General features: G+C 43.7%; 2 pseudogenes; one reads left to right on the top strand and one right to left on the bottom strand.

Annotated features, from left to right (window-relative positions):
• Window positions 1–50,676: 50,676 nt before the first annotated feature.
• LOC121475762 lies at window positions 50,677–52,820 on the bottom strand (annotated as a pseudogene).
• Window positions 52,821–68,798: 15,978 nt separating this feature from the next.
• On the top strand, window positions 68,799–70,083 carry LOC121475251 (annotated as a pseudogene).
• The last annotated feature ends 2,006 nt before the right edge of the window (window positions 70,084–72,089 follow it).

Below are 72,089 nucleotides of genomic sequence, written 5' to 3'. Positions count from 1 at the left end.
AAATTTTTAAAAATTAAAAAAAAAATAAATAAAAATAAAAAACACAAGACAATAACAAGTGTTAGAGAGGATGGGAATATGTCGGAACCCTCGTACATTATTGGTGGAAATGTAAAATATAGTAGCCACTTTGAAAAATAGTTGCCCAGGGATGCCTGGGTGGCTCAGTCAGTTAAGCATCTGCCTTCGGCTCCAGTCATGATCCCAGGGTCCTGGAAACAAGTCCCATGTCGGGCTCCTGCTCAGCAGGGAGTCTGCTTCTCCCTTTGCCCCCTGCCCCCTGACCAAGCTCTCTCTCTTTTTTTAATTGGAGTTCAATTTGCCAACATATAGCATTACACCCTGTGCTCATCCCATCAAGTGCCCCTCTCAGTGCCCGTCACCCAGTCACCCCCACCCTCCGCCCGCCTCCCTTTCCACCACCCCTTGTTCATTTCCCAGAGTAGCAAGCTCTCTCTCTCATTCTCTAACTCACACTCTCTCAGATAAATAGATAAATTTTTAAAAAGAAAAATAGTTGCCCAGTTCCTCAAAAGGCCAAACACAGACTTATCAAATGACTCAGCACTTCCATTTTTAGTTACTTAGCCAAAAGGCATTTAAAAAATACCCTCACACAAACATTTGGGCACAACTGTTCACAGCAGCACTATTTGTAATAACCTCAAGTGGAAATGACTCAAATGCCCACCAGCTGATTAACTCCTAACTCTGGGAAATGAACAAAGGGTAGTGGAAGGGAAGGTGGGTGGGGGGATAGGGTGACTGGGTGATGGGCACTGAGGGGGGCATTGACGGGATGAGCACCGGGTGTTATACTATATGTTGGCAAATCAAACTCCAATTTAAAAAATATATACCAAAAAACCCGAGATAAATAAATGTGGTCTCTTCATACAATGGTATATTATTCAGCAATAAGAAGAATCGTACATGCTGTGGGGATGAACCTTGAAAACATGATCTTAAGTGGAAGAAGCCAGTCACAAAAGATCACATATTATACAATCCCATTTATATAAAATATCTAGAAGGGGCGAATCGAGGGGGTTGAGGGAAAATCAGGAGTCACTGCTAATATTACAGGGTTTCCTTTGGGGACAGCGGAAATGTTCTAAAGTTGACTGTGGCAATAGCTGTACCACCCTGTGAATGTACTAAAAACCATTGAATTGTCAATTATAAATGGCTGAATTGATGCAATGAAACGCCGGGACACCTGCACCCCAATGTTTCTAGCAGCAATGTCCACAATAGCCAAACTGTGGAAGGAGCCTCGGTGTCCATCGAAAGATGAATGGATAAAGAAGATGTGGTTTATGTATACAATGGAATATTACTCAGCCATTAGAAACGACAAATACCCACCATTTGCTTCAACGTGGATGGAACTGGAGGGTATTATGCTGAATGAAGTAAGTCAATCGGAGAAGGACAAACAGTGTATGTTCTCATTCATTTGGGGAATATAAATAATAGTGAAAGGGAATATAAGGGAAGGGAGAAGAAATGTGTGGGAAATATCAGAAAGGGAGACAGAACATAAAGACTCCTAACTCTGGGAAACGAACTAGGGGTGGTGGAAGGGGAGGAGGGGGGGGGTGGGGGTGAATGGTGACGGGCACTGAGAGGGGCACTTGATGGGATGAGCACTGGGTGTTATTCTGTATATTGGTAAATTGAACACAAATAAAAAATTAATTTATTAAAATAAATAAATAAATAAAAGCATAAAAAATAAATGGCTGAATTGGATGATGTATGAATTATGTCTTAATAAAGCTTTTTTTAAGATTTTACTTGTTTATTTAGAGAGAAAGAGAAATATGCATGCACAAGAGGGGCAGAGGGAGAGAGAGAAAATTTCAAGCAGACTCTGCACTGAACACAGAGCCTCATGGAGGCTCGATCCCCCACCTGAGTCCATGACCCAAGCTGAAATCAAGAGTCAACTGCTCAACTGACTAAGCCCCCCGGGTGCCCCTAAAGTGGTTTTTAAATAAACAATCCATTGAGAGTGTAGGAAGAAAATGTTAGAATATTTCTATTTATCTTATACCTTTAATATTTCATTTTTATATATGTTTCATATATATATGTTTCATAATATTCATATTATGGGTTAAATTTTGCCCTCCCCCAAAATTCCTATGTTGAAGTCCTAGTCCTTAAAATCTCAGAACATGACCTTATTTGGCAATAGGACCATTGCAGACATAAATAGTTGATGTGAAGTCATACTGGAGTAGGGCTGGCCCCTCATCCAATTTAACTGATGTCTTTACAAAAAGGGGGAAATTTGAAAACAAACACCCACAGAGAGAAGATGGTATGAAGAGACATAGGGGGAAGACTGACATCTACGAGCCAAAGAGAGAGGCCCAGAACAGATTTTCCTTAGAAGGAACCACCTTTCTGCTACCTTGGTCCCAGATTCCTAGCCTCTAGAAATCTACAACACTAAATTTCTGTTGTTTCAGCCACCCATTTGTGACGCTCTGTGGTGGCATCCCTGGAAAACGAACACAGTCCATATTCCATTAGTAGAGTGTACATCCATACACTTTACACATACTTAAATACATTGACATGTGTAGAGGTACATTCCTTTTCTCTAGCCTCCTGCAGTGAGTGCATTGGCTGGGGAAGAACAGGTCTTGGTGTCCAGCTGACCTAGATCCTACTCCCCATCTGCCCCTGATGGGCACCAAATCCAAGTAAACTTGCTATCAGCCTCCTCAATTGCAAAGCCTGGATAATCATCCCTTCCATGAGAAGTTACAGTAAAAATTAGCAATAATATATTTATGATGCCTTTGAGATGCCTAGAATATGGGGGGCATTCAACAAATTACAGTTCTGATTATACATTGTTTAGGATTAGCAGTGTAATATGTAAAGGAAGCTATGGGAACTAGGCATTTATTCTGCAAATATTTACTGAGCACTTACTGTGTGTCAGGGGCTGTGCTCAGACCAGTGAATACAGCAGCTAACAAAATAAATACAATTTCCTGCCCTGGGAGCTTAAAGTCAAGTAGGAGTGAAGCAGACAATACAATATATGCATGATAAATAAGTAAAATTATACAGCAAGATAGTGTATCGAAGGTAAAAAGTGCTTTGGAGACAAGAAGGAAACAGGGTGAGGGGGAACAGACATGTTTCATATATATATGTTTCATATATATATGTTTCATATATATATGTTTCATATATATATGTTTCATATATATATGTTTCATATATATATGTTTCATATATATATGTTTCATATATATATGTTTCATATATATATGTTTCATATATATATGTTTCATATATATATGTTTCATATATATATGTTTCATATATATATGTTTCATATATATATGTTTCATATATATATGTTTCATATATATATGTTTCATATATATATGTTTCATATATATATGTTTCATATATATATGTTTCATATATATATGTTTCATATATATATGTTTCATATATATATGTTTCATATATATATGTTTCATATATATATGTTTCATATATATATGTTTCATATATATATGTTTCATATATATATGTTTCATATATATATGTTTCATATATATATGTTTCATATATATATGTTTCATATATATATGTTTCATATATATATGTTTCATATATATATGTTTCATATATATATGTTTCATATATATATGTTTCATATATATATGTTTCATATATATATGTTTCATATATATATGTTTCATATATATATGTTTCATATATATATGTTTCATATATATATGTTTCATATATATATGTTTCATATATATATGTTTCATATATATATGTTTCATATATATATGTTTCATATATATATGTTTCATATATATATGTTTCATATATATATGTTTCATATATATATGTTTCATATATATATGTTTCATATATATATGTTTCATATATATATGTTTCATATATATATGTTTCATATATATATGTTTCATATATATATGTTTCATATATATATGTTTCATATATATATGTTTCATATATATATGTTTCATATATATATGTTTCATATATATATGTTTCATATATATATGTTTCATATATATATGTTTCATATATATATGTTTCATATATATATGTTTCATATATATATGTTTCATATATATATGTTTCATATATATATGTTTCATATATATATGTTTCATATATATATGTTTCATATATATATGTTTCATATATATATGTTTCATATATATATGTTTCATATATATATGTTTCATATATATATGTTTCATATATATATGTTTCATATATATATGTTTCATATATATATGTTTCATATATATATGTTTCATATATATATGTTTCATATATATATGTTTCATATATATATGTTTCATATATATATGTTTCATATATATATGTTTCATATATATATGTTTCATATATATATGTTTCATATATATATGTTTCATATATATATGTTTCATATATATATGTTTCATATATATATGTTTCATATATATATGTTTCATATATATATGTTTCATATATATATGTTTCATATATATATGTTTCATATATATATGTTTCATATATATATGTTTCATATATATATGTTTCATATATATATGTTTCATATATATATGTTTCATATATATATGTTTCATATATATATGTTTCATATATATATGTTTCATATATATATGTTTCATATATATATGTTTCATATATATATGTTTCATATATATATGTTTCATATATATATGTTTCATATATATATGTTTCATATATATATGTTTCATATATATATGTTTCATATATATATGTTTCATATATATATGTTTCATATATATATGTTTCATATATATATGTTTCATATATATATGTTTCATATATATATGTTTCATATATATATGTTTCATATATATATGTTTCATATATATATGTTTCATATATATATGTTTCATATATATATGTTTCATATATATATGTTTCATATATATATGTTTCATATATATATGTTTCATATATATATGTTTCATATATATATGTTTCATATATATATGTTTCATATATATATGTTTCATATATATATGTTTCATATATATATGTTTCATATATATATGTTTCATATATATATGTTTCATATATATATGTTTCATATATATATGTTTCATATATATATGTTTCATATATATATGTTTCATATATATATGTTTCATATATATATGTTTCATATATATATGTTTCATATATATATGTTTCATATATATATGTTTCATATATATATGTTTCATATATATATGTTTCATATATATATGTTTCATATATATATGTTTCATATATATATGTTTCATATATATATGTTTCATATATATATGTTTCATATATATATGTTTCATATATATATGTTTCATATATATATGTTTCATATATATATGTTTCATATATATATGTTTCATATATATATGTTTCATATATATATGTTTCATATATATATGTTTCATATATATATGTTTCATATATATATGTTTCATATATATATGTTTCATATATATATGTTTCATATATATATGTTTCATATATATATGTTTCATATATATATGTTTCATATATATATGTTTCATATATATATGTTTCATATATATATGTTTCATATATATATGTTTCATATATATATGTTTCATATATATATGTTTCATATATATATGTTTCATATATATATGTTTCATATATATATGTTTCATATATATATGTTTCATATATATATGTTTCATATATATATGTTTCATATATATATGTTTCATATATATATGTTTCATATATATATGTTTCATATATATATGTTTCATATATATATGTTTCATATATATATGTTTCATATATATATGTTTCATATATATATGTTTCATATATATATGTTTCATATATATATGTTTCATATATATATGTTTCATATATATATGTTTCATATATATATGTTTCATATATATATGTTTCATATATATATGTTTCATATATATATGTTTCATATATATATGTTTCATATATATATGTTTCATATATATATGTTTCATATATATATGTTTCATATATATATGTTTCATATATATATGTTTCATATATATATGTTTCATATATATATGTTTCATATATATATGTTTCATATATATCCATTCTCTGGGCATTATCTGGTTCTTGATCCTTCATTGATTCGAGCATCTTTGACAATACGTTAAAGAAACCAAAAACTTTCCCAGTGCTTTTGAATTGAACATAAAAGGGAACCAAAGGCATTTTGTTGGCCGAAAAGGAATCTGGTTCTTTCATGGATCACTTAATGAATGGCAGCCCAAGAAAGGCAGAGAAGAGAGCATTCCCCAAGCTGCTGACTCAGGGACCCGTCCATCTCAGTAAGGGTTTCCTGATTTACAACACAGCGCACCAAGGAGATCATAAAAAAATATATATCAACCAGGGAATGCACCAAGGAATGCAGACTCCTTTCTACCTTCAGGGAAGGATTTAGACAGGAACTCGCTAAAAATAACTCTCAGGTGTGACAGGCTGCATTGCACCAACCACCTCTCAATTACCATGGATGGAGGCATCCTAGAACACTGGCAAAGCAAAAAAAGAGGAAAACCCAGCATTTCTGTCTATTTAGCCTCAGGGTTCAGTGCAAAGGCTTGGGAATACCTGACACACTTAGGTCCAAATCTTGTTTGCATTGCTTCCTGTTGCGTGACCTTGGGCAAGTCATTTCACCTCTCAGAGCTTTGGATTCCATATCTTGAGAGTGGCGCTAGTTACCTACCTTCCCTGTGGTATGTATGGTGATGATTCAATGAACTGAAGAATATGTAGCACTAGTAGAGTGCTGACAACACGGTAACCCCCGTCCCTGTCCCTGTGAGTGCACTTATTGCTTTCCAAATGAGGAAGGAGAGTATATTTATATTTCTTAATGAGTGTTATTCAGATTAATATTAAAGTGAGTCAGAATCCCCGTATTAAATTTGAGAGATGAGGTAGGGAAAGCTGCAACTAAGAGACCTAGTCCTCACTCTGTATTCACTTGCTATTTAGCCTTGGGGGTTTTACCACACTCCTCTGAGCCCGAGTAACCCCTTGGTCACATAGAAGATGCTAGCACAGGGTTTAAGGCATGAACCAAGGGGTTCAAGTCCCACCTCAGCATTTTCTGTCTGACTGAGCCTCAGTTTCCTGATCTGTAAAATAGGGGTGATGATAACAGCACCAGCTTCCTAGTGAAGATGAACCTCCCAAAAAACCAATAAAACATAACAGCAATATAAATTCTTAGCTTCTTTAATTATATTAGTATAATTATATATTATTGTTATATATCATTAAATGATTAGATCTCAGTTTCCACCTTGCTTCAAGAGGCCAGAAGCAGCAGCAGGATGGAAGCAAACCAAATTGCAGTAAACAATTTGCCACACATAGGGAGCTGAGAATGACTCACTGACCACCAACACCCCAAGACTCTCCCTCCCTCACAGGCTCCATCCTCCTCCTCCTCCCTCCAAAAGCAGCCAAGACTATTCAGAAAGTTGTAACAACGGAAACGTCTCCTTCCAGTGCTCTGTAGTTCAAATTCTAAGAGAAAGCCAGGCTCCTATATCAGCATTAATTAAACTGCCAGCTAGTAAGAGTCCCATTTGTCAACCAATAAATCTAATTCCTATCTGTTCTGCAGGAATCCTTAAGCCACATAAACCCAGGCCAGAGTTTTATGTAACCTTAAAGAACTCTTGATAGCTTCTGGAGTCTTTCCTCTCCCCACCCATCTTGCAGTATGGAGAAGGTCTACTCTGCACGTTAATGGGAGAAATAGCTTCCCTCGGCACTTTCCCCATCTGTCTTAATTTTTTAAATTATACTTTTATTAAACCCTTAAGGAAAATGGACTTGCAGAGTTCTCATTAAACAGGGAGCTATGCAGTGCATAAAACAGAGAGATGAATTTTTTTCTGAAAGCTACCCTCACAATTTGCCTTAATGAATTCTCCCTCCGCTGCTATATTACAGAGAGTGTGCAAATAAATAGAGCACTTTGTGAGTGGTGGATGGGCAAATGGATATTTAAGCAGTCGATAATAGTTCTTGCAGCCTCCAATTGGGATCTTTCTTCCTAGGAACTCAAAGCATTTGGTGCATTACGACGCAGCCCTCTCTCCCTGGAGACTGACTGTAGGCCAGGGTGGGAAGTTAACTCATCCCTGGAACCCATCATGGATGGAGAATAGCTCCCATGCAACAGCCTCAGAGGATGCTGTGGGAGTGATCTTTCTAGAGGAATACACAATGTTTATTGAGCACCTACTCTAAATAGGCACATGGCTAGGTGCTTTTCCTAGTATTCATGGTTCTCATCTCTGGGAAACTGGATTATGGTTTCCACCTCCACATGCCTCCTTGACAGAATTATACAACCATGATCTTTACCCATGTGACTTGTAGGTGCAGTCTCCTTGCATGCCCCATGGTCATTTGGCCATGTGACCTGCCTTGGCCAGTGAAATGCAGGAGGTAGTGATAGTGTTACCATTAGAGGTAGTGATGGTGTTATGGTTCTAAGCTGGGCTTCAAGAAGCATCATAATGTCCTGCACTCCTGACATCACTATTAGAATGAGGGTACGCTCCCAGAAAGCTGCTGATCCCAAAATGAGACTCACAGAGCAGATGCACAGCCTAGAGTGACACCAAGTGAAAGTGACCAAATATTAGCCCATCCACAGACATAGAATTGAGAAAAATACATGTTTGTTATTGTAACTCGTTGAGATGTGAAATTATTTGTTTCACAGCATTATTGCAGCAGTAGCTGACCAATAATACATCAAACGTGACCCAGAAGCACAATTTTGATGCCTAGGCCCCATCCTAGAGATCCTGACCCAGATGGTCTGAGGTGACCCAGGACCAACTGAGGCAATTAAGCGTTAGATTTCTGATTGTTAGAGAGTTAGCATCCGAGGTGGAATCCCACAGTGACTGGGGACCAGAGTGGATTGGCTGAGAGCTTTAGGAGATGTAAATTTCAGAACCCCTCACCTGAACAGATCTGCTAAATAAATATGTACACTCATACTTCAGTTTTATTAATAACTTTTTTGAGGGTATTATGCTGAGTGAAGTAAGTCAATCGGAGAACAATCATTATATGCTTTCACTCATACGGGGAATACAAAAAATAGTGAAAGGGATTATAGGGGAAAGGAGAGAAAATGAGTGGGAAAAATCAGAGAGGGTGACAGAACATGAGAGACTCCTAACTCTGGGAAACGAACAAGAAGTAGTGGAAGGGGAGGTGGGCGGTGGGTTAGGGTGACTGGGTGACGGACATTGAGGGGGGCACTTGACAGGATGAGCACTGGGTGTTATACTATATGTTGGCAAATCGAACTCCAATAAAAAATATACAAAAAACTAAATTAAAAAATAAGTTAAAAAAATAAAAATAAAAAGTTATCCAAACTGTAAAAGCTTCAGTACCCAAGTCCTGATCTGATCCTATAGGGACTTAGGCCAAAGTTCACCAAGACCTTAGGTCCAGCGGATGAACTTGCACATGTCCTGCAAACTCTGCAGGCAGTAATGTTTTACCCACCATCTACCTACCTTCTTATGGAGGAAGTGGTTTTTTTTTTTTAAGATTTTATTTATTTAATCGAGAGAGAGAGAGAGAGCGAGAGAGAGGGGCAGAAGCACAGGCAGAGGGAGAAGCAGGCTCCATGCAGTGAGCCTGATGAGGAACTCTATCCGGGGTCTCCAGGATCACGCCCTGGGCTGAAGGTGGCGCTAAACCGCTGAGCCCCCCAGGCTGCCCTTATGGAGGAAGTATTATGTGTGTAGCCAGAAACCTGAAGTGGAGCCTCAGCAATGTTCTCTACATGCCCATCTTGGATGCAGCTGTATTTCTGAAAGCCTTGATTTCTCCATCTGTACAATGGACAGCATGCATGCTTACAAGTATAGGGAGACTCTGAGCCAATGGCTCTGTGTAGAGCTGGACGTTTAACAGAGGCAGTATGTAGTATCTTAGCACGTGGTTTCTGGAGACAGAACATCCATGTTCAAATCCTGCCTCAGCCACTTACCAGCTGTATGACTTTGCAGGGTTCCCCACATTTCCAAGCCTCAGTATTCTCAACTGTGAAATGGGGCTAATATAACTCCATCCTGAGGTCATTCTGAAGATTAATAAAATGATGCATGAAAAGGGTTAGCTGACTCCCTCGTGCAAACTGAGTCTTCATAAATAGCAATTGTTACTGCTTTGCAAACACAGGTAGGTAGGTGATGGCTCTGTTCTGAAGTATGCAGAGAAGATATCAAAAGGCCACAGTCAGGATTAGGCTGAAGGATCCCATGACCCTCGAGCTGAGTTATACCGACAGGCCACCCAGGGCTCAAACCCATAACCTCACAGTGTGGTGCAGACATAGCCTACCCCCCACAAAGGCAGCCTGCCATAGGCCACCAAGCCTGTTTCCCTCAGCAGAGACCTGGCAGCCACGTGCACTAGTTCTCAATTCATTCCCGTATCATTTCCCCTAATATCTCCCTGGGGGCTGATTGATGGCGACAGGCCACAATCTATAGCTGTGTGACAGAATGTTTACTACCAGCCCTCTAGGAAATGATTACTTCGAGGTAATTTTGAACCTCCAGACTATGATGCAGTGTCTCATATATTAAACTGCAGCAAGCAGTGTATAAAAGTATTACAAGGAGACCTTGTATTTCACAGCTTACTGGGGAAGGAGCACATGGGGGCAAATTGGTTTCAGGGGAAGGCAAGCACAGAGGATTCAAATTCTTTGCATCCAGCTTTATGGAAGGAACAGAGAATTAAGCTTCAAGTCTACATGGCCAAGGGCAATGCCCATCTTATACCCCTGGATTGCTCCAGGGGAGATCCTACAGCTAATGGCACTGAAGCCAAAGCCAAAATTACACACAGTAATTCATACTACCACGGCTCTAGGACCTTGCTGCAGCTGCTTCCAGAAACTGGTTGGATTTCTTCCTGCCTCTCCCTTGACCACTACCAATAATGGATTCTTTGGGGTATCTCTTTCTTCACAGATCTCTCTTCCATATGAAAGTGTCTTAAATGTTAGATATATAAACCTATGAAGCAAAATAGAGTCCAGAAATGGACTCACACATATATAATCATCGGATTAATAACAAAGGCTCACTGGAAGCAGAGGGGAAAGGATGTTTTCAAATACTGGTAATGGTTCAATTGGATGTGGATAGCCATATGGAAAAGAAAATTTCATCTTGAACCCTACCTCACACCATACATGAAAATAATTCCAGGTGGGGATGGCTGGGTGGCTCAGCGGTTGAGCATCTGCCTTTGGCTTAGGGCATGATCCTGTAGTCCTGGGATGGAGTCCCACATTGGGCTCCCTGCATGGAGCCTGCTTCTCCCTCTCTCTATGTCTCTGCTTCTCTCTGTGTCTCTCAGGAATAAATAAATAAAATCTTCAAAAAAATTAATTCCAGGTGGATCATACAGCTAAGTGTGAAAGGTAAAACAATGACACATTTAGGGAAAAATAGGAGACTGTCTTCATAACCTTGGGATAGGCAAAGATTTCTTTCTTAAACAGTTCACATAAGAGCTAACCGAGGGAAATTCCAATAAATTGGACTACATCTTTTGATAGTAATTAAAACATGCCATAAAGTGAATGAAAAGACAACCAGTAGAATGGGCATGGATATTTGTGAATTCAAAATAAACTTTTATCCAAAGTGTGAAAAAAAAAACAGTTGCCCCTTAAACAACACAGATTTGAACTGCAAGGATCCACTTGTACACAGATTTTTTTTCAATAAATATAGTACAGTACTGTAAATGTATTTCCTCTTTCTTATGATTTTTAAAATAATATTTTATTTTTTCTTTTCTCTAGCTTACTTTATTGTAAGAATACAGTATATAATGCATATAACATACACAGTATGTGTTAGGTGACTGTTTATGTCATCAGTAAGGCTACCACTCAATCATAGGTTGTTAGTACTTAATTTTTGAGGAAGCCAAAAGTTATAGACAGATTTCAATTCTGCAGGGAGTCAGTGTCCATAACCTCTGCATTATTAGAAGGTCAACTGTAACTCCTATGACTTAGTAAGAGAAAAAACCGATGACCTCAAAGAAAAATGGGCAAAAGACATGAACAGGAAGTTCACAAAAGACGATACCCAACTGTCCAAAAGATACATGAAAAAGTTCTTAAACATCAGGGAAATACAAATAAAAACTACAATGTGGTATCTCTCACTCTTACCATATTGGGTTAAAATTAAAAAGATAGACAACACCAAGCATCCAAGCAATTGAAAACTCTCATAAATTATTGGTGGCAGTATAAATTGGTATAAACACTTCATAAAATGATTTTACAGTATCTGGTAAAGCCAAGCTTGCATAAAACCTATGACTCAGCATTTCTACCCAGAAGAAACACACACATCTATTCACCAACCAACATGTGCAAGCATATTCATAGAAGCCCTACTTGCATTAGCTGAAAACTGGAAACAACCCAAATGTCAAAAAACAATTGAATGAATAAATAAACCATGGTATAATCACACCATGGAATACTACACTAAAATAAGAGTGAATGGCCTACAACTAAATCAACAATGCAGGTGAAACTCACAAACAAAATGTGGAATGAAAGAAGATAGACACAAAAGAATACATAGCTTATGTATTCTTTATATAATTTTGCTAAATTATATTTATATTGCATTCCATTTATATTTCCATTAATAGAAATCCATTTATTTTTCTGTGTATATAACTTTGCATAATCCCATTTATCTGAGGTTCAAAAATTAGCAAAACTACCCCATGCTTTAGAGGTCTAGACAGTAGATATTTTTGGTAAATAGTGATGGGATGTGGGCTCAGGAGGGTCTTCAGGCGGGGGTGGGAGGCTGATAACATTCTATTTTGTGTTTTAGGCATGGATATAGGGATATATTCAGTTCATAAATATTTAATAAGTGGAAGCTTTGTGTGATTTTCTATACGTACGTTATTTTTTAATAAAAAATTTGCAAGAAACAGAGGCGCCTGGGTACCTCAGTTGACTAAGCATCTGCCTTTGGCTCAGATCATGATCCTGGGATCCTGAGATCAAGTCCCGCATCAGGCTCCATGCTCAGCGGGAAGTCTGCTTCTCCCTCTCCCTCTGTCCTTTGCCCTGCTAGTGTGCTCTCTCTCTCTCTCTATCTCTATCTCTCTAATAAACAAAACCTTTAAATTTTTATTTGAGAGAGAGAGAACGAGAACATACATACCCATACTATGTAGAAGCAGCTGTTCTTCCACAGCCCCGTGTTTCAGTAAACTCCCAACAGAAATGTAGGGACCACAGCTGGTCAGAAAAGGCTGGGCTTTTCACCAGGCACACACGCACTGCCCTCCTGCTCAGCATCATCTGTGCCTTTAATTGGCATGACCTGCTCCACAAGAGGAAAATGTTTACAGTGTTAACAAGGCAAACTGTTAATTAAGACAGCAGTACCTTCAGGGGATTTTAATTTAGGGTAGGCACCAACCGGGATAAAAAAGACATTCAAACCATCCGATTTGTGCGGTTTCTACACCCAACTGGTTACCACGTGGAATTTAATAAAGATGACGGTTGCTTTCTAATTATGACTTCCAATGCCTGCAAACAAGGCCTTTACCATCTCAGAAGGGTTCAGAGGCTGCTGGTAGGTGCTAATAACTTAAGAAAGGGAGGATCTGGGCAGCCCGGGTGGCTCAGCGGTTTAGCGCCGCCTTCAGCCCGGGGCCTGATTCTGGAGTCCCAGGATCGAGTCCCACATCAGGCTTCCTGCATGGAGCCTGCTTCTGTCTCTGCCTCTCTCTCTCATGAATGAATAAAATATTTTAAAAAGAAAGGGAGGATCTATGAGACAATAAAGAGGAAGGGGAAGAGGTGAGCTGCCCCCGCTTAAATCCCAGCTCCACCATGTACTAGCTATCATGTTATTCACCCTCTCTGAGCTTCGGGTCCCTCATCTATAAAATAAAGACAATGTGCCTAGCTAACAGTGTTTTAGAGATTATTAAATTAGAATATATCTGTGTGTACACACACCCACATTTTATATATGTACATATACATATACACACACACATCTTATTTAGCACATATAGCAAATGCTAAGCATTTAGCAAATGCTCAGTTATTCCACTCACAGCTCACGGTCCTGGGTTTGGCTTTGGGAAACTGACCTCAATGTTTTAAAGACCTTGACTTCAGACAAATTATGTAAACTGCCCAGGGGCACAGAGCTCATAAGGGTTGGCAGTTGGCCAAGGTGAGGTTAGGTCCCAACTGTACGTGACTTCCGAGAGTCCCTCCTTCTTTACTGCACTCTATTCCAGATGTGAGCTGAATTTAGACCCTCTGGTGCCAGCCCAGAAGCCTTGAATCAGAGTAATTTGCATGCAGGGCCCAGCTGGGCACAGAATGGGAACCTCTGTTGTTTCAAGGCAGATTGCCTTTACACTGTTGGTTCTCATGGGACTTTCCACTCTGGCCGCAGCTCTCCACCAAGGATGAGATGAGCTTTGGATTTCACAACATCCAGAGGACCCATTAAGGGTTGAGGCACAAAAAAGGTAAAAAAAAAAAAAAAAAGGCAGAATTATTAGAGCCTCTAAGAACAACTGCAAGAGCTCCCCTCAATGCAATCATTCCCTTCCCATGTTCCCAGTGAGTGATGGGGTGACCAGAAGAGACTGAGCCAAAGCAGTCAAATGCTAGATTCCAACATAAACAAGCCTGGTCCCCTCTAATGCCCAGATTCCCTCTGCTTGAGGTGCATCGCTGCCCATCCTAGCCCTGGCCTCTCTGGAGGACTTGATTCCACCCATTGTGGCTCAGGACTCAGATGTAAGTTCAAGTTCATCTGTAACCCCTAGGTAGTCAAAAAGATGAGCTTTTATCCTAACCATTGATCAATTTGTTGTTAAATTGCATACATAGTCTTGTACTAATATGTATAGTATGGTGAGGTGTCTATTATAAAACATGGATAAAACACATAAAATGTAAAAGGAAGAGATGGAAAGCCTAATACCTTCTTACTACACCCTTGAACATATAGTCAACACTAAAAGGGATGCCTTTTCCCCTCTCTTTCCCATGCAACATGCCCATTCACAGAAGAGCTCCAAAGAATTGCCCACTTCTCCAAAGAATTATCCTTGGCCAAAGGGAGTAGCCTCACTTGGAAGTGGACATTCCTCATCACTGTAGGGTCAAGTGGCTGCCCAGGGGTACAGAGCTTATAAAGTTTGATAGTTGGCCAGGGTGAGTCCAACTCACCCTGGATAGTTTGGTCCTCACAGGTCAACACCTTGTGGTGCAATTCACCTTCCAAGCTCCCACTTGGACCAAGATGAAGCTATACTCCAGCTGAAACCACACATTTGCTTAGCTTTTTCATTCTACTCCATCCTGCTTCCCTTACTCTCTCATAGGTGCCTCCTAAGTGCAGTGCCTAAATAAGTCACATGCATCCAAATCCTTGCCTCAGGCTCTGCTTCCAGGGAAATTGAAATAAGGTAGTACATTATAAAACATGACCAGAAACATAACTCCCAATACAGATACAATGGAAAATAAACAGAAATAGAAGGTTTTATACCTTCTTCCCACACTCAGGAGAATCATCCTACATTGCCTCCACTTTGTAGATGCCTCACTTCCGAGACCAGAATATGGTAAACTGAGCCTTGACAGTTTGAGGCAGAGGAGAGACTGGGTCAGATCTGTGGTTTAATAAGTGATTCTGGTTGTCCAGTAGAGAGTGGAATGGGATGGGGCTAGACTGAGCAGTGAAGAGATCATTACAGGCATCCAAGCAAAGCTGATCACAGCTTAGACTAAGGTGGTGGAGGAATAGGGAAAGATGGCTGATGGGAAAAGAATAAAGAAGTGGGACCTCCAGCACATGGGAGCTGAATGACTGTCAGGGGACAGGAAAGGAGGAAGGAGGGGGAGGGATGCCCAGTGTCTCATGTGAACTGTGGATTCTGCTATGCCCAATGAGACTGGAACCTAGAGAAGGAGCAGGCACATGGAGGCAAAATACAAGTTTCATTTTAGACACCACCACCTCCACGACTTCAACCAGGGTCGCTTTCCTTGCAAAGAACCTGGAGTTCAGAGAAGAAGTGCATACATCCTTCATCACAGGTGTACGTACAGGGGCACAAGCCACAACGCATACTCAAGAAGGCTTCAAATCATGACTGAGTCTATTCTGTTGGCCATTGGTTGAGCACTTGCTTTAAACAAAGCTCTTTGCTGGCTCCGAGGTAGACACAAGGGGGGCAGGTTCTCTGGAAGCTCGCAGTCCCCAGAGAGAGACAACACACACTCAGAAAAGGCTCCAATTGACTTCATCTCAATGGGCTTTGGAGCCAGACCTACTGGGGTCCATCCTGACTCTTTAATGTTGGCTTCATTCTTCTGAGCCTCAGCTTCTTTGCCTTATAAAATGGGGATGAAAACAGTGGGTACCTACCTCTCAAGCTGTTGCTATAATAGCAAGAGCAATAATTAGCACTTCTTGAGCCTCAAAATATCCAGCACTATATGTATCTGGCACGCAGTAGGTGCTTCATGAATATTTGTTGAATGAATTCACTGAGCATTTACCATATATGCCAGATGCTGGGGAAAAATTGGTGCCCAATAAATGATATTATTTTTTATGATTCTTAAAGTTTTTTTATTTTTAAATTTTCTTAACAACTCTATGAGACGAGTATGACTGCTTTCCCCATTTTCAGGAGAGGAAACTGCGACTTTAAGTTCATCATCCAAGATCACACTGTTTGTAAATGATAGAACAGGATCCCAATTCAGGCCATTGGGTCCAGAACCTGTGTCCTTAGCCCAAAGACTACTACTCATCTGATATATGTAAATCACAGAGCCACAGTGTTCCCTGATTCCAGAAGCTTCTCTGAGTCAGGCTTGGGCATCTGGTCTCTTTCCTGTATGTAATAGGGAGCCTCCCAGAAGGATGGGATCAGAGGCCTGACATAGGCACATGTGTGATTTAGGTAATAATTCTGCCTCCATAAAGGGTCAGGACTAGGGTGAGGCTCACGAGACACAAGCCAAAATAAAAACAAAAACAAAACAAAAAACAAAAAACAAAACCACCACCACCAACAACAACAAAAAACAACCCTCAGTTAAGAAGATAAAGATGGGGGTACCTGGGTGGCTCAGTGGTTGAGTGTCTGCCTTTGGCTCTGGTCGTGATCCCGGGATCATGGGATCGAGGTCTGCATCGGGCTCCCCATAGGGAGCCTGCTTCTCCTTCTGGCTACATCTTTGCCTCTCTCTCTGTGTCTCTCATGAATAAATAAATAAAATCTTTTTAAAAATAAAAAATAATTTTAGAAAAACCCTCAATCCTTGATCATACTATTCCCCATCCTGTTCTCTCCTCTGCCACCTCCTGACCCTACTGCCTACCCAGTAAAGACAGTCAGACAGAATGGCTTATTCCTAAAAAGTGTAAGGGCCAAAAAAAAATCCTCCAAGAATTTGTTGAAAAAAAATGTGTTCTTGTTTTTGGCAAAATCCATTCTGAGCTAGGCAGTTGAAAACAAACACAGCTCCTTCCCGTAGTGTCGGAAAACCATACATTGTGTTTGGAGGCCTCCCGGAGTGGGCTGAAATATTCTTTTTCTCAAGGGAAATGAAACTCGGCTTTGTACGCTACAGTTGGGACCATTTCCAACCCTGCATTCAGGACATTTGCTATTCTGATTGTATAAGCCCAAGTCAGGTACACACGCTGGGGCTTCTGAATATATTTACAAGGAAATCAGCATAATGCACAGTTAATATTCAGAATGTGATTAATCCAAAAGCCCCACTCCATATTCCAATTACATCCACTGCTCCCCTACGTGGGCCGGGTTTTGCTTAAATGCATATGGAGTCAATTGGAGCGCCAGATTTATGGAGGCTGCCGAAAGTCTGGCGCTCTAACAGTAATAAGTTATATTCCTATTATGTGGTGGGCAATAAAAAATCTGATATTTATTCTGCTGGATTTTGAGAAACTCTTGGAAAGATTCTAGACTGCTGGAACATAGTGACATATTTCACAAACAAATGTCTCCACTGAGGTTTGACTGTTTAGAGGAGATGGAGCCGCCATGGAGCCCAGTACCCAAATACTGGAAGAGGCCAACCAGCGTCCCCAACATGGCTTATAGGTCCTTATGTACCCTAAGATAGGAATTTGGTTCTGTCCTCCCAGAAAGGCCTAGACTGTGACCTTGCCAAGATCCTCAAACCTCTCTGAGCCTCTTTTGCTCCATTTGTAAAATGGGAATAGCAGTAGCAACCTCAAAGGTCTGTTACAAGGATTAAATGAAATAATGAGCATGCACATGCTCAGGCCAGTACCTGATGTATAGGAATCAACTAACAGATTATTCTTTTAAACAGAGGATTTAAAAAGAGGAAATAGAATTTACAAATGAATAAATGGACCAAAGTTAATTTTTTTTATTTTTTTATTTATTTATGATAGTCACACAGAGAGAGAGAGAGAGAGGCAGAGACACAGGCAGAGGGAGAAGCAGGCTCCATGCACCGGGAGCCCGACGTGGGATTCGATCCCGGGTCTCCAGGATCGGGCCCTGGGCCAAAGGCAGGCGCCAAACCGCTGCACCACCCAGGGATCCCAAAGTTAATTTTTTTTCAATGCATAAAGGCACTTATTAGAATGGTGCATCCTTAAAGTGTGGTTACCATTCCACTGGGGGAGGAGGGCACAGGGAATGATGTTTCATGGTACATGGATAGTGATTTTTGCGTTTAAAGTTGTGCACTTATTTTAAGGTGTCTTGAGGGGAAATGACAAACACATCAACCCCGTGATTTCATGATTATTATTGGTAGGCCAAGAATATAAATGTTGGCTACTGGAATAAATATTTTTTAAAAATAATAAGGTATAACTAAAGATGGGGCAAAAATCTTGAAAGTGATATTAAAATAACTGGAGTATATGAAGAATTATTCTAGAAGGAGTAAAAATGGTGACAAGAAATCTTGAGTTTAGCCAAGGCCTTTCTAAACAAAAATAGAACCATGCAGGATGAGACTAAGTCACGTGGGTATCCTAGGGTCGTTCAGAATTCCCCAGATGGTACCCACGGCCCATTGCTACCCATCCATCACCCAAAGGAAAACACATCGGAAAACAAGGCATTGAAAACAGTATTGTTCTAGAGGGAAATTTGAACATTCTCGAATTTAAATTTTTAGCAGATAATTTGCCAACTTTGATATTTCATCACTAGTTCAGGTTATGTCCCAACATCCCAAGTAAACTGATGGCCATCTAGCAGCAAGTGAGGCAGTGCAGTGGTTGAGAACCGTTGGTGTCTGGAACCATGACATGTGGTTGAATTAAAACTACCCTGCGTACTGAGAACCCAAACTCAGACCAAAAAAGGAAAGAATTGGCTCCAGCTTCTTCTGCATGCACGCCAACTGCTAGAGAGTGGCTAAGGCCACTGTCATTCGTTATCCTAATTACAGAGTTTCCTGCTCCCTGGAAGAGAAAGGCATTTCAGGCTGGAGACTATGCAGAAAGATAAGCTTCTGGAACAGCAAGGGGTGGGTTTGGCTGGTTGGAAGTGTACCTATTTTTACATAAATTTTTGAAGTTTTCGTGTGCACTTGGAAAGAGCAGAAGCTCTTTTCCTTTGGCAAATGCCAAGGTGCTGAAGGCTTTTCAGATTACCAATGGCAGAGGTTCTCACTCAGAAACTGTGGGTAAGATTCAGGAGGTCTGCAGACTCCATGAAATGATAGGCAAACCAATGAAGGTGTGTGTGTGTGTGTGTGTGTGTGTGTGTGTGTGTGTGTATGCGTGCAAGCACGTATGTGGGTATCTGCATTCACATGCATGCACTGGAGCATTTCTCTGAGAGAAAGTCCACAGCTTTCACAGACTGTCAAAGGGGCCAGTTTGGGTTTTGTTAGCTGTTTGGAGCTTCAGTGATATGAAATCTTAATGCAGAAGGGGGAAAAGTGTATCCGTCAAGAGTACAGAAGGTGGTTTGGGGTCACACTGCAATAGAAAATGAGGTTTAAGAAATACTTCCGTGGACTATGAGCCCACAGTGTTGGAGAATTACAATAAGTGAATATGACTCATTTTTGCAATTATTACTGTGATTGTTAAACTGTTCTTTTGATCTCAACACTTCTTAAATTGGTTCATATGGATCCCGAGTTATCAGTATTACACTGACCCTTCCCTCAGGTCTCTGGGCTCTCCTACCAGATGCTAATCTCCTAGAAGGCAGGAACTCTGGCTAATTTCACAGCACATCCTCCTCCATCTCTGAAGCTGCCACATAGTAAATACTTGATGAAGGAAATATTGTGCCTATTTTCAGGAATCAGTGGTCAAAAGATCATTAGCATTGCATCCAAATGGATGTAGACTCAAATTGTTATCTTCATTACATAGTCATAAAGTGTTCTTGGGCTAGTTTCTTATCCACTTTCATCCTCATTTTCCCATCTGAAAAGTGGGGGTGAACGTTCCCAGTGTCTATGGTTATGGAGATAATTGAGAGAAGTCTGCGTGCTTAACGCCACCCCTGGCACGTAGGAGACATGCAGCCAATCATGATTATTGTTCTACAAACACATGTTTGAAAGACTAACCCTACTTAATTGCTTAAAAATCATTTAGGGTCAGCAGCATAAAGCTCAAATCGCCACTAACTTTAACAAAATATTATTCCATCAACTAAATCTTTGCTGAGAGCTTCCAATATGCATTCTATGTAGGGTGGCAATGATGCAGTTCCTGCTTTCATAGGCTCTCAGAGGGGAGAGTGGGGTGGGTGGCTTTTGCAAGCTCCATGTAAGCTCTAAGAGAAAGAACTAGATGCCATGGGCATTCACCTGGACATGGGATCAGAGAAGGCATCCCAGGTGAACAGATGTGTGAGAAGACAGTATAAAGAAAGAACGGGAGGGGTGCCTGGGCGGCTCAGTTGGTTGAGCATCCAATTCTTGATTTTAGCTCAAGTCATGATCTCAGGGTCATGGCATCGAGCCCTGAGTGGGGCTCCACACTCGATGCAGTCTGCTTGAGATTCTCTTTCCCTCCCTGTCTCTCCCCAACTCATGCTAAATAAATAAATAAATAAATAAATAAATAAATAAATAAATCTTTTAAAAAGAGAAAGAGAGAGAGCTGGAGAGGTAGCTAGAGAAAGGGGCTGAGGAAGATTATCCTCTTCATCTTTGAGCAAGTGAGGCAGCAACGTGTGGGAGACCTTGAGGCAAGAAAGAGCTTGTCAGTTAAAGGCCAGGATCCCCATGTACCTGGACTGGGATAAAGCAGGGAACCCCTCAGGGTGGCCAGGCGAGGACCCCTGCGAGTTCTCCCACCTGTTCTCCCTGCTATCATTCTCGGAATGGTCTTTTCCAATCTCCCCCATCGCCATCAGGGAGATCACTGAAAAATATAACTTGGATCCTGCTGCTCCTCTTCATGACTCTCTGTGCCAGCAAGATGAAGTCCCAGTTCCTTTTATCCTCAAATGTCCTACTGACACCTGCTGACCTTACCTCAGACCTTATGCGCCATCCCCCTGCTGCCAACCGCCTCTGTGTTTCAACATGTGTACCATGTGCCAGCAACCTAATTGCATCCATTCTCTTCCTTGTGTGGCCCTTGTTCATTCCTACCCCAGGGCCTTTGCACATGCTCTTCCATATGCCTGAAGTGCTCTTCCTCCAAGTACTAGCCTGGCTGTCTCCCTCTTCCCATTCTTGTCTCAGCTCCTCCAACAGGTCTTCTCTGGTTTCCTTAAGAAGATCCTCCTGTGCTTCCTTCACATCTCAGTATTTTCTTAAAACTACTTTATTTCTGGGTTTTCTTGCTTATCTCTTTTATCTTTATATTAGAATACAAGTTCCACAAGAGCAGGGACTTAGTCTAATCCACCCCTCAGTGTTTGTCAGTGTGGGTTCTCAATAAATCTCAAATAATGAATGGATCGAATTGGAAACATGAAAACAAAGGAGTCTGGACCAAATATGAAATGTGCTAAAGCCGAGGTTCTTCAGCCTCACAGTGTCTGTCACCTGCGACTGACAGTGAGTCTGTCTCCCATGTCTTTTCCCTGCACTGCTTCAGCCAACAAACAGCTCACTTCTCCTTTTGTACTGGCTATGCTGAGGGCTCACCCTGGATGTAGTCACCTGTCAACAACACATGCACACCTATGATGTGCTGGATCATACTGTGGAGCATCCAACATAATTAATAAAAGCACAGGTGCTGGGAGCAGTCTCAACTGCATTTAGATCCAAGCTCCACCATTTAATGAGCTGAGCTTGGGTAAATCTGAGCTTGGCAAATCTGTTTGCCTTGCTAAGCCTCAGTTTCTTCATTGAGAAAATGGGTCCAACAATAGTACCTGCATCACAAAGTGATAGGAAGGAAAAGATTAGATGATCCAGTCAAAGTGCTCTGCAGAGACTAGCAAGGTCAAGGGGCAAGCCAGTCAGAGCAGGAGGTGCCAAAGTAGCCTTGGACCAGATTGGGAGTGCAGGGCCAGTTACCTCAGGTTTGCACATGCTCGAACATAACTGGCAGAGAGAACACACTTGCGAAAATTTGAAAAACTCTTGCCACCTGCACCAGCTCTGGTCTATTGAGGATTTTTGCACTGCACTTGTGCATGGCACAGAGCTCATTTCCAGAAGTGAGGCTTATTTCTTGATCCAAATGCTGATTCCTTTAATGTGTCTCTCAAGAACCTGGAAACTAAAAGTGAAGTGAGAAAATGGAATAGAGAATAGGATGGAATATTTTGCCCAGTGCTTTCAGGCCATTGATCTGTATTGGCCCAGGGGAGTGAATAAGTAAACGTGACTCTTCATTCCTGCAGTATTTGACTGACATGTCTGGTCCACATTCTGGGTTTGCAAAAGCATGTCCTTAGGAGAAATGTAGCTTCCCTGACTTCTAATAAATAGATGGTGAATAGATACCAAAGATTAATGATAGAAGGGATGCCAATTGTGAATCTGCCTGGGGAACCTGCGGTCTCAGAGAGACTCTGGGTCAGGCTAAGGAGGGTCTGGATGATTGCAAGCTGCTCTTATCACGTTGGTAGTGGGTATGGCTATCTGGGGTTGGTGGACACCCCCTCCCACTGGAGTCAAGCTATAAATATATATATAAATATAACTTATATTTATATGCTAATTTATATATATAATATAAATTTATATATAATATTAATATAATATATAAATATATATATATACATATTTCAAGTGAAGGAGGGTAGAACAAAAGGGCAGAGCAAGAGGGAGAAAAAAATCTCAAGTAGATTCCCTGCTGAGCACAGAGCCCAACATGGGACTCGATCCCACAACCCTGAAATCATGACCGGAGACAACCAAAATCAAGAGTCAGATTGCTTAACTGATTGAGGCATCCAGACACCCCCATGTTTTGTCTTTAAAAGGAATAAGTCATAGGTCCCAAAACGTCATTTTATCAGCCCTTCAGGTCCAGTGGGGAGGAACGGAAGCACAGCATTAGATGGCTGCTGCTCAATAAGCATCCCCACTGCATTTTCAAGATGGAAACATGTGGCTGGTCCGAATCAGAACTTTGTGTGACATGTGACGTAGAACGTTCTTTTCCTAGCTCCAGGCTCGTGGCCCTTTTCCAGGGCATCTGTAGTGTTGGTCCCAATGGCCATAGAAAACTTGATTTCTAATCCAGAAAACCCCTGACTAATCGTAAAGGCCAGGAATTAGAGATTCTGATTAATGGAATTTACCAGTCAACTGAGTCCTAATCAGAAAATCTTTTGTGTCTTAACCCCTCTAGCTGTTACCTTTCACTAAGTGTGGTGGTTCCCTCTTGTTCTGAATCCTGGCTCTTATCACTGAGGAACTATGTAGCCTTGGGCAAGTCTTAGTGTTAATGGTGCCATGTAACAAATGGCTTCAAATGTCATCAGCAGCTTAAAATAACACACAATTAAAATCTTGTGGTTTCTAGGAATCACTAGTCCAGGCTCGGCTTCATGGGGTCTTCTCTTCAGGGTCCCACATGCTGCATTCAAGGTGTCAATGAGCTCCTTGCTGGAGTATGGTGACTTACTTAAATTACTGTGTTTCGTGTCCACTGCGATCCTCTAAAACACAGGCAATCCTTATTCCCACCTGGCAGAGGAGGAAACTGAGGTTTGACATGGTGCTGATAGGTACGGGAACCTTCATCTAGCATGTGCAAGAGCCCACATCAAAGCCAGGCTGCTCTGGCTTCAAAGCTCATGCGCATACCCACTACAAGAACTTGCCTCCTGCTGGCTGAGTCTTATTAAAAATTGGCTGAGTTTTATTGTGTCTTTTTTTATTTGAGAATCTATTTCTTGCCCACTGGATCTAGAGGTTCTTGGGGAAAGGAGCTATGTCTTGGTCATATGTTTCCCAAGTCCCCGTCACAAGCCCTGGCATATAATGAGTAACTACTCCATGTTTGCTAAAATGGAAGGAAAGGGTGGCATCGCCCTGCCATTCAGTGCTATCCCATGTTGGCTGTCTGATGCCCCATCCACACATTTGCAAATAGTGCATATATGTATAATTTTATTGACTATTTTATTATTTGAATTTCAGTGTCATTAATCTTTAAAATTAAACTCTCCTCAAATTACCCAGTTTGAGGATGCCGTCTCTTTCCTGAAGAAGACATCAATCCATCGTGCAACTGAGCCAATGTACACTGAGAGACTCCTCTGTGCCTGGCTTGCGATGGATAAGAATCAGACTGGCAAAAATAATGCGTTCCTCTTGCTAAGCTCACGCTGTGCTCTGTGCACGGTGCTAATTCATCTCATGTGCATTATTTGATGTAATGATCACAGCCACCCTAGGTAGGGGTTTCTATTATTATCCTCAAATAAGAATACTTGGCTCAATGTGGTGGAGTAACTTACCTGAGGTGACTGTGCATACAGCCGAGAGGAGCAGGATTCAACCCAAGTCCTCCTGACTCCACAGCCTCTTGACCACCAGCCTCACCATGCAATAAAACATGTGCTTTGCAAACATTGACTCAATCTCATCTTCATCTCTGCAATAGGTTCAGTTAGTTGCCCATTTTACAGATGAGAAGGCTGTGTCGGGAATGGAGCCCAATGCCCCCAGAGTACCACAGGTAGAAAATTGCACAGTTGACTTACAAATCCAGCTCTACCCAACTTCAAAACTTGACCTCTTTCTGTCACACCTCACTGCCAATCAGATCTACTCTCTCAGCCAGATTGGGTCCCATGCAGACTGCAGTGGGAACTCTGGACAGCTCTGACCACAGCCCGCCAGACAGAGGTAGGTCTTTCACACCCTCTGCTTTGTCTCTTAAGAAGCCTGGCCTCTCTCCAAGCCACAGGAAGTTCTCTGCTCCCATGTCAACTGCTTTTCGGGGCCTCCTGTCACCCGTGTTTTACAGCCCACTCGGTGAAGAGCAAATCCGTATTGATTTCAGAACAACTCAGGCTGTAAATTACAGGTCATGATTGGCTTGGTCACCCCAAGATGAAAATCTATCCACTGCACCAGGGGTCTAAATCTAATTATCGTCCTGGGAAACTCGTTGGCAGGGTAGCCTGGTGCCTGTGGAAATAGGAATGCTTAAGATGGTCAAAAGCAACCTGCAAAAATATATACTGCATAATTTAGAGCTGGCCCAATCTTTGTCTGGCAGATTGAAAACTAGCAGCTTGCTTTGGTCATCAAATTAAATTTGAGAACTGACCTTGAGCCATTTCTGTTATTAATAACAGTAGTAATAATTACAATGATAAAATAACTGTAGCTAATAGTCACTGATAGTTTGCACGCACTCTTTCATTCTGAAGCCTCACAGTGGTCCTGTCGCTTACTGACTGTGGGATTCCGGGCCAGTTACTTAGCTTCTCTGTGCCCTCTTCCCTCAGCTACAGCTGAGGGATAGAAGCAATACATGGGTCATCACACTGAGGGAAAGGTTAAATAAAGTAATTTATGTAAATTGCTAAGGTCAGGAGCCAGGTGTATGCTTACTGTCATTCCTGAAGAAACAGAAGCTCAGAGATGTTGAGACTTTCCCGAGGTCACACAGCTAACACAGGATTTTGTCTGCAACCCAGTGCATTGGTTTTAAAATACTGTTTAATTGCAAGCATTGAAAAATGCAGCTGATTTCCTGTTTCTTTAGAACATTTGAGAAAAACTGGCAGCACTGGGGCCACATTTCTTTCTACCATGCTTCCCTGCTACACAAATCTATTCTATCAGGTCAGCTGAGCCTCATAGTGCCAAAGCCCACCCACAGACTCTTGTGCAAAAACAAACCAACACCCAAATTTAGGGGTTTTGAGGTTGTCTGGACACCCTGAGTCAAAGGGCCTTTAGTGTTTTGAATAAAAATAAAAAACACTAAAAAAACTGCTGACCAGCAGCAGCCCCCATTACTTGGGGTTTGTGCTCCTGGTTTACTGCAGTCCCCACCAGTCCCTGCTGCCCCACACCCAGTTCACTTCTCCCACAAGGCCTGCCTGGCCTCTGTAGACATTCAAGATTGTGAGATAGATTAGCACAGTCAAGTCCTATGTCAAATCCCTGAGAGATGCACTATTGTCACCTCTAGTTTCCAGAGGCAAAAACAAGGTAAGGAGACAATGACTTGCCAAGGTCACACAGGCAGCAAGTGTCAGAACTGCGGTTTGAATGCAAGCCTACTCATTCCCAAAGCCAACCTTCTCCATCCCTTGCAGAGCTTCCCTCCCAGGCTCACAGGCTAAATGAAAGCCTCTAAGCTCAGCCCGGAAAGGGAAATCAGTGTCAAACTCCCACACTGATGCAAGAATGTAAAAAGAAATGATGCTCTAGTGGCTTCCGGGTCTCACAGACTCTCCTGCAGCTCCTTTTCTGAGGACAAAGAGCTGTTTCCAATGGCTAATGACTCTGTCGGCACAAGACCCTTCCAGGAGGGAGCACAGAGCTTACATTTGTCCCTGTTGTGTGACTGTCACAAAGAAGTCTCCCACGTTCAGCTGACTGTCCTTTTCCATTCTTCAGGCCTTGCAGAAAAGCCAGAGGCAAGGAGAGGCTGTGTCTGGCGGTGACCTGACACCCAGCCTGGGACACCAGTGGGTGACAATGCCAAGGCCCCACTGGCCTGTCAGCTATCTTGAAGAGACAGCTTCCCATATGTTCCCTCCTCTGCCCCTCCCAGGCCCAAAGAAAGCACCTTGGAGGGGGAGGGTCTTGGAGAGCGAAGGGGGACCAGGGAGAGAGATTTCATTTTCCCTCCTCTTCTAGAGATGACAGTTCAGACAGTAGCTTCCAAAGAACAAACTTTATTCTCAGGGAGACGGACAGGCCTGAGATTTATATGATCCCATGAATATTTATGGCTTTTCTCCCTGCTTCGGCCTCAGTCTTGGGCACAAGACGCCCACCCCTGCCCGCCGGCCACCCAGCCTCATTATTGCTGCGCGGCGGCAGCTTCTCTGCAGCCACGATGAGGAGCCACTGGTGGCGCTGTTGCCTCGTGAATAGCGATGAGGATCGCTCAACCAGTAGCGGGAGCTCCTGGAGTCGGCTGGGCGAGGGGTTGGGTCGCTTCATCCTGCCAACCAGCCCCAGGAGGAGGCAGGGAGGTACAGTTAGGCCGGGCTGCTCACCCAAGGTCACACAACTAGGAGGTACCGGACACAAGACTCAAATCCGTAAACCAGTGACAGAAGTTACCAGCTGTCATCCCCAAGCAAATGTTTTTTTCTATTTTCATTTTTAAGGACAAGAAAACGTGGGCACCTTGTTGTTTAGCGTTTCATCAAATTGTGCAACACTAACGAACTGAACCAGAGATTTTTGCCTTTACTGTGCCCTGTAGCATTTCTTTTTCTTTCTTTCTTTCTTTTCTTTCTTTCTTTCTTTCTTTCTTTCTTTCTTTCTTTCTTTCTTTCTTTCTTTCTTTTCTTTTTTTTTTTAAGGTTTTATTTATTTATTCATGAGGGAGAGAGAGAGAGAGGCAGAGACACAGGCCGAGGGAGAAGCAGGCTCCATGCAGGGAGCCCAACGCAGGACTCGATCCCGGGACTCCAGGATCAGTCCCTGGGCTGAAGGCAGCGCTAAACCGCTGAGCCCCCCGGGGCTACCCCCGCTGTAGCATTTCTTAAACTATATGCTCTGTGTAATGACTAGGATGAGTAGTCTTAACGAGCAAGGTGCTTAGTCTTAGGAGGCTTTTCTGCAATAGGCAATAGGCTTTTCTGTAAAGTGGGAGTAGAGTATTTGGATTAGCCAAATGTTTTGATTAATATTTATATCATGCTTTTAAAGGAATCCTACACAATAAAGTATTATATTACAATAAAAATGCACTTTGCGAAGCCTTGCGATTACATGCTTGAGCTAGAATGCCAGGCTCCCCAGGTTCAAATTCCACCTCTGTCATTTACAAGTCTCATGACCTTGGGCTTGTCAGTTAGCCTTTCTGTGTCTTGTTTTTCTCATGTGTCAAATAGACAGCAATAATATCTACCTCTTAGGGTGAAGGCTGAGAGGAGGCATGTAAAGTTCTCAGCACCATGCCTGGCATACACTAAACACTCAATAAATGCTATCGTTAGTTATGAGTCAAGGAACTTTGAAGAGAGAATTTTTTTAAGATTTTATTTATTTATTAATGACAGAGAGAGAGAAAAAAAGGCAGAGACACAGGCAGAAGGAGAAGCAGGCTCCATGCAGGGAGCCCAATGTGGGACTCGACCCGGGGTCTCCAGGATCACACCTCGGGCTGAAGGTGGCGCTAAACCACTGGGGCACCAGGGCTGCCCATGAAGAGAGAATTGTATGGAATTGATTATACCAGAACTGCACTGTCAATTAGCCATCAGCCAAATGAAGTTAGTGAACATGTAAAGTCTGAAGTGTTGTGGGTTTTTTTTTTTACAGAAAGTTTAAAAAACATGCCTTTATTCTATTAGTATTTGGGAAAATTAACTGGTACAGAAAACGTTTAATCAGCTGGAGAGACGAGAGAAACCAAGTGCCACCCAAGAGAACTGGTGGCTCCTCTGGGAGGGACCTGGATATAGTGAACTAGAGTCAGACCCTGCTGTCTAGGTCAAGACAGGATATCCCAACCTCTGAAGTGTCTAAGTACATCAGGCATCAAATTCCTAATTATTGAGCCCAGCTCTGGGGAGAGGGTGAACTGAGATGTGCTAAATTGTAAAATACCCTTTGGCGATTTTTTAAGAGAAAAGAATGTGAAATCTGTCCTTGCTAATTTGTATGTTAACTGCATTTTGAAATAACATTTTTAATTTAGCAGAAACAATAAAATCTATTATTAAATTAATTTTACTGATTTTTAATATGGCTACTAAAAATTTGACTCTATGTTTGTGAAATTCACCCACATTTTTTTATATACTGGTGGTTTGTTCAATTTCAATGCTGTGTGGTATCCGCAACTGTAAGACTTTACCTACGGTACCTTATCCTATGGTATGAGTAGTTATTTGATTAGTGCACACCTGGGGCACTTACAAATAGGGTGCTTATAGAACCTTCCAGTTCATCTGTATTTGTGAACATAAGTACACACCTGTGTTGGGACTCTATGGAGGAGAATCTTCTGAGTGCAAGGGTATGAATGTAGTTTTAGGAGAGACTCACACATAGTTTTTCAAAATGTTCTATCAACTTATCCAGCCACCGGCACCAAAGAGAGTTCCAGTTCCTGCAAATCCTCAGCAACACCGGATACTGAGGACTTTCACGTAGACATTCTGGTGCCGGTGTGTCAGTAGCACACTGAGTGTCCAATTGCATTTCACTGAAAACTGATATCAGATTGAGCATATTTTCATTGGAGTTTTAGCAATGGATAGTCTCTTTGGTGAAGTGCATATTCGCATCTTTTGTCTCTTTTTTTTTCTCTCTTTCTTTGTCAACACAAGTCCTTTATTGGGTGTATGTATGCAGAAAGCATTTCCACTCCATGGCTTATCATTTTATGGTGTCTATTGATAAGCAGAATAAAATAGCCATTTCTTCCCTTATGGTTAGGACTATTGTATGCTAGTTACATAATCTGTGCCAACCCCCAAAGTCATGAAACATTCTCTCTTGTTTTATTCTAAAAGGTTATTGGTCTACCTTGTATAATTAGATCCATAATCAATCTGAAACTGATTTTTGGATATGATTTTGAGGTTAGCTTAAAGATTTCCATCTGGAAAAAACAAAAAACAAACAAACAAAAAAAAACCAACAACAAAAAAAGATTTCCATCTGGAAAATTGACCCAGGATCATTTGCTAGAAAGCATGGCCAAATTTTTTTTTCCCTCGTGTCCAAGAGTTTAGCCGTCATCATCTTAAGTGCTTGTTTTGCAATTGGCAGGAGGTCACTTATTTATTTATTTATTTATTTATTTATTTATTTATTATTTATCATAAACTTAAACCCTACTCTGTGCTAGGCACCAGACAAATGAGTGTTGCCCTCCAGGTTTCCAGGGGAGCAGACACAGGACAAACTGCTTATAGAACGGGTCTGTTTTATTCATCTCTGTATCCTCCAAACCTCAAACAGTGCCCAGCACATAGTAGGAGCTCAATAATTAGCAACTGCTATGGACAATAGGACAATACCATGTCTCTGACCTTTGGATTTAAACAGAAACTTTGCCAGATAGCAGCCTGTCCAGTTATGTGTGACTCTGAGCAGGTCACATCACCTCTCTGAGACTCAATTTCCTGGTATGTAGGGCAAGAACTAACTTCAAGGGAGTTAAGAAGCTAGTCGGTGAAAAGAGCCTGACACACACCGAGTGCTCATCAAGCTATAACTATTGGAGTTAATACTGTCACCATAACATCAAGGAGCCCAGGTAAACACTCAGATCTCCATGCACCTTCTGGAGAATGGGGAGGACTCACGAGATCTCCTCTCTGCCTTGTCCACACGGAGACCTAGGAATAAGAAATGCGGGTTGTTACAGTGGTTTTAGAGCAGCATCTAGTGGAAGGAAAGGAAAAGTGACAGCATCACAGGGACATTTGGAAGAGAAAGTCCTAAACACTGGGACAAAGGTTGGCAGAGAAGCCAGGGAAGTGACCCACATGTGCAGGGGAGGTCAGGCATGGTCCCTTTGTCGGGATTCAGGACTCAGGGCCAATGGAGGAGAGACCCCTCCATCCCTCCCTCCCTCCCTGACTTCCCTGAGCACTGGGTCTCCTGCTCTGTGGACTCAGAGACCCATCTTTCATGTTCTGCTCCATCTGCACTGTGTCCAGCTAAGGGCCCTGCCTCCATTGCCCCCAAGTCCCCAGGACTCAGGATGCCAGGGCAGTAGAGGGCTCCATGCAGGGCAAGGCCAGGGTGTCTCCCCGGCTCCAGTCCACTCATCAGCAGCTGGGTCTGTGTCCCTCTGAACCCAGGTCCTTGGGTTTCTGGCTCTGCAGAAACAGTCATCACACCGTCCCTTCCCACTTGCCCCATCCTCCTGTCTCCCCTGACGCCCCTGCCCACAGCCCTCCCCCCTCCACCTGTTGAAAGAATCCAGAGCAAACCAGCATTCTTCCCTGTTCTTGTCTGCCCGGGATGTTGGTAAGAAGGGACAGTGCCATCAGGTTGGTGGAATGAACATTTGGTAGCAGAAGCAATGAGGGTCCGGTGATCCTCAGGGAGAGTCCAGGGGTGGGCTCCCAGGCTGTTGGTATGGAGCGGACCATCTAAGAAAAGATAGCAGTTGGTCTCCTGCCAGGGCAGGGTCTAGGATTGGATGAGGAGCTATAGAGACCAGATCTGGGGAGGAGGGAAGGAGCAGAGGAGGTGCCCACTCTGCGCCAGTGCGGCCCACTCCCGCTGTCAGCCAGACCTTAGTCCAGACTGCTCGGATGACTGCTCAGATTCATTGTCAGTGAGACCTTGAGTGTCCCAGACTTCACCCATTAAGCCACCAAAGCACCAGCCCTGGTGGCCACTTTCCTGGCTAATTCACAGTAACTGGTTGGCCAGGGTTGGTCAGTTGAAGGGAAGCTAACTCTTGGCAGAGCTGTCATGTGACAGTTGGTTTGGAATGTTCTGGATTCTGAGTCAGCTTGGGTCCCCGAGAAGACTCCAGGTGAGAAGGCAGACAGAGTGAAGATGCTGGGGGAGGATGCCACAGTGGGGCTTCCGCTGGCCCTCCAGTGAGGCTTTGGGGAAAACAGTGTCATATTTTGGGGCAAGGCCCGATAGGGAGAAAAGGCCAAGTTGTGATTCGGGCTTGGCTCAGACACTTCCTCCAAGGCATCGATCCTCTCTTGCAGAAACCTTGGGGCAGGAGGCATTGAGAAAGGAAGGAAGGGAAGCCCTTGGTTCAGGAGTTTGAGGGCATGATCTGAAGGACTAGGGAGTTCAGGGACCTCTGTCCCCAGGAACCAGTTGCACTCCTGTCCCAGACCCCTCACACATCAGTGTTGTGAATCTCTGCATATCTCTAAATTCCAGTGCTGTGAACTCTACAGTGTGGGTTACACACCACAGGGCTGACGTGGAGGTCACAGGAGATGACAAATATTCCTCAGGAGCAGTAATGCATCCTCCCCGTGTAAGGGATGAGGAGTAAACCTCCACCCTCCTGGCTCTGTGGCCGTGCAAGCCCCCTCTCTGGAGGCAGCCACTACTTGAACACTTACAGAGCACTTAAAAAGTGACAATTATTTTCTTAGAGATTTCCCTGAATTTAATCATTTTTAGCACCATACTGTAATATGACACGGGAGGTTCTATTGAAGTTTTCATGGGATAGTGCAGAGAACGGAGGCACAGAGGGGTGGCATGACCTTCCCAGGTTCACGTGGCTTCTAGTAGGATCTGAGCCCCGGACTTGGGGCACCAGCCCCATGATCTCAGTCAGGAGCTCTGCTGACGCTCTGTGTTGCCTCGTCTGAGGAAAGGTGTTTCCCACGCAGTCTGTCAGCCGGGTGTTTTAAGTGTGCACCAAACTGCAAGATCCCGAAGCCCAGCTTTGATTCAGAGGGTGGACCGGAGATCAAAAACTTGAACTGTGAATAAGTTATTACTAGTTTAGCTGTGCTCTTCTGCTGGCGAGGTGTCAACAGCTCGCTTACTGTGAGCGCATTTTCCAGAGTCTTAGCTGATGGATATGAAAAGAAAATTTATTCCTCATTTAAGACGATACGCACCTCACCCCCAACGGTGGGTCAGAACAATGGGCATCCTGTCGCACCTCAGGGTGCACCCCGCAAACGAGGCAATGGAAGGTACAGTGGAGATTAATTGTTAAGGAGACTCAAGAATCGTGACTGGAGTTGATTCAGCGTACCATATGTAGTGGGAAACGTTGAAAATGCTAAGCCATGTGCTTGTTTATTCCGTGTGTGAAAGTTCTAAGCCAGTGAGTAGTGCCGCGACCATGGATGTAAAGATGGGTTGACAAATCACTCAGCCTTGTTTGCATTTAATAGGAAACAGTATCTCAAGCTAATGTTTGGATATTAACTGGTTGCTGAACATCAATGAAAATAGATCTCTCCCTGAAACAAGGCTGCCAGATTCTTTTTAAATTAATAAACCAGTTTTTAAAGTTAATCTTTTCATTAATAAAATTATATAAATAAAGAAATTTGAATAGATGACAGAGAAAGTTCTTGTGTGCCCTCTTCCCCTCCCCCTGCCCCGTTTCCCATATTATTCACCTTTTACCTTCCTGTGGTCTAGTTGTTACTATCAGTGAACCGGTATCGATGAATACTTGACATTAACGATCACTCTTTGTGTTGTGCATTTCTATGGGTTTTTTGAAAAAATACATAATGTCTGGTGTCAACCACCCAGAAGAGTCTCACTGCTCTAGTATTCCCCTGGTTTCACCTCTAGACCCTCCCTCCTGAAGCCCCTGATCTTTTGTACTGTCACTCTAGATTTGCCTTTTCCAGACTGAGATATAGTTGCAATCATGAACATTTCATGGTGACTTGACAGTCTTTCCCAGGAAGCCAAAAGGCTCTGTTCCTCATTTCTCTTCTGCTTCTCCCCTTTGTCTTCCTTCCTTCGTCCACCCAGGAGGATGACTCAGCAGCAGCCTAGTTCACAGTTCTTAACTAACCAGCTCTGTGACTCTCCCTCCCTGCCCCAGTAGACCACACCTGCCTGAAAAAGTCCCTATGTGTCCTCCTAGACCCCCCGGAGGGCCTGTCTGAGGAGCTTCCTCATGACACGGCAGAGGAAGAGGCCCTAATCCTAAGGTAAGGTCACCCATCGTTATCTGAGATGGCTTTGTCGGTTTTTCTCATGTTTGACTCAAGTCCCCTATGGAAAATCTGACAATGTATATTGTAGAGAGGATGTGCAATTCTGATTGCAGGAGGGGTCTCAATTGTCTGTCTTAGCAACTGATGTGTGATCCTAGAGGGCACTCGAGGCCTTCTAGAGTGGCAGCATCAATTACAAACTGGATGATAGTGAGCATCTCACCATGCAGCAATTTCTTGTCCATGGAAAACAATTTTGCAATTGCCAATCAAAATGGACCCGAGACATTTATTCTCCGGGGAAAGGTGGTGCCTTTTGACATAAGGACATTTGCTCCATTGTTACTTTGGGGTTCCCCGTCTGGTTTTCTAGACTCACCCAGCAAACAAAAGCCCCGTGCAAGCAGTGTACAGTATGACCTGACCCTCACAACGTTTTCTTTTCCGTAACTGCAGGTGGCCTCAAGACCCAGTGAAAATGGTACGTGTTTTAGAATCATTTACTTACTGAGGTCAACTCCGTAAGAAAGGAAAGTGGGGCTTTCTTGTTGGTTTTGGTCTGAAAGGTCACCCTTCCAGCTTCCTGCTGTGAATGAGGAACAAGAACCAATTTTCCAAGTAAGGGACCATGGCCGGTGCCACAGTCTCTTTAGGTGGTGTGGGTCTGTGTGCCTGGGCTTTAGGGGTGTCTCTGTGCACATCTCTGTGGTGTGAATGTGAGGTGTGCGCAATGCCTGTGGGGAAGAGCACATATTCCCCCAGTGGACACGTCCCATTTACACATCACCACTTGGCGTCACCCCTGCATACTTTGCATAGATTGTCTTGGTCACCCCTCACCACAGCTGTGCTGGGCATTGGTTTTCACTCCCCAACCCTCAGAAGGGGAAACTGAGGTGCAGAGATAAATGACGCAGGCTAAGGAGCTCCCTGGGGAAGAGCCATCCCATGATCCCAGGAGTGTGGCCGATGCTCTGAACTACTGACCTGTGCTCATTACTTGCATAGGGTCACTAGTCATTAAGCGAGGGGGTCCCGGCATCTCTGAACGAACGTGGGGTCCCAGAGTCTCCAGAGCTCCCAGACACTGCTGCCGTTAGAAGGCGGCCTCTGTGGTCACGCAGCCCTGGGCAGCCACAAGCGCGTGTAGCCCACTTTGGCATGGTCAGTGGCGTGAGCACAGGTGAAAGCCCTGTGCCCCTGTCAGTGCACGGATCCGGAGAGGCGCGAGGCCCCCTCGGCCAGTGTGGGTCAGCATCTGTCTGCTGGGCTTCCTCCTTAGCCTCCCGTCCAAAGCAGGTAAGAATCAGGGAGACACTTGAGTGTGTTTAATAGTATTATCACCGCAACCCCTGGAAGCATCGGGTTCTGTGAGCTTCATAGCCTGGGACAGTGACAAACAGGACCTCGATACCCGGCTTCATCATCAGCCTGGACCTGCACCTCCCTCCCCTTCTGCCTCCCTCCTTCACCTCCTTCCCCCACCGAGGCGGTGGCCTGTGGCCCAGAGCAGCTCAGTCCCCATTAACCCATCACTGCCATATACACCGGCCCTAGTCCATGTCAAGCAAACCACCGGTGACTGAGCTACCCTGTGTCCTCCTAGCTCCCCCGAGGGCCTAGCAGAGGAGCACCCAGGGGACGGAGCTTAGAAAAAGACCCCATCGAATGCCAAGGTGAGCTCTCCTGCTTTTGTCTGAGATGCAAACCCTTTTTCTTGGTTTCTTTCTCTGTTTAAATTCAGTTGAATTCATGTGTGAAGATGTGGGCATGTGCATCATGGAAGATATTTACAGGGGGTGGCAGTGGGGGATCAGGTCCCACCAGTGACACCTGTGTCCCACGGCCAACTGTGAATGGCAGCACGAGCTGGGGCGGGGGGGTGGGTGTCCCTCAGCAGAAATCTCCCCTCATCGGAGGAAGAATTTCATGGCAACCGATGTGGATTGAGAGTCTGTGATCCAGGAAAAGTTCACGCCCATTTCACCAGCGTCCTCTCCGTGGGCCTGGGGAATCCGACCAGACGGGTCCTCGCCTGGTTTGCTAAAGTCACCAACAGGACAGACAACTGTGCAGGCGATACACGGTGTGATCTGATCCATGTGCTGTCTCCTGTCATTGCAGGTGGTCTTGGGAGTAAGTGACAACAGTACGTACTCTGGAGTCCCTCCCTTGCTGGGGAAAGATCTAGGTGCTAAGAGAGGCGAGTCTCCCCTGCAGGCTTTCCTCTGAAGTGCCACAGCCACCACCGATTCTGGGTTCCTGCTGGGAGCCCAGGCTGGGTAGGTGGGAAAGGAGGCTGACTCTCCAGGGAAAGAGCTGTGGCCATTTCTCCACAAGCACTCTTGTTCCCTTTGGGAGGTGAGGGTTTGCGTGCAGTGTGGCGGGCTGTTCTCAGGTAGTGTGATTGTGAGTGTGAGTACGCGTGTGTATGTGTCTCCCTAGATCCAGGTCCCCTCCAACAACACAGTTGCCAGCATCAGCTTCTAAGTGACAATTCCCATCATCGTTGTTTCATGCAATTATCTGTTTCAAACTTGATTAAATTGTACACCAAGTACACCCCAATAAACTTGCGGGGAATCCCATCACCAGCTAGGAGAAGGTTCACAGGGTTCTAAGTGGACAAAACTGTGTTCCAGAATCACCATTATGGGGTCAAGAACAACTTCAGATCTCACCTGTGAGCAGGTTGTTTCATTCCCTGCAGGGCAGGGGGATCAAGCATAACTACAGGAAAGGAGCCCTAATGTATCTAATAGGCTTCTGAGAAGAGAGAGGCTGGAGAGGGTGCTGAATTGCAGGGGGTTGCACAACCCGCGAATGGGGAGCTGACACTGAGACAAAGCCCTTCAGCCCCAGACCCCATACACTGTCTCTCATGCCTCTCCCGCCCCGGAAAGACTTCTGAGCAGGGTTGAGGCTGGTCCACCGTCATGGCTGGTGTGGGCACTGTATGGACGTCTTCCTAAAAGCCTGGAGAGAGGGGCTTCCTTCCTGTTCCATCCTCTTCTCCATCTATCTGTATGACAAACCAGGCACTTTCCTTGGTGGAAATTGTAGAGAGGCAGAGAATGGAGTCAGGTCTCCTGTTCTCCCACCCAGAACATGTCAGTGGGCTAGAGCCAGGGCCAGGCCAGACACAAGGAGGGTTCCAGCCTGATCCACTGGGGCCAGGGGGGACCAGTTTTTATTTTTCTTCTGCTTCTGGGAGTCACCTGACAACCAGTCCTTGCCTACATGCTGTTGGCCAAGGGTTGTCTGGATTGCAGACACATTTAGACTGAAGAGATCTCACGCCATGTGGCCAGGGCAGCTGTAGGACATTTTAGTTGCCCAGGAGGTAAGAGGGGTGCAGACTCCAGTGCTTGGTGGGCTCAGCAGAGTGATGGGGGATGATCCAGAGTAAAGGTCCTCCTTGCTGTTCTTTTATGGCCAGAGGACATCAGTTGGAGAGGATCTTTGAAATGGTCTTAGAATTCTTAGACCCAAACTCTCATCTGTGTCTTTCTATTCAAGAGCCCTGATTCCGGGTGGTCACTGCTCATCCCCCAGAGCTCAGCTCTGAGCAGCCCCTGTACTAAAATCCCTGAGCCGGAATCCAGTTCTAGGTTGGAAAGGTCCCTGCTCAGCTTGTATGGGATGTGGGGCCCCACACTAAACCAGGTACCTGCCCAGACTCTAGTCTGGATCAAGAAGGAAAGGGTGAGCTCCAAAGAGAGTGAAGTGTCCCCTCTCTGTCTCATTGATCTGACTACGACCAGCACATGTGTGTGGGGGCATGGTCCTCTCCCCTGCTTACAAGGGACCCCTGCTGGGATTCCTCTAGGACCTGGGTGTGGACCTTCCTGTGTGAGTGTCCCCAGGGCCTCATGTAGTGCTTGTCATGTGGGCAGAACCCAGGGACAACCTACAAATGAACGGTCAGATCAGATCAGCAAACACCTCTGGGGAACCCCCAGGGCAGGGAGGTCACATCTTCCTCATCTTTGGATCCCAGACCTGGGCTATCCAAGGGGGGCAGCCACTCGCCAGACGTTTCTGCTCACGTTTAAGTTAGTTAAAGTCAATGAAGTTACACATTCCATCCCCCGTCATACCAGCCCCATGTCAGGTGCCCAGTAGAGCATGTTTACAGCCCAGACCATTTCCGTGACCACAGACGGCTCTCCTGGGCAGCTGCTCAGAGCCTGCACAGGGGCTGCACCTGGACCCCACCTAACCCAGCGTGTGTCCATCAGAGCTGGGATCTCAGGTGGATCCGTGTTCAGGTGAGAGCTGTCATGATCCTGTGGAGATGGGGAAGTGCCAGGTGAAGGGGGATCCCTTCTGTCACTAAAGGTTTGCAACTGTGGTCACTGTCCCCTTGAAGGGCTCTAGTTCCCAGAGCCCAGGAAGGATGAGGACCCAGAGGAAGAGCGGGTGATGCTGGGTGAGCGAGCCTGGCCTCAGCTGGAGTAGCAGCAACAGGGGAGCCCCTCTCTCTAATAACCTGATGCCCATGCTTGTCTCTAAAGATTGTCTTGTCGACAGAAAGTACGATTCGAGCAGCGAGGACAAAGACGCCGCAGGTAGGGAACAGCTCTCAGGTTCGTCCCATGGGAGAGGGTCCTGGGAGCAGTCAGATTACACCTGCAGCTTGCAGACCCAGGAAGGGGCTATGAAATAAAGCAGAGAGAAAAAGGAAATGTGTGTTCTGTTCATATTTTAATGATGTAAGAATAAGAGCTGTCATATCTATTGGCTTCAGGTGTACTATTTGTAATCATCTTTTTCTTGCTTTGCTATTTAAGATTATCTTTCCCCGGACCCACTCTCTTCTGCTCTGCCTCTGCCAAGCAGCAAAGCCTTGCTTATGTTTGGATCACGTTCCTTGGGAACTGAGCAGGGGAGTACTGGGTCGGGTTTGGGGTGACCCATGACAGCGGCGGTCTGGTGGGACGCACTGTGTCCCATACACCTGAACGGCAGACAGAGTGCTTCTGTGTGAGCCAGGGGCTGGGGAGCTGGGGAACCCTCTCCCTTTGCAGCTTCGGGTCATGGAGCAGCACCAGCAGGGCCTGCCCTCAGGTCTGCCTCTGGGTGATGGGTGCACCCGGGGCGGGCAGCACAGAGAATTTTCCCTCTCAGCCTCCTGCCCCTGCTCCTGGGTCCTGCTGCAGAAATGAGGTGGGAGACATGCCCTGGAGCACATTTCTCTTCTCCTCTCATCATCCACATCCCCAGTCCTGGGACCAGAATAAAACCTGCACTTTTCTCCATGTGAGAGAAGCCTGTGTGCAGCCACCCTGAGGCCCTCCCTGGCCTATGAGAATTCTAGAGGCCTCTGTGAAGACTGCTGAGCTGGCCACACACACTCCCTCTCAGGGTCCCACTGAGCTGGTCTCCTGGGACTGACCGAATCCAGGAGAGAGGCTCTGGCAGGGGGGCCAGGGTCTCTGCTCTAGTCTGATCCTGCTGCTCCAGCCACACAGTGATGGGCCTGCTCCCCACATCATGGTCATGGCCCCACCCTGGGACCCTCCCTCAGCCTCCCCAGGACCTCCCCACCCAGTCCTCCCAGGTCTCGGGACAAAGGCTGCCAGGTACTGGTAGCTGTGGATTTCCCTCACTTCACCTATAGACTAAGGGATTTGGTCAAGTTCCATTACTTCCAATGTCATGTTCCCCTCTCTAAATGGCCAGAGGTGCCATGTGGATGATGGGGTTGGTGAAGCTCAGTGTCTCCCGAGATCCTGAGGTCAGAGCAGGCACAGGCTGGTGACAGGGTGGGCAGAGCTGGTTTTCCTCTGCAAGGAGCCCAGCACAGCCATGAAGGTGCCCCTGGATTTGGCAGGTTTCGTTAATTGATTGACTGATTGATCAGGGAGGGTGGTAACATACCCACGACCACTCCTCTCTGCTCTTCTGATACTGGACAGAAACACCAAGGTGTAGGCCAACTCAGAGAAGAGAAATGGGCAGGAATGAGGAGACAGGAAAGTGTTGGGGGCGGGGGGTGGAGAGGGAGGCAGGCAATGTCTCCAACACAAAGTCACAGGGACTATGACCGCCTCTTAGAGGGACAGGATGGCCCAGGGGCTGCTTTCTAGCCTCAGTTATGAAATCTGAGGGCTGGGAAGGGCCCAAAGACATGGTTCCCCTCCTCATCCCATTGGATCTCGGTCCTGGGGGTACTGCAGTGCTGAGGACAGAATGTGGTCTGGGGTCAGGGCCGTAACCCCAGGAACAGTGACCCAAGTCCTCCCCACCCTCTGACTCGATCCTCTCTTTCCCAAGGCCACCTCATCACTGTCATTGCCCTGGTGCACGCTGAAGCCTGTCTTAAAGATCCTGAGGATTAGGACACAGATCCCAGCCATCTGCATGTAATTTACTTCCTATTTCTGGCTTTTTTTCTTCTATTCGTTTCCTACCCATAAGCTCCCTCTGTGGCTCTTCCCTGTTCCCTCTGCTGATGATTGTCATCCTGAAGGACCCGATCCCATTCGGGCACAGGAGGTCCTTTCATCTCCAGTGTCTATAAAATCTCCCACCACTTGGCCTCATGGTTGCTGGGTTTGTTAGGGGGTAGGAGCTGGATTTTGACTCCTGGAATGTTAAAGGCCTCCCACATCCCTGGGCAGGGAAAAGAAGAAGAGAAACCAATGGAGGTGGTACTGGGGCCTTAGAGGGGCTGATAATAGTGAGAAAAACTCTTCTTCTTGGAGTCATTGCTCATGTATTCCTCCTCAGTTTTAGTAAAACTGAAACTGCAAGATTGCTCGAGGTCACCCACTACTATGGGTACCACAGAACCTGCAAGTATTCCTGGGACTGTGCTATTGGGTATGAATGCTGTTTTGCCATCTGTGGAAGTATTTGCTTGAATATCCGACAAATTGGTAGGGTTAAGAATCACTTCCTCTTAACGAATAGGGGTGGTGGAAGGGGAGGAGGGCGGGGGGTGGGGATGACTGGGTGGCGGGCACTGAGGGGGGCACTTGACGGGATGAGCACTGGGTGTTATTCTGTATGTTGGCAAATTGAACACCAATAAAAAATAAATTTATTTAAAAAAATCTCCCACCACTGCCCCCCTCACCTGCTCTCCTGGCATCTCCCTGGCTCCTGACCTGGGTCTGCACCGCTGAATGGTACTGAGCAGCCCTGGGTGGTGGGTGGGGAGCAGGGAAGAAATTCAGAAGGGCTCCCCACCCTGCTGGAGGGGCCCCGGAAGCCTGGATCTGTCCTGGGTACCCCCCAGTCTGTGCTCTCCTGCCCCAGGGGAGCTCTGGACTCATGATTGTTTTCTATTTTACAGCTACCCAAATCACACAATTTTAAAATAGTATTATTCCATCAGGAATCTGACTCCAAAAATCCTCTTGTCCTGGATTTAAGAGATTGAATCAAGAAAGAAAGATGAGAGAGAACAGGGAGAGGAAGCTGAGTGTAGAGAGGCAGGAGGAAGAGCAGAAGGCGAACAAGTGCTCTTCAGGGCACCAGAGACCCAGGTGTGCCCTGACCTTGCAGCGGGGATATGAAGGTTAAGGCCAGTGCCACAGGGAAGGAGGTACCTATGACATAGCCTAGGGAACGGACACCCCAGCCTTCTCCAGCGCTGGGTGTGCAAGGCTGAGTCCTCCACCGGCTCCTGAACTGGGGAGACAGGTCTGTAGGTGCCTGCAGGGCCCCCATGTGCGGGACTCCGGGGGGAGCAGATTGCCCTGTTCTTTGTGAAAGTGTCCTTGGAGGGTTGACATCCTCAGGATCCCTGCAGGACCCAACCCGCCCGACTCTCAAGGTGAACAGGGAACACCTCCGCCAAGCCAGGTGGTGAGGTAGCGCGGGGCGGGCTTGATGTCCCAGTTCAGGCTCCCGGGAAAAGTGAGGACAGAGGCCCGTGGGCTCCCTCTCACCCCAGCAGGGCCCCTCACCTGGCCTAGCTCCCCATCCCCACGGGCCCAGGGCAGCCGGGCCAAGTAGGCGACATCGCAGCGTCCGAGCCCAGCTGGGAGTCGCCCAAGCCCCGGGGCCCCCCAGCCTCTGCACACAGGGCCTGGGGCACCTCAAACCAAGGTTCTGTAGACTTTTAAAATATATATGTATAAAAATCAAATGAAATACACACAAATGGAAAGAAACTCGGTACCATGCTCATTTGGGATATGGTAAGGAGGTAGAATGACAAATTGCTTATGTTTCTTTTATTTTCTACTTTTTTAAATTAATAAAATATAACTGCCTTCACTACGTTTTGGTTTTTCATTTTTAGTTTTTTTTTTTTTAGGTTTCATCACATTTCAAATAGCAGTGCCTTCTGTAGTCTTCATGCTGAAATACATTGAACCATAAGACTAATTTGTTTTTATTACTTCAGCATAACCTTCTTTAAGTTGAAAGGCACAGGCAAGGCATTGGTGGAGAAGATTCTTAGGGGAGAAAGGGAAGCCCTCCAGGGAACTGTCCCCCTGGTGGTGTAGGTGTCACACGGGCCCCCTCATGTATGGGGTGAGGGCACGTCACCTCTCCTGCCCCATGTCCTCAGACCTCCTGCTCCTCACAGGCCCAGGGGTGGGACTCAGGCTTTTCATCCCAGAGTCTGGAGCCTCCCCTTTGGCTGCTCCAGTTCACTGTCCAGGGCACCCGGGGCTTGAGGGCTCCTGGCTCCAGGCCCAGGCAGAGTCTCTCCTGGAGGACACTGACAGACTCACTCCTCAGATGGGTGACACCCTCAGCCTCAGAGCCACAAACAGACCCAGTGCCCCACGGGTCTGACTGTTGGGGACTTGCAGGCCCGAGGGCACCTTCCAGGACCTGAGGAGCCTTCTGGGTCCCGCACACACCCCCAAGCAGTCCCCCTTCCTCTGTGCCTCTGCAGGGGGGGGGCGGGGCAGAAAGCCCTGCACCCGTTTGCACAGCAGATGCTGCTTAGAGACCCAGGAAGGAAGTGCCTTACAGGTGTCAGCTGGGATCTCAGAGCTCCTGGACTTGCAGAGTGTCTGGAAGCTTAAAGGGGACAGGAGGCCAAGGACCAAGGGCTCCCCACTGCTCCTCGGGTCCCACCCAACTAAGTCAGTGTCAGCCTCCGAGTGTGTGAACCGTACAAATGCCGCCTGAGTTGCAGAGAAACTTTTTATAGTTAATGCTGGAGGCTTTTACAGGAAGCAGAATTTATCTTCTGCTAGTTTGATCTTTAAAATATCTTTATGTAAAGTGAAACACAAAAACAGAACAGCACTTGAAGCAAAGGAAGCAGTCGCTGAATTAATGTAGGTACTGCACTCTGGAGCAGTGGCTGTTCACTCTGCGAAAGCCAAATGCTTCCAAGAAGCTTCTCTCGGCCTCCTTGTCCTGCCCCAGGACTCCACAGTGGAAACTCTCCCGCTTGCTCCACTACCTTCCCAGGGTGCTGCCACACTATTTTTGCACCAACTATGTGTAATCATTGTGCTTGGAATATTCATGGAGTAACTGATTTCATCCTTGTAACCTAATAAATTAGCAATGACTTTGACGTCCTTCTACAGGAGGCTGCCAGGGTGCTGGAGCCGCTCTGCATGTGGAAACTGGGTGTTGGCAGCAAGTGTGTTTATAAGAAACCATAAAACTGTACACTTAAAATGTGTGCACTGCATAATATGTAGCATAAGTAACAAAAACAAGAGATAAAAAAAATACATTTTCACACAAAGCAAACTTCAAGCCTAGGTGGCTTCCTCTGAATTCAACTGAATATTGAAGATGGAAATGCCAGTCTCCTACACACTCTTCCAGGGAACAGACACAGAGGAACTTCCCACACTGCTTTCACGGGATTAGGAGCATTTTGATGCTACCCCAGCATGGACACAGCAGGAATGGGGGGGTCACAGGTCAACTCCTCTGGATGTAGATGTCAAAATCCAAAACCAAATATTAGCAGTGTAAATCTGGAGATTTAGAAAGGAAACTGGGATCTCATGGTGGGATTTCCATGGATGGATGTGGACAAGGTCCCTGGCCATTTGGGTGTTGCCTAGGGGAGTGGTGAGAAGGGATAGTGCCATCGGGTTGATGGAATGAACATTTGGTGACAGAGGGAAGGAGGGCCTGGGTGACTCTCAGAGTTCCGGGGCATGGGTGTCATAGGCTATCGCTATGGAGGTGACCCTCTAAGAGAACATGAGACTCTCTCCGCTACCACTGTGGAGACTAAGAAGGATGAGGAGTCTGTAGAGACTCTGTCATATTGAGGAGTAGGAAAGATACCCACTCAGAGCCAGTGCAGTCCCTGCCTGCCCTCAGCCAGACCTTAGGCCAGGCTGCTCAGACGGGTGCTTAGATCAGTAAGTAAACAGCGGGGGACATGCCAGCTTCCTCCATTAAACCACCAAATACTAGCCCAGTAGATCACTGTCCTCATTAATCAACACAACTGTTCATCTAGAGTTAGTCAGTGAAGGCCAAGGTAACTCACTAGAGAGCTGTCATGTGGACAGTTGGCTTGGAAATGTCTGGACTCTGAGCCACGTGGGAGCCACACAGACCACTGGTCAGACCCCCAGGAGTTCATCTTGGGCAGCTATTGTGTGAAGATGCTGAGGGAGAAGGGACACAGATTGGAGCCCCTGACCTTTCAAGGAACTTCCTTTCAGGAAACCTCTGGGTGGAGGCTGAGTCAAGCATATGCCTTCTTTGGCACAAGCACCCCCTGTGTCTCTGTAGCAAGAGAGTTTGGGGAACGGAGAGAGGGAAGCGCTTGGTCTGGAGTCCAGGACATGATCCACAGGACTCAGTTGGGGGCCGGGTTCGGGGATCTCCGTCCCCAGGGAACCAACTCCTTTCTTGTCCCAGATGCGTCTGTCATCAACATCATGACTCTGGGCAAGTTACTAAAAATCTCTGAACTTCAGTGCCATGAACTACGAAATAGAGGGTGACTGCACCTGCCCCGTGTATGCCGTGGGGGGCTGCTGGGGGATCACAGGAGAGGATGGCAGACATTCTCCCTGAGGTAAAGCATCGTGCCCATGTGAAAGGTCACCTTCCACCCTCTCCTGCCCTGTAGCCGTCCACGCTCCCCCTCTGCAGGCAGCCACTTCTGCATTTCTTGCTTATTCCTCCAGACGTGGCATATGGGATCACTTATGCAGCACTTACGAGGTACCAGTCATTTCCTTCGGCGTTACCTGGAGTTTAGTAAGCTTTATAACATAATACTAGTAAGTAGGCCCCATGTCACAGGACAGGGACTGAGGACAGGGGGTTTAGGTAACTTTTCCAGGTGGCTTCTAGTATGATCGGATACCAGTCATCAGACACGAGCTCCCATGCTCCTGGTCACTGTCCTATTATCTTTTCTGTGCTGTCATCCAAATAAAATCACGTCCCCACGCATCACTCTGCTGGGGGTGGTAAGCACACACCACATCGCAATGCCCCTCTTGGGCCCAGCCTGGACTCAGTTGGCTCCCCAGGCACAGGTGAACAAGGAGAACGGGAGTGTGACCCAGCAATGAACGATCGCACTCCCAGGGTCTTCTCCCAGCTGCACAGCGACCGTGTTGTGGTTAGTGTACGTCCAGGATCATGGCTTACGTTACAAAAAGAGAAGATCATAGGGAATTCAAACACAGGATTCACAAGAAAATCATCTGTAGTCAAGAAAATCTACTGGCTGTCCCCAGCAGTGTCTCGGCAGCATCCAAATGGACTTCTGGCCAAACAACAGGGTAGAGCCACAAATATCACCTCCATGGACTACTCCATTGAAGGTCCTGTGGGTACAAAATCAGTGAGTAGATGCAAGTCGAGTGACTGTAGTTTGTGCAGCAGAGACTGGATGCTGGGGAGGAAGGAAGGAGGAAGGAAGGTGCCCGCTCAGAGCCAGGGAGCCCCTGCCGATTCTGGGCTGTGCCTTAGCTCTGGCTGCTCGGAGGGCGGGTCAGACCCTTGGTCATCGAGACACTGGGGCTTTGTAGACTCCATCCATTAAGCCACCAGAGCACCAGCCTGGCAGGCCCCTTTCCTAGCTAATATTAGCTGCTCATCGCCCAGGATTGGTCAGTTGAAGATGAAGCTAATTCTTTGGGCAACTGTCATGTGGACAGTTGATTTAGAATGTCACGGGTTCTGCAACAGTTAGGAGTCAAGCGGACCAGTGGTCATTCAGGGAGACATCCTCTCTCCCACTGCCCACCCAGCCATAACTCGGGCTGCACCCCAGTTACCACGAATGCTTTCTTCAGATGGACACTCAGCCCCCTCCCAGAGAGCCTCCCAAGATCTCCCTGACTAGAGCTGTGCCCAGCTGATCTGTTTCAGGGGTCTCCTATTAGGAGACAATTCATTGTGAGGTTATTTTATGTGTATCTTCCCCAGAATAATTAGGATCCATGGAGGCAGAGGATGTGACGTTCTTACTCACCAGAGCATGCTGCACACTCCCCGTTGCACCTGATGAAAAGGACAGAGATTCTCTGGAGACAGGACAATGAGGACAACACTCCATGCTGGGGACAGTGTGAGGTCTGAATCTGCACAGTCTGCTCTGTGCCCAGCTCTGCCCTTCGCGCCATGTGACCCAGGGCCAGATCAACAAACTTCTCTAGGAGCGCCCATGCCTCGTGTCTAAACTATGAGTCACATATTGAAAGCTACATTTGAAACTAAGGATATACTATAAGTTGGCTAACTGAATTTAAATAAAAAATAAAATGAAAAAAATTAATAAATAAAATAGGAGTGACAGTAATTGGAATTACTCGTGAGGACAGAGAGAAGTACTATTCATGTAAGGTCCGTGGAGTGTGTCACGTTACTGTCCACTAAATTTGCGTGGCGGCCTGCTGGTGGCCTGCCCCAGGTAACTGGGTCCTCTGTGCAAACCCTGCTTGCTCAGCAGGCCTGAGCGTCTGAACAGCTCAGAGGTGCCACGCGCATCAGAGCTGCTGCCCGCATGGTCCCAGCCAGCCCCAGCCAACCTCTGCCATGGGCATTCTTTTCTCAGTTCTATGTTGTGTGCCTGCCATTTTTTCTTAAAACATAGATGTCTAGGGGCTGGCTGTCTCTACCAGAATCTAGGGCATGTGGGATATACAGCAGTGTTGCCGTGTCACTGCCCTCCTGGCACACTCATTGTGCAGCCTCACAGGTCCTTCCAAAGAACCCCCCACCTTCCACACTCCCCCACGTATCCCAAGCACTTAACCAGGCTTTGTCCATTTGGCCCAAACGTATAAAGTGAGTTTAGTCACCTCTGCATGCAGCTGCCTTCAGAGGGGTTAGGTTACTTGTCCGAAGCCAGGCAGAAAATCATGGCTAGTCCTACAGTCACTGAAGACGTGGGATGAGTCATCAAGACAACTTCCCAAGGAATAGAAATCACACGGAACCCTTAGAGGTCACTTCCTGCATCTGTTCAGCGAACAGATCATTCTAAATAGACTCAAAAGTTTTCCATTGAATAGAAGACGGTTGGTTCATTCCACAACTAATTAAAGAGGCAAATATAACCATAATAGTGGAATGAGGTGGGCGCCAAGAACTTCTGGGCATCAGAGTTCTGGGGGGCAGCTCCAGGGAGCTGTTGATACCAGCCTGGACCTCCTGATCTAAAAGTGCTGACCTGCCCAGTGCAAGGCAGGTACCTCCCTGTCCAGGATACCCCAACCCTGAGATTCCCGAGACAGTACACACTGTGCTGGGCGTCCTGAAATAAAGGGAGAGAGACACAAAAGTGGGGAGTCTGAGTCACTGTCATGTGATGCCCCTCCTACAAGAAGGAAATGGCAAGGCCTCCTCTGATGCCTTGACAGCAGATTACCTGAGCAGAGAGGGAGGAGGTGGGGGAGGGGTCGAGGCTGTGATGGACAAACCCCTGGAGCTCTGCTTCCCACTTGCTCCACTCAGTAGGAGAGTGGGGGAGTCAGCACATCTCTCTTGTCCTGCACTTGAGCTCCAAGGTGGGTGGGGGTAGGGGGCCGAGAACCAGTAGAAGCTGTGCCCCAGGAGGGTGCTCCCCCTGCTTCCTGAGGGCCAGAGGCTCTTACAGAAAGGGGGCCCTGGAGAGAGAGAACTGCACCCCATGCTCCCTTCTGCTGCTCCCTCCTCCCAGACGGGGGTCTCCTTTCCGTCCAGGAGCCTCCCTATCAGGATGCAACCTCTTTTCCACAGTGAAGCCCTGAGCTCAATGAAGTGGCCTCCATAGCCCAGCTTCTTCCTCCACATTGATCCCCATAGAGGTCCCCAGAGGGATCCCAAGCTCAGAGAACATTCTGATGCAGATTCAGATTCACAATGTCCCAAGGACAAAGAGCAGGGACAGGTGACAGACCAGCCAAACCTACCAGCTTCCCATTGTGGTGGGGGGCGGGTCTTCACCTCACCCTGTGGTTCCTTCCTCTCTGGGGGGCAGAGAGACAATGCACAGAGGTCCTCTCTCACCCGGGAGGGAAAGCGGAGAGGGGGGGGGGCGGTGCTCCTGCTCTGCAAGTCCGGTGGATGTTCCACTGGAGCCCTCCTTAGAACAAGCCCACTACTCTCAGCCTAAGATTGGACCCAGGGAACCAGGGATTGATGAGTCTATAGTTTGGGGAGGGGTGCAAGTATAGAATCCGGAGCCTGGGGATGAGCAAGGGGAGAGGGGGTCCTGAAGTTTTTCCATGAGAGAAGCTGGTTTCAGGAACTAACATAATAATCCACACCAATGCTTCCAGGGCTGGAAGGAGCGATCCTCTGAGCAAGAGTCCCAGGCGGTGAGGACCACTGAGTCAGCAGATCATGCTCAGGACCTTAGGAAAGGGGGTGCAGCAACACACCCCGTGCCAGGGGACCAGAAGGCCAAGCATGACACGCCCCCCGCCCCCAGGACACTTCCTCTGAACTCAGCAGCCACCACTTTCCCACTGAGCGATGGGGATGAGATAGGCTGTGGGCAGTAAGTACGAGCAGCCCACAGGTTTTTTGTCTTTTTCTCCCGTGGGCCTCAAGCAAAACGCAGACACCAAGCAGCTGTCTGGACACAAGAGGTAACAACCAACCTCATTGCCAGACTAGAACCCAAAGAGTCCAGGCTGCATGACCTGGAACCCAAGAATCATTCTGAGATCTCTAGGAGTCCGTTGCAATTCTGTGGATCAGCAATTTGGGAACACTGCCCCAGGGGGTGGCTGCAGCCAAGGTGCTCCCTGATTGCCCATGCCGTTGCTGTTTCCAGTGCCAGCGATGGTGGCCATCTGTCCTGGGCTCTTGGACACCGGGGGTAGCTGAGTCAGCCCTTGCCTGGGTCACAGACCCCAGCAGGGGAAGGAATGGCTGGAACAGACACCTGGGTGAGTGAGGGAGTGGAGCAGAGCTGAGGGGTCTCCCACAAATCTTCCACCTGGGGCAGCTCAGCTGTCACCAGTGCAGAGTGAGGGGGACAAGGGGGAAAGGAGCTCTGGACCCAGTGCAGGCACTTAAGGGTTCTGTCCTCTGAGTCTCCAGCAGGGGGCTCCCCCAAGTCGTTCTTCTCTCCCTAGATCCCTATGGAGGGAGGGGTTCCTACATTCAAATATGTCCTTGCACCCTGACACTACTGGGCAAGGTCTCAGATGCAGAAAAATGCCTCTGCCCCTCCCCACCTTCCCAAAAAGATGCTCCTGTTCTAATCCTTAGAATCTGCCCAGATGTTGCCTTACATGAGGAAGGATAATTAAAGTTGCAGATTTGGGGGTGGGGGGGTACTGGGGTGGCCAACCAGGTCGCTAACCAACTGGTTAGGCTGACTTTGGCTCAGGTCATGATCCCAGGGTCCTGGGACTGAGCCCCACATTGGGCTCCCTGCTTAGCGGGAAGCCTGATTCTTCCTCTGCCTACTTGTGCTCTCTTTGTGTCAAAAAATTTTTTTTTCAGATTATCTTGAGTTTTATTAAGAACTTAAAAATCTAAACATTTTAGAGAGGCCTGGGAAGCCTACCTAGAAACATTGACTTCTGTCATTTCCAACCTCCACATGTCCATATACCTCACAGCACTGCACACCCACCCACCCCCGCCCGATGACAGACAGCTTGGCAGCACAGTGAATGTCACATTTTTACTATTTGTAGAAAACTGGCATTTAGATTTCAAAATTTATAGTATTACAAAATTACAGGCAGCAGTCTTAAGCATTTCAACAATGTTTATAAGCTCCACATTGCTGATTCAAACAAGGTTATTATTGCAAGTTCAAAAAAACAGGACTTGTCCCAAGTAGGCATATTATACATCCTGCAGATACTTGGGCCACAGTGCTCAGGACCCATTTGTGCCCGTGTCTTCTTCCATCTCCTCTTCATCATCAGGGGGGCCTGACCTGCGTTCTCTGCCAGGTATCTGACCGGACTGTAGCAAGCCCTTCGGCCGCTCCACCTCAGCCAGGGTTGAGGCATTCGCTATAGCATTCTTGATTGCTTCTACATCCCCTGCAGATGGCCCACACCTTTCTTTTTGTCAGTTGGCAAACCAGCACCTGGATTGAAAGTTTTGCTTCTCCTGGCAATATCCTTTGCAAGTTGTGCACCCCGTTTGCCCTTGAACATTTTCTCTGCTTCCTGACGCTCTTTTAGTCTCACCTTCTGGAAATCCAGTACTCAGACTCGCGGAACTTTGTACATTACATACAGTCTATAATGCTTCTTGTTTGTTACAGGATTTCTCAGAATACTTAGGTAAGTCAGTGATCCGAGAGATGCCAAAGGGTCCAGGCCACCCAGTTACACAACTGGAACCCTTATTGTTGGTGAGAATGAGTTCTCTCAGACGGGTAGAGCCTGATCAAGTCCCTCACGGGTGCGGCACATTCTACTGTTGTTCACTAATAATGTTTTCAGCCTTCTCAACAAAGGAAAACCATCCAGTTTCCTGATTTCATTGTCAGAAAAATCAACAGCATCACACTGGTCTAAGGTAGCACCCAGATTTTCAATGACAGGAAGTTTATACCCCCGGAGATCCAGCTCGCGGTCCCGCATGGCCTTGGTGTACTGAGCCGCCTGCTCCATCAGCTCCACCGTCAGCTTCACCGTCCTGCTGCCTCCCGCTGCCGCTGCCGGTGCCGCGGCCCACCCGCTGCTTGCCGCCGCCTCTCGCCTGCCAGACTTCCCCGTGTCAAAATCTTTCTAAAAAATAAAAATAAAGGGATCCCTGGGTGGCGCAGCGGTTTGGCGCCTGCCTTTGGCCCAGGGCGCGATCCTGGAGACCCGGGATCGAATCCCACATCAGGCTCCCGGTGCATGGAGCCTGCTTCTCCCTCTGCCTGTGTCTCTGCCTCTCTCTTTCTCTCTGTATGACTATCATAAAAAAAAAAAAAAAAAAAAAAAAAAAAAAAAAAAAAAACACCTTTAAAAAAAATAAAAATAAAGTTGCAGATTGGGCTGTGAGGGCAATCTGGCTGGGACCTCTGTCACCCATTGATCCAGGGTTGATGATTCCCCTGATCTGGCTGGCTAGGCAGGTGCCCCCTTCCAGCCGCACTGCTCCATATGCATCCCTAGGGAAGCTGTGCGCTTGGTGGGAGAGGACGACCTTCCCCCATGGAGGACTGTTCTTTCAGCAAGGCTACAGGAGTAGGAAAAACAAACAAACAAAAAAAAAGAGGGTATAGGAGTAGCTGTGCTCCCCCGCTAGAACCTCCAAACAAGATCACAGGGTCCCTCTGCAAGAGATCACAGGGTAGTCCTTCCTGTGTTCTTCCAAGACTCCAGACACGTCCAAACGAAGCACTTCGTGTGGCAACCTGCCTTTCTTAAAAAGAAAAATTGCGGATGGACCTAAGGTTGCGCATCACCTAACAAAATAGGGACATGATCCTGGCTTATCCAAGTGGTCCCACCATCATCACAAGGGTCATTAAAAGAAGTGGGGAAGGGGACACCTGGGTGGCTCAGTGTTGAGTGTCTGCCTTCAGCTCAGGGCGTGATCCCGGAGCCCCGGGATTGAGTCCCACGTCGGGCTCCCTGCGTGGAGCCTGCTTCTCCCTCTGCTTGTGTCTCCGCCTTTCTCTCTCTCTCTCTCTCGAATAAATAAATAAAATCTTTAAAGAAAAAAAGAAAAAGTGGGGAAGAAGGGCCAGTGTTAGAAAGGACAGGGGAATTAATCAGCCATTGCCGGCTTTGAGGGTGGAAGGGGCCACGGGGCAAGGAATACAGCCAGCCTCTAGAAGGTGGAAAATGCAAGGAGACGCATCCTCTCCCGGCACCTCCAGAAAGAAACACACTGCTGACCTGTTTAGCCCACGCCAGACCTCTAACCTGCAAAACTAAGAGGCCACGCCCCCGAGGCCACGCCCCCGAGGCCACGCCCCGTCGCCACGCCCCGAGGCCACGCCCCCCGAGGCCACGCCCTACGTCGCCACGCCCTACGTCACCGGCAGCCATCATCATCACCATCAGCATCATCGCCGCCGCCGCCTGGCCGCTGCCGACGCCCCTGAGCTCCCGGCCCCAGCAGTCACTTCAGGTTTTCTGTTTCTTTTCCTATTCCTTCTTGTTCCAGTTTTGGTGATTTGTGGTTTTCCAGAAATGCACCCATTTCTTCTAGATTGCCGAATTTATTGGCATGTAGTTGATCATAATACGTTTTTAATGCCGTTTGTCTTTCCTTAGTATTGGCGGTGATCTCTCCTTTTTCATCCCTGGTTTTATTAATTTGAGCCTTTTCTCTCTTGTTTTTAATAAGGCTGGCTAATGGTTTATCTGTTTTCTTCATTCCTTCAGAGCACCAGCTCCTGGTTTTGTTGATCTGTTCTGTAGTTCTCCGGGCCTCTCTTTCATCGAGTTCTGCTCGAATCTTTATCAACTGTTTTCTGCTTGGTGTAGGTTTTATTTGCTCTTCTTTCTCCAGCTCCTTTAGGTGAGAGGTTAGCCTGTGTATTTGAGTCTTTGCCCATTTTTTTGAGCGTTGCTTGTGTTGAGATGTATTTCCCCCTCAGGACTGCTTTTGCTGTATATCCCAAGGATTTTGAACGGTTGCATCTTCATTCTCATTAGTTTCCATGAATCTTTTTAATTCTTCCCTAATTTCCTGATTGACCCTTTCATCTTTAGCGGATGGTCCTTAACCTCTACGTGTTTGAGGTCCTTCCAAACTTCTTCTTGTGATTTGGTTCTAATTTCAAAGCATTATGGTCTGGATATATGCAGGAGACGATCCCAGTCTTTGGTATCGGCTGAGACCTGATTTGTGACCCAGTATGTGGTGTACTCTGGAGAACGTTCCATGTGCCCTTGAGAAGAATGTGTATTCAGCTGCGCTTGGATGTAAATTTCTGTACGTATCTGTGAAATCCATCTGGTCCAGCGTATCATTTAAAGCTCTTGTTTCTTTGGAGATGTTGTGCTTAGCAGATCTGTCGATTGTAGAAAGCACTACATTGAAATCACCAAGTATAAGTGTATTATTATATAAGTATGTCTTAACTTTGGTTACTGATTGATATACTTGGCAGCTCTCCCATTCGGGGCATAAATACTCATGATTGTTAGGTCCTCTTGTTGGATAGATCCTTTAAGTATAATATAGTGTCCCTCTTCATCTCTTACTACAGTCTTTGGGATAAAGTTTAATTTATTTCATATAAGGATGGCTACCCCTGCTTTCTTTTGAGGACCGTTTCAATGGTAGATGGTTCTCCAACCTCTTATTTTCAGGCGGTAGGTGTCCTTACATCTAAAATGAGTCTCTTGTAGACAGCAAATAGATGGGTCTTGCTTTTTTATCCAGTCTGAAAACTTGTGCCTTTTGATGGGGTCATTAAGCCCATTCACGTTCAGAGTTACTATTCAAAGATACGAATTTAGTCTCATCAGGATACCTATTCAGTCTCTGTTTTTGTGGATTGTTTCCCTGGACTTTTCTTTCTTTCTTTCTTTCTTTCTTTCTTTCTTTCTTTCTTTCTTTCTTTCTTTCTTTCTTTCTTTTTTCTGAAGACTTTATTTATTAATAGAGACACAGAGAAAGAGACAGAGAGAGGTAGAGACACAGGCAGAGGGAGAAGCAGGCTCCATGTAGAGAGCCTGACGTGGGACTCGATCCCGGGTCTCCAGGATCACGCCCTGGGCTCCAGGCGGCGCTAAACCGCTGTGCCACTGGGGTGCCCAGACTTCCTCTTTCTTTCACAGAGTCCCCCTTAATATTTCTTGGAGAGCTGGTTCGGTGGTCACATATACTTTCAGCTTCTGCCTATCTTGGAAGGTTTTTATCTCTCCTTCTATTCTGAATGAGAGCCTTGCTGGATAAAGTATTCTTGGCTGCAGGTTCTTCTCATTTAGGACCCTGAAGATATCCTGCCAGCCCTTTCTCGCCTGTCAGGTCTCTGTGGAGAGGTCTGCTGTTATCCTAATGCTTCTCCCCATAAAAGTTAGGGATTTCTTGTCTCTTGCTTCTTTAAGGATCTTCTCTGTATCTTTGGAATTTGTAAGTTTCACTAGTAAATGTTAAGGTGTTGAGGGGTTTTTATTCATTTTAGAGTGGGATGTCTCTCTCTCTTGGATCTGAGTGCCTGTTTCCCTTCCCAAGTTAGGGAAGTTGTCAGTTATGATTTGTTCAAATACATATTCTGGACCTCTGTCCCTTTTGGCCCCCTTGGGAACCTCAATTAAATGTACATTTTTCCTTCTGAGGCTGTCATTTATTTCCCTAAAGTATAATCATGATCTTTTCATTGTTTTTCCCTTTTTTTCCTCAGTTTCCTTCCTTGCCATCAACTCGTCTTCTGTGTCACTCACTCGTTCTTCTACCTCATTAACCCTCATCGTGAGGACCTCCAGTTTGGATTGCATCTCATTTAATTTATTTTTAATTTCGGCCTGATTAGATCTAAATTCTGCAGTCATGAAGTCTCTTGAGTCCTTTATGCTTTTTTCTAGAGCCACCAGTAGCTTTATAGTTGTGCTACTGAATTGGTTTTCTGACGTTGAATTGTAATCCAACTTTTGTAACTCTTGGCTAGAGGACTGTTTCTGATTCTGTCTTTTGAGGTGAGTTTTTCCTTCTAGTCATTTTGCTCAGTGCAGAGTGACCAAAAACAAGTTGTACTGGGAAAAGCAGAAAAAGCGAAGAAAAAAAGAAAGAAAGAAAGAAAGAAAGAAAGAAAGAAAGAAAGAAAGAAAGAAAGAAAGAAAGAAAGAAAGAAAGAAAGAAGAAAGAAAATGGGGAGGAACAAACAAATAAAAAAACAAGGGGGAGTATCCTCTGATTCTGTATACTGTAAATCCGTCGAGTTCCCCTCGAACTTTCCAGTGCTGCTTGGTCAATAACTTCCTTTTCCCCTGTCCTTCCAGCTGGTCTTCTCGGGGAGGGGCCTGCTGTGCTGATTCTCAGGTGTGTGCACCTGGGGGAGCTGCCCAGCCCCCTGCCAAGTGCACGGCTCAGTGGGAGCTGTTTATCCTGTGAGGCTCCTGCTCAGTCTCAGGTACAGGGTGACACCAGGAGGAACAACAACAGTGGCGGTGGCCAGCTCTCCAGGCCTGGAGTCAGCTCCCTCACTAACTACCGCAGCTCCCAGACCGCAGGGGCCTGGATGCTCTGGGGGCGGGGGGCACTGATCTGCACAGCTCAGGACCACCCAGCGGCAGGAGCGTCCTTGCTGCCCTGTGTCTTCCTGGCCTCTGCCTGTCCCAGGGGGAGCGCTGGATCTTGGGCTGTGTCCCCTACTGCCCTGGGCTCCAGGGCCTGCATTGCTGGAATCTTGCTCCCGGGGCTGTACAGCCCCCTCCGCACGAGCCGCCACCTGAACCATAGGAGCTGGTCCTGGGTCCAGCTGGGCACGTGCTGCAGCCCTTTAGGGAGCTCGGCCCATGGTGTGTGGTGCGCTCTCCCCCGGGATGCCCCGGGATGCAGGTCCTCTGTTAGTGGCCCTGGGAGCCTAGGGAGCCCGCCCTTTCTGGGGTCCTGCCGGAGCTTCCTGGGAGCCCCTTTCTGCTGGGAAGGTTGGTAAAGCTCCTATTTCTCCTGGTCGGTGCTTTCCTGTCCTGGGGGCACTCGCCGCCCGGCCTTAGCCCGGCTCCTCACGTGGGTCCCTCCTCCTGGATGCTTTTTTATTTCTTTATTTTTTTCTCCGTCTTCCTACATTGATAGAAGTGCAAACTCTTCTCACTGTAGCATTCCAGCTGTTCTCTCTTTAAATCTCAGACCGAATTCGTAGGTCTTCAGGATGTTTTGAAAGTTATCTAGGAAAGTTGGTGGGGACAGGTGACTTGGGGACCCAATTCTTTCGTCATCTTGCCCCGCCTCCCCCATTTCCATCTATTAAAATTATTAGCATTTATTTTGAGAGACTTCAGTGTAAATGCTGTTAAATTTCTACTAATTTCCAAAAAATCAATTTAGAAACAACAGTAGTACTAGAGATAAAATAGAATCAATTAAGAAGTTTCTATCAGACAGAAAGTTATAAAATTTCTAAATTTGCATGTATTTCTTAAGGTAGCCTAACAGAGTCAAATAGGAAAGAAAAAAGTCTAAGTTAAAATTATAGCAGGAGATTACAGTATGCTTCTTCCAATATGATTAACACATTTAATTTAATTTATCTCTATAGAGCCATGCACACAATTGTCATATATATGTGGCTTTTAGATGCACATAGAACATTTGTAAAAGTTGACCAGATGCTGAATTAGAAAGCAAGCGTCAATACCGTACAGGATTTATATCATATATCTTAAGTGCTTTGTGCACAAATTAATTTGAACTAGAAGTTCTCCAAATAATTAGAAACATCAAAAAAATATATTTTTGAAATACCTCTTGAGTATAAAAAAATCAACTTGAAGACATTTACAAAGGAATACAAGTTAAAATGCTATGTAACAAAACTAAAGGCAATGTTAGATATGAAAGTGTATTTTAAATACGTATTATAAGGAAAGAATAAGGCAGAAAACCAGTCATAAGCATCATCTCCAGAAGTTGGGGGGAAATAATACATTTAACCCAAATATAGGTGAGGAGGAGAAATAATGAAAGTCAGGAGGTAATATAATGAAAAATCTTACTATGTACGTTGTACCAAAAATACAATGGAGAGGATCAACAAACCAAAATTGGTTCTTTGAATAAATTGTCAAAAGTTTGTGATATTAACATGACTGACCAAGTTTAAAAAAGTGAGAGGGGTCAAATATAACCTGTAGTTGGATAAAAAGTCAAATCTCTATAAATCCTGAAGATATTAAAAATACATTGTTTGAGAACGTGTTCAAAACTTTTTTAAAAAAATTGAAAATTTTAAAGCAGTACATTTTTAGTAAAGTACAATTTAAAACTGACAAGAGAAAGAACATGGCAATCTAAATAATCTTACACTTATTAATGTAATGAATCATCAAAAGCCTGTATACCTAAAACTCTTTGTAGACAGATATAGAAGGAATCTTTCTCAATATGATAAAGTATATCTGTCTAACACCTATGGCAAATACTGGGTTTAAGGGTAAAAAAGTTTCTCCTTAAAATCAAAAGATAGTGCCTAGTATCACCACTTTTGTTTTGTTTTGTTTTGTTTTTTATTTATTCATGAGAGGCACACACAGAAGAGGTATAGGAAGGGGGAGAAGCAGGATCCCAGTGAGGAGTCTGATGTGGGACTTGATCCCTCACCAGGGATCACGCCCTCACCAGGGATCATCGCCCTTACTGGGAATCATGCCCTCAGCCAAAGGTAGATGCTCAACCACTGAGTCATTCAGGCGTTTCCCATTATCACCACTTCTATTCACTATTGTCCTGGTAGTCCTAGTAAGTACAAAAATAAAAATATATACAGACATGCATGTACACATGCCTGTGTGCATACATGCAAACATGCATACCTACATATAAACACATCTTTTAGAGTTCCAGGATTTAAATGGAACATACAAAACTCACATTATTTGTATATGATATAAGAATGGAGCTAGTAAGTTGAAAATAATATACAGCTAAATTGTCAGTTTTAATGTATGATTCTACCAAGGTTACTCAACATAAGGCCAATTAACAATCAATTGCATTTCTATATACAAATGATAAATAGCAAATAAAAGTACTACATCTAATAAAATAAAAATAGGTAAAACCAGCAAAGTGAATTTGTAATAAATTCTAATGTTGACATACTTAAAGTACTAAAATCTTTTTAAAAAGATTTTTAAATTTATTTATTCATAAAAGACACACAGAGAGAGTCAGAGACATAGGCAGAGGGAGAAGCAGGCTCCTCGCAGAGAGCCTGATGTGGAACTCGATCCTGGAACACTCATGCCCTGACCCAAAGACAGATACTCAACCGCTGAGCTACGCAGACGTCTGAAAATATTAAAACTTAAAGTGTTTTACTCTTTAACTTAAATATTTCTCAATTACTTTCATGTTAATAAATATTAACCGGGGGAATCCCTGGGTGCCTTAGCAGTGTAGTGCCTGCCTTTGACCCAGGGTGTGATCCTGGAGTCCCGGGATCAAGTCCCGTGTCGGGTTCCTGGCATGGAGCCTGTTTCTCCCTCTGCCTGTGTCTCTGCCCCCCCCCCCCCCGTCTATCATGAATAAATAAATAAAATCTTTTAAAAATACATAAATATTAAACCACCAAAAATTAGTAAAACTAAAAAAAAAAAAAAAAAAAAAGATGCTTGGTTGGTGAGATTGCAAAGTCGTGGATTCACTCCTGAAAACAGTATGGAGGTTCCTTTAAAAGTTAAAAATAGAACTACCCTATGATCCAGCAATTGCACTGCTAGGTATTTACCCAAAGAATACAAAAAAACTAAATTAAAGGGACACATGCACCCTGATGGTTATATAGCAGCGTTTTCTAAAATAGCCAAACTATGGAAACAGCCCAAGTGTCTAGCGATTAATGTATGAGTGAAGAAGATCCACACGTCGATTGATGTATGGATAAAGCCATAAAAAGAATGAAATCTTGCCATTAGCAATAATGTGGGTGGAGCTAGAGACTATGTTAAGCAAAATAAATCAGAGAAAGACAAATACTATATGATTTCACTCATGTGGAATTAAAAAAAAAAAACAAAACAACGAGGAGAGGGGAGAGAGGCAAATCAAGAAACAGACTCTTAGTTATAGAGAAGAAACTGATGGTTACCACAGGGGAGGAGTGGGATAACGGGGAAAACTAGAGATGGGGATTAAGGAGTGCACATGTTTGTGAGGAGCACCGGGTGATGGATGGAAGTGTTGAATCACTGTATTTGTACACCTGAAACTAATATTGCACTGTATGTTAACTAACTGGAATTTAAATAAAAACTTAAAAAAATCAATCTATTGAAAGGTATAAAACCTCTACATAGAACGGGCTACATTATTGAGATACATTAACAACTAAAGCAACAGAATGCAAAGGGCAATCCTTGGAATGGGAGAAAATGTTCTCAAATCATATAGCTGATAAAGAATTAATGTCCAGAATGTAAAAAGAGCAGTGAGAGTGCAACAGAAAAAAGACAAACAGCCCAATTAAAAAGTAGACAAAGGATTTGAATAGTTATTTCTCTAAAGTTCTACAAATAGCCAGTAGCCACATTAAAAAAAAAGTATTCAACATCATTAGTCATTAGGGAAATGCAAATCAAAACCACAGTGAGGGATCCCTGGGTGGCGCAGCGGTTTGGCGCCTGCCTTTGGCCCAGGGCGCGATCCTGGAAACCCAGGATCGAATCCCACATCGGGCTCCCGGTGCATGGAGCCTGCTTCTCCCTCTGCCTATGTCTCTGCCTCTCTCTCTCTCTCTCTCTCTCTCTCTCTGTGACTATCATAAATAAATAAAAATTAAAAAAAAAAAGAAAGTGTTAAAAAAAAAAACAAAAAACAAAACCACAGTGAGATAGCTGTGAACTTTTCAGTTGTACCCATCCTCACTCCCTGCCGTTGGCAACCACCCATCTGTTCTCTGTATCTTTAAGTTTGGCTTGGGGTATTTTGTTTCATTTTTATTTTTTCAGATTGCACATACAAGTTAGATCATACGGTATTTATCTCTCTTTTTCAGACTTATTTCACTTAAGCATAATGTTCTCAAGGTTTATCCATTTTGTCACAAACAGGAGATTTTGCATCCATTCCTGATCAAAATTCTTCAGGTGTAGGGATAGAGGGAACATTCCTCAGCATCTTAAAAGCCGTCCAAGAAAAGCCCACAGCAAATTTCATTCTCAATGGGGAAATACTGGGAGCCTTTTCCCTAAGATCAGGAACAAGACAGGGATGTCCGCTCTCACCACTGCTATTCAACATAGTACTATTAGTCCTAGCCTCAGCAACCAGGCAACAAAAAGAAATAAAAGGCATTCAAATTGGCAAAGAAGAAGTCAAACTCTCCCTCTTCACCGATGACATGATACCGTACAAAGAAAACCCCAAAGACTCCACCCCAAGATTGCTAGAACTCATACAGCTATTTGGCAGTGTGGCAGGATACAAAATCAATGCCCAGAAGTCAGTGGCATTTCTATACACTAACAATGAGACTGAAAAAAGAAATTAAGGAGTCAATCCCATTTACAATTGCACCCAAAAGCATAAGATACCTAGGAATAAACCTAACCAAAGAGGTAAAGGACCTACACCCTAAAAACTACAGAACACTTCTGAAAGAAATTGAGGAAGACACAAAGAGATGAAAAAATATTCCATGCTCATGGATTGGAAGAATTAATATTGTGAAAATGTCCATGCTACCCAGGGCAATTTACACATTTCATGCAATCCCTATCAAAATACCATGGACTTTCTTCAGAGAGTTGGAACAAACCATCTTAAGATTTGTGTGGAATCAGAAAAGACCCCAAATAGCCAGGGGAATATTAAGAAAGAAAACCATAGCTGGGGGCATCACAATGCAAGATTTCAGGTTGTACTACAAAGCTGTGGTCATCAAGACAGTGTGGTAGTGGCACAAAAACAGACCCATAGATCAATGGAACAGAATAGAGAATCCAGAAGTGGACCCTCAACTTTATGGTCAACTAATATTCGACAAAGCAGGAAGACTCTCCCTGGAAAAAAGACAGTCTCTTCAATAAATGGTGCTGGGAAAATTGGACATCCAAATACAGAAGAATCAAACTAGACCATTCTCTGATACCATACACAAAGATGAACTCAAAATGGATGAAAGACCTAAATGTGAGACAAAATTCCATCAAAATCCTAGAGGAGAACACAGGCAACACCATTTTTGAACTTGGCCACAGCAACTTATTGCAAGATACATCCATGAAGGCAAGAGAAACAAAAGCAAAAATGAATTATTGGGACTTCATCAAGATAAGAAGCTTCTGCACAGCAAAAGAAACAGTCCACAAAAGTAAAAGACAACCTACAGAATGGGAAAAGTTATTTGCAAATGACCTCTCAGATAAAGGGCTAGTATCTGAGATCTATAAAGAGCTTATTAAACTCAACAGCAAAGAAACAATCCAATCATGAAATGGGCAAAAGACATGAACAGAAATCATACAGAGGAAGACATAGATATGACCAACAAGCGCCGCATCACTGGCCATCAGGGAAATATAAAACCAAACCACAATGAGATACCACCTCACACCAGTGAGAATTGGGGAAAAGTCACAAGACAGGAAACAACAAATGTTGGAGAGAATGTGGACAAAGGGGAACCCTCTTACTCCGTCAGTGGGGATGTGAACTGGTGCAGCCACTCTGGAGAACTGTGTGGAGTTTCCTCAAAGAGTTAAAAATAGACCTGCCCTACGACCCAGCAATTGCACTGTTGGGGATTTACCTCAAAGATACAGATGCAGTGAAACGCTGGGACACCTACACCCCAGTGTTTATGGGAGCAATGTCCACAATAGCCAAACTGGGGAAGGAGCTTCAGCGTCCATCAAAAGATGAATGGATAAAGAAACTGTGGTCTGTGTATACTATGGAATATTACTCAGCCTTGAGAAACGACAAAGACCCACCATTTGCTTCGACGTGGATGGACCAGGAGGGTATTATGCTGAGTGAAATAAGTCAATCAGAAAAGGACAAACATTATGTGGTCTCATTCATTTGGGGAATATAAAAAGTAGTGAAAGGGAATAAAGGGAAAAAGAAAAAAATGAGTGGGAAATATCAGAAAGGAAGACAGAACATGAGAGTCTGCTAACTCTGGGAAACGAACAAAGGGTGGTAGAAAGGGAGGTGGGCAGGGGTGGGGGTGACTGGGTGACGGGCAGTGAGGGGGGCACTTGATGGGATGAGCACTGGGTGTTGTTCTATATGTTAGCAAATTTAACACCAATAAAAAATAAAATAAATAAATAAATCATCCTTTTGTTCCAAGGATGGAACACACACACACACACACACACACACACACACACACAAAAGGACAAACATTATATGGTCTCATTAAGTTGGGGAATATGAAAATAGTTAAAGGGCATGAAGGGGAAAGGAGAGAAAATGAGTGGGGAAATATCAGAGAGGGCAAGAGAACATGAGAGACTGCTAACTCTGGGAAACGAAGAAGGGGTGGTGGAAAGGGAGGTGGGTGTGGGGGTTGGGGTGACTGGGTGATGGGACCTGAGGGGGGGCACTTGATGGGATGAACACTGGGTGTTATGCTATATGTTGGCAAATTGAACTCCAATAAAAAGAAATTAAAAAAATAAACAAACGAAACAAAAGAAAAAAAACCAAACAGCAGGTTTCCCTTTTTAATGGCTGAATAATATTCATATATTTTTTCTTTATTCATCTATTTGTTTATGTATAGTATGTTGTTTCCATGTCTTAGCTATTGTAAATAATGCTTCAATAAACATGGAAATACAGAAATCTCTTTCAGAGAGGGATTTTATTTTATTTTGGTTATGTAACCATAGGGTGGTTGCTGGATCATATGGAGTTCTATTTTTAATTTTTTGAGGAACCTCCATCCTCCATATTGCCTTCCATAGTACCCATATTGAATTACATTCCCAACCAACTTGCACAAGGATTCCCTTAACTTCAAATCCTTGCCACCAGCACTTGTTATCACTTATCTTCCTGATAGCCATTCTGACAAGTATGAGGTAACATTCACTGTGATTTTGATTTGCACTTTTGTGATGATGAGTAATGTTAAGGACATTTTCATGTACATATTGGCCATTTGCATATCTTCTTCAGGGAAAACAGTCTATTCAAATCTTTTACCCATTTTAAATCAGATTTTTTTTTGCTGTTGAATTTTCTTATATATTTTAGATGTTAAGTGCTGTTTGCAAATACCGTTTTCCTTGCCATGGGTTGCTTTTCATTTTGTTGTGCAAGAGTATTTTAAGTTGATATTATCTCACTTTTTTTGGTTTTATTGCTTATAATTTTGGTGTCATATATAATGCGTCATTGCAAAGACCAATATCAGGGATATTTTTTCCCTGTTTTTTTTCTAAAACTCTTACGGTTTTAGGTCTTCGTGTAATTGTTAATCACCTGAAACTAACTGGAATTTAAATAAAACCTTTAAGAAAAGATACCCAAAAAAACGAAGCTTGTTTTAAGATATATGTTTCAAGAAATTCGTTTAAGGAAAGTGCAAGTGAGGGACGCCTGGGTGGCTCGGCGGTTGAGTGTCTGCCTTCAGCTCAGGGCATGATCCAGGGTCCCGGAATCGAGTCCCTCATCGGGCTCCCTGCGGGGAGCCTGCTTCTCCCTCTGTCTGTGTCTGTGCCCCTCTCTCTCGCTCTCGAATAAGTAAATGAAATCTTTTTTTAAAAAGGAAAGTGCAAGTGAGAAACACCATTAAATAAATAAATAAATAAATAAATAAATAAATAAATGTTTAATTATGTCAGCACGTTGATGTTATCCATAGTTCTCCACATTTAAATTTTAGCAATATTGTAGCTAATATAAAAGACTAGGTGGGCATATTGCAACTCTACCCCTTAATGGGTGTGTGACCATACAGAAGCTGCTTAATTACTCATGTGTTTCTTTTTCTGTATGAACAAAACATGAAAATAGACATCTACATTCTATACCTTAGTAGGAATGAAATAGCATAGGTAATATTTACATGAAATAACATAGGTGAGAGCCCCTTCCCCTCCCTATACTGATAGTACTTGGCACAAGCAGGTAGTAAGTAATTGATATATTGTTCCCCTTTGTCTTCTTATGCTCTGTGTCAGAAAAAAACATTCATTGAAGAAAAGTTGTGTTGAGAGAAAGGATCTTTTCAGCAGTATGAGTTTTAGGTAAGACTTTTGTTATACTGTTGGAACTGCAATTAGTGGATGAGAAGGTACTTAGCTAGTACCAGGCCATCTCTACACCATACTACTGTCTTCTCCACACAATTCCATAACTGCCTCAAAAAAGGAAAGGATATGCCAAACTTTTCTCTTGCTATGAAAAAGTTTTTTTTTTAAGATTTATTTATTTATTCATGATACACATGGCGGGGGGGCGTGCAGAGACACAGGCAGAGGGAGAAGCAGGCTCCATGCCGGGAGCCCAATGCGGGACCCGATCCCGGGATTCCAGGATCACGCCCTTGGCAAAAGGCAGGCACCAAACTGCTGAGCCACCCAGGGATACCCTGAAAAAGTTTTAATTGAAAACCAGGATTCTGGGCTGAATACAGCTTCAGCAGATTCCCCATTAAATTAGAAAGGGTTTTTCATTTAAGTCCTAGTGTTGATATGTCACTATGCTCTGTCACTTTGAAAAGCGATAGTGCTTTGTTATCAGCACTGAGCCCTGACAGGCTTTTGATGTAGACTTAGACTAAAATAGATTGCCAGAATGATGAAGGCGCTGCTTACCTTCTAACACCTCCAGGCTGTGGATGTGGGCAAAGGTGCTGACCTATTGCTCTGTCCAGCCCAGTGGGTTTGATCATCTCCAGCTGAATACTTTCACATTTTAGATTGTAAGTTGAAATTGTAGAAGGGTTGATAGGTTTTCAACAGAAGCATGAATGTTACTGATAGCATATGATTTATGCCATCTAGAGACTTAATTTCTTAGGCAAATTGTTAATAATTAATTCTTGCCCTTTAACTTATACATTCTATTTAGAAAGTCTTTAAAGAAAGAAAACCGTACTTGGTGAGTTATAGAGGAAGTTGGCCTGCCAAAAAACATAGTCATTCCTTGAATTAAACACCATGTGCCAACCTTCTGCCAAGCACTGAGTTAGGTGTTGCAAACAGAAAGACAATTAAGAGTACCCGTCCTCAAGCAGAGAGATATATACAGAGATAGATACTTATAAAATAATGCAGCAAGTGAAATATTATGCATAGAATATTACTGAAGCACAAAAAGCAATTATCTTGATATCTCTTAGGAAACAGGTAACAGAAATAGTGCATGTGTAACCAGTATCCTTGTTCCTAATGACCAGATCAGCACATTCAATGTATAGCTGAATATTTAGATTGATATGACATTACCTTTCTTGGCTAGGAACAAGATTTCTCTTAGGAGAGGCTGAACACGCATATTCAAATAGAGTTTGCTATCAGAAAAGTGGAAAGGTTTTTGAGGGCTCAGAATTAGTATTTCTTCTTACATTTGCCACCCCACCCCCAGACACGCACACAGTTTAACTCTCTGTACACCATAGTGTCCCATGCCTTTCTGTTGTTGGCCATATAGAAAATAAATACTTTTTGAAAAAGCTTTGCTCTATAACATTTCCAGGCTCCTTCATGTGGGCTCACTTTTCTACTCAGCATGTTTCTCTACATTAAACTCTGGTAGATATGATAAGCAAATAGCTAAAGAGCATTTAAAAGAGTTTACACTGTGAATGGAAAAATACAGATTTTACTGCCTTTGTTGCCTTTTAAAACTAAACCTCTTCTTGAATGTATTTGTATAGGATTTTCATAGCCCTCCCCTCTGGAGCAATGTTTTAGCAATGCTGCTCTGAGTTTTAATCACTGGATATTTGTTTTTTTCTTCCACACTAATTTCAAATCACAAACTAACATTCAAATTGAAAACAGTAATAGGTTTACAGTCTTTCAATTTACTTTTAACTTCATGCTATCTAAAAAAAAAAAAACTTCATGCTATCTTTTCAGAGCATCTGATCAGTTTAATACCATTTTAACTTCATGCTATCTTTTCAGAGCATCTGATCAAGTTTAACACCATTGGATAGTTTAAAACTCAGTTTGCAGTAATCCACAGCCCTCAGAAATATTTGACTTCTACCTAAAAGTAAATAAAGGTAAAAAGTCTCTACATCTTCAATAAAAGTTTTCAAAAATGAATCAGCCACATGTTTTGAGTCCCATCTCTGTGAGCAAATTTCCAGAATAAATCATTTCTGGGCTTGGCTGAATTCCAGAGCACTGCAGGTCTCAGTCCAGAGGACTGCATATATATGCAGATTGGCCATTCAAAGTTAAGGAAATACCTGCTTTCTATATTTATAGATGCTGCCACTTATATTTTGCATTTTATATGATCATTTCCTTGTCTACCTTAAACTATTAAGTTCATGAGTATGGGAATCTGTTCATTGTATTTCCAGCCATAGCTCACTCAGTACCTAGACCAACAGTAGGCACTCAAGGAATACCTGCTAAATCGCCAAATCCCGTGTTTAGGACTGTGAATGAATAATGGGAACAGAGTTGTACTCAGATGTTAAAGATGACTTCGTATATATTGATCCCTAGATATATGAAGTCAAAAATAACAACAATAAGGAGGGCTTAGATAACTAAAAGTGTTCCTAGAGTAGTATAGCAAATAGGTTTCAGGGAGCTTCATGGACGCTTTCCCCTACCTCACTTATTAACTGGCATTAAGGTGGGAATGTATAGCACAATGCTTCCTTTAAGCAACAAACTTTCAGTAGTATTGCTCCAAGACACAACTCACATAGCAAATAAAGTATAATGTCTTAGAATGGTCTTTAGGACCTGAATTTCTTTTTTTTTTTTTTTTTTTTTTTTAGGACCTGAATTTCTAATTGAGATCTTGTTTCTAACATTTTCCTAACACACACACACACACACACACACACACAAACAGGGCATATGCAATATATACTTCTGTATGTGTAGGTATATATATAAGAAATAGCAATGCTATCTATATACAACTGATACATATACTAATATATATGAGTAACTATATATTTATACATTATATAAGTAACATGTTTGTAATATTTAAATATTACATATGTGATATCTATGTAATACAAACTTATTTATTATAGAAGTCATAACTAAGTTATTAAGCTGTTATCCCTTTTGACAATAAATATCATCTCTCTTGGTCTTACTTACTCTCTATTTCCCAGTTGGGCTTTTAGGCACTTGATGGTGAGAGAATGAGTTAATTTTACCTCTCTAAACAAAGCCAACTGGGAAATGGCTTGGATGCCACCATGGAGGTAATAGAAGATGCCCAATTTTGGTAAATAAAAAACATGTGACTAGATGTCTCCTCATTCTTTCAATATTGTATAAATAATACTCTTAAAAATATCAAACAGATCATAAGAATATCTTATAATATTTCAACTCCAATTTTATAGAGAAACACAAATTGTAGCTGTCAGAATGATCCTCTTTCCTAAGCAAAACAACTAACGTAACAACAAGGTGTATGAGGAGATCAGCAATTTATAAAAGGACTACCTTTTGCTTCTAGTTTTAAATTCTTCACTGGGTCAAACTGTGACTTCATGGCTACTTATTTAATGTGTGTTTGTGTGCATAGGTCTGTGTTTTCTTTCCAGTTATGTTGCCAGTTTATTCAGCAATTTTACCATTTTGACAAAGGTTATGGATTTAAGACGTTTTATAGCAGAATTATTTATTATGAACAAAGTTTCATCTTAATAAAGATGTACTTGTATGGATAAGTACATTTTAATTTTTTCAAGATACATTAATGAAAAAATATTCTGGATCTGTTTTCATTCTTTCTTTTATTCTACACTCCTTCCCCACAAAAAAGTATGCACATATACATAATTATTTTTTACATAATTATTAAGACAAAATTAATATGATTCAGTCAGAGTTCAGGTATGACATTTGTTAATTCATATGGCTAGTGCTCGAAAGGAAATATTATTTATATAAAGGTAGTCTTATAGGGCTAAGCAACAAAAGAAAACCGAATTGAATATGGCAAATAACATGGAATTAAGTACTGTTTCAAGCGTAATTTTTTTTTAAATGTGGTCATTCTGCACTGTTATTCATTCTGTTCAAAGAAAAAGCAACCTTGAGTAATGTATTTTTAAAATCAGCAACTTAATTAGAGGAAAATTTTTAAACAGGCAAAACAAAACAAAACACCCAGAGTATGAAAATCAAAACAGGAAATTATGTTACAATAAGAGGTAATCAAATCATTCCTTTAAGAAGCGTAGAGGCGGCGGCCAAATGGCAGCGCCTGAGGAGCCGGATATAACCCAGGAGCAGACAGAGAAACTGCTGCAGTTTCAGGATCTAACTGGCATAGCATCTATGGATCAATGCCGCCATCCCTTGGAACAGCATTACTGGGACATAGAGGCTGCTGTACAGGACCGATTGAATGAACAAGAGGGTGTGCCAGATGTTTTAAACCCACCTCCATCCTGACCCCTGCAAGTTAATACAGCTGAGCACAGGCTCTACAGTTAGGCTGTTGCAAGAGCACAGCCAAGGGGGCTGCCTGGATGGGGTTATTACTTAGTAATGCTTCCATTCCGATTTACCTACACAATACTTGATATATTTAGGTTTGCCCCTCGCAGCTGGGTCACTGACCCCGTTGGGGACATTGTTTCATTTATGCTCTCTTTTGAAGAGAAATATGGGAGGGCACACCCTGCCTTCTACCAGGGAACGTACAGCCAGGCAGTTAACGATGCCAAGCGGGAGCTTTGGTTGCTTTTGGTTTGTCTTCATGGAGATGATCCCCAGGACTCCGATGAGTTCTCTTGCAACACACTCTGGGCCCTGAAGTTACTTCCCTAATAAACACTAGGATGCTTCGCTGGGCATGCTCCGCAAATAAACCTGAGGGATATAGGGTCTTGCAGGGTTTAGGAGGGAACACCTATCCATTCCTGGCCTTGATTATGCTGAAGGATCAGAGAACGACTGCAGTGGGACCCGATGACCTTATTAACCAGCTGACATGTATCATGGATGCAAACCAGACTTACCTCGTGTCAGAACGCCTTGAAAGGGAAGAACGAAATCAGACCCAGGTCCTGCGACAACAGAAAGACGAGGCCTATCTGGCCTCTCTCAGGGCTGACCAGGAGAAGGAAAGGAAGACACGGGAGGAGCCAGAGCTGAAGGGGCGCAAGGAGGAGGAGGAGGTGCAACAGCAAAAGTTGGCAGAGGAGAGAGGTGCGCGGAATCTACAAGAGGAAAAGTAGGGGAAGTCTGCCCCCAGAACCTTCCCCTGATGACCCTGAAAGTGTCAAGATCATTTTCAAATTAGCCAATGATTCTCGAGTAGAGAGATGATTCCACTTTTCACAGTCTCTAACAGTAATCCATGACTACTTCTTCTCCTTGAAAGAAAGCCCTGAAAAGTTTCAGATTGAAGCCAACTTTCCCCGGCGGGTGCTGCCTTGCATCCCTTCAGAGGAGTGGCCCAACACCCCCACACTTCAGGAGGCCAGACTTAGCCACACAGAAGTTCTCTGTTCAGGACCTGAAAGATGAATGACATTTTTCTTCCCTCTCCCCTCCTAATCCCTAAAAGAAATGGAGAAACAAACAAACAAACAAAAACCGAGAGAGAAATTCATATTATTATTATAATACAATATTTTTTTTAAGATTGCTGTATCCTAAGGGAGGATCAGAAACCATGCAGCCCAAAAGGGTCACCACCTGTGTGTGTGTGTGCGAAGGTCAGCAGTGAACGTTCCCACTGGCAAGCCCACCCTTCCCTACTGCCTCTGCACCACACACCTTCCAAAGAAAGGTCGAAGGACTTCGACCCAGTCATTGTCCCAACTGGGGAAGGGGACATTCCCACTAGTTCTCATTCATCCTTGCTTTTATGAAAAATAAAAGTGGAAAAAAACATCTATCAACCAGCTACTACTGCAGCATCTCCTGACGACTTGCTTCTCCCACCACCAGAGAAGAGGCACAGAAGAGAGATGTTCCTTGAACTTCCCACATTTTATGAATAACTTCTAAATGTTTTTTGTTGCTTTGTAATGACCAAAGGAATGAGACTGACAATGTTGTGCCCCTAAGTAATAAGCAGGTCAGCACAAGGCGGGTGCAGCCCAAAATAGTAAGTCCTGCTCTGCTTGTCTAGGGGTAGGGGATTTTGTTAAATTTCCTGAGTCCCACAACATAGCTGGGTTTTTTTTTTTAACTTTATTTGATAAAGAGCCAATTCTTAAGCCCATGAATTCATGCTCTGGGCTCCTTAGCCCACAAGAGTGTAATAAAGGTGACCTGGGCTGGTTTGTGCTTATTTTTGCCATTGTCCCTCTCACATTCCTAGAGAGGTTGTTCTTTTTGGTCCAACTCTTGCTGTCCTTTCTTACCATCTATGCGCCTCGCTTGGAGTATTGGGAGAAATCTGGAGTTCATTGCCCCACAAAGTCTCTGTACAGATATCCCCATATATGCAGTGTGAACTCTGTGTATACTCATTAACTGCAGTTGTCCCTTGGAATCTGTACTAGATGGTTACTATGCAATCTGAACCAAAGGATAGCAGCTCTTCATTCCTCTTCTGATGTGTGCGTGCTCTTCCTGCCCAGCCCCGAGTGTTCCTGAATTGCCAATCTTGGTGCCTTATCAAACGACTAGCAGGGTCAATGGTAGAACCAGCAGAACCCCATGATGGTGCCCTGCCTGTCTCAGTGGGAGAAGTGGGTGGTGGTGGTGGTGGTGGTGGTTCAAGGATAGAACTAGAAACCTTGAAGGGAGCCAAGACAGAACTCCAGGTGTGTGTAAACTGCTGGAAGGTACAGTTAGTTTCTGATATAGCCACCTGCTGGAGGCAGGTTTTAATCCTCTCCCTCTATTGCTGTTTTGAGGTAATAGGGGTTTTTTAACCTCTAGATGGATGTCCCTTCTTTGGTTGAGTTTATGGTAATGGGTACATGGGTCATGCCATCTGTATTATTAACAGATGTCAGCATGAGCTGGCAAATATTCCAAAGTGTTCTATAGCTAGACTGGTGCAGACTTGTAACACAGCAACCTACTGAAGTAACTGGAGCCTAGCATGCTTTGAGGCCAGGCTTCATATCAAGATAAAACATAACGTGGTAGATTTGCAGTCTCCAAAGGCTTTCTCTCTTGCTTCCCTAAAATCTAAGGGCAACTCTTTCTCTTTTAGGTAGCAGTGATGTACGTGGCTTCTCCTCTGCATCCCACAGTGGTTGGGGTAAACATGGGTAAGGGACAGGATAAGGAACCTCACAAGGCACCACCTAGGGAGCCTGGGAATTACCCAGTGGTCTTGGCACAGATGTCTAAAACACCATCTCTAGGAAAATTTAATTTAATTCTGCTCCTCGCTGTCTATTATTCCATTTTGTTTACTGCTGCCTCAAGGCCAGATGAGTGGGAAGTCACTGTCTATTGGCATGAAAGGTATCTGGAATGGATACCAGGATAAAGCATGTTCTCTATTCAGCCTTATGTGAAGTCTGCTTCATGCTTACAACCATGCAAAGAGGAATTTTCCCACATAACTTT

The sequence above is a fragment of the Vulpes lagopus genome, chromosome 14, assembly GCF_018345385.1.
Source record: "Vulpes lagopus strain Blue_001 chromosome 14, ASM1834538v1, whole genome shotgun sequence".
NCBI classification, from domain to species: domain Eukaryota; kingdom Metazoa; phylum Chordata; class Mammalia; order Carnivora; family Canidae; genus Vulpes; species Vulpes lagopus.
Note: the sequence above shows the minus strand (reverse complement) of the source record. Positions and strands in the feature narration are given on the sequence as shown.